General features: G+C 42.5%; 2 protein-coding genes across 3 annotated transcripts in view; both read right to left on the bottom strand.

Moving 5' to 3' along the window:
• The window catches only part of LOC120059962 (prostaglandin E2 receptor EP2 subtype-like), a 24,331-nt gene extending 20,063 nt beyond the window's left edge, over positions 1 to 4,268 (bottom strand). Inside the window, exon 1 of the mRNA XM_039009040.1 lies at positions 2,977 to 4,268. Coding sequence (XP_038864968.1) covers positions 2,977 to 3,792 — 816 coding nt within the window. The 5' untranslated portion in view covers positions 3,793 to 4,268. The remainder of the gene's footprint in view (positions 1 to 2,976) is intronic.
• A 29,517-nt stretch (positions 4,269 to 33,785) lies between these two features.
• LOC120060530 (RNA transcription, translation and transport factor protein-like) lies at positions 33,786 to 48,669 on the bottom strand. Of its 2 annotated transcripts, none has more exons than XM_039009914.1 (8): positions 48,504 to 48,669; positions 47,799 to 47,923; positions 46,751 to 46,850; positions 46,028 to 46,114; positions 40,317 to 40,405; positions 40,002 to 40,070; positions 39,357 to 39,405; positions 33,786 to 34,367 (listed from the first exon to the last, which is right to left on the bottom strand). In XM_039009914.1, exons 1-8 carry the CDS (start codon positions 48,562 to 48,564, stop codon positions 34,213 to 34,215), a joined length of 735 nt encoding a protein of 244 aa, XP_038865842.1. In that variant the 5' UTR covers positions 48,565 to 48,669; the 3' UTR covers positions 33,786 to 34,212. The 2 variants fall into 2 exon arrangements, with proteins under 2 accessions (XP_038865842.1, XP_038865843.1); XM_039009915.1 differs by having other exon boundaries at positions 46,028 to 46,105.
• Between the last annotated feature and the right edge of the window lie 23,420 nt (positions 48,670 to 72,089).

Raw genomic sequence — 72,089 nt, 5'->3', positions numbered from 1 at the left:
TTTAGCAACCAGGAAATGGAAGAGTGATTTCTGCATAGTGCATCTAAGTTGTTGAGAGTTTGGGTGCTGTGAGAAACTCAGCCTCCATAAACAGGTAAGACACACACGCACACACAGATGAACGAATCTAGGTTGTTAAACTTGCAACACAGGATACTGAGTTGTAAACTTGACAAAATATTTTAAACCCATGATAGACTCTCTCACCATCTCTTTCTATCCTCCTCCCTTTAGTCCTTGTCTTATCCTGCCCCTGCCACTGTCCAGTTAAGTTGTAGAGAGTTTGGGAGCTGTGATAGAGAAATGTATCAACCTCCACAAACAGGTAAGACACACAGAGAGAGTGGGATGACCCAATGTAGGTAATGTTAAACTTGACAAAAAGAAGAATAAATAAATCACATTAGTGAGATGCATTTGATATTGAAGACTCATGTTGTGTTTGTGTCTAATTTACAGTATGTCTATCAGGATGGTGCATTGGGGTGGCCTGTTCGGTCCTCAGCATTTCAGACCAAAGCAAGACAATGTTTAAAGCTCACTATGGATTTAGAGAGCTTAGCCTCTATAAAGTATTTGGATGTATTTGCACTGTGATTGTGTGTTCTGTGTTATCCCTTTTGTCTTTTCCAATACTAACTAAATGGTGCTCATTCAAAAGTACTCCTCGTTGAAAGACCATTCGGGGAAGGGATATGTATGAATTCTTCAATTTTCCTACTCACATAAATTCACACACTAATAACCTTTTAACACCATTGTTCCTACCCAGACCATAACGTGCTGGCTTGGGTATTTTCTTCTCACATTGTTAATTCCATCACATTTCCAGCAGCATAACAAGACCAGTAAATCAGCTCCAATTGATTTTAATTTTGGAAATATGTTCCGAAGAATTCCCATGCATTATAGAGAGACACGTGATCTTACAAAAACCCAAGCAAGGTTTGAAATGATTAGGTTAAATATTCTATCTGTTTGGCCTTCTTGCGGTCAATTTGCAATCTACAAATGATTTGTAATTACGTTCCCGCCCCCCAACCATCCACTTAAGAGAAGAAGAAAAAGAAAGAAAAAAAGATCAAATACATTTCAAAATCGTCCTGCGGTTGAATCTAGTTGATTATCCCTGCTCTATAATATTCTAATCCTGCCTTTTTATTACACACCCTCCAATTTAAGGTATCAAGGTCAGTGCAGCCATTTTGCTCCTCCCCTACCTCCTCAAAGAAGATAAAAGTGGGCTGTATATCACAGACAGGTTATGTATTTGCCAGCAGACGAATGAATAAATGCAAGGTTAGTAGTAATACTGTGTAAGGTGTGATCAGTTGTTAACTTACTGTTTGAAATATGACCTGAGTAAGCGTATTTTTTTAAATTTGTATCTTTTATTTGTTTTCTTCTTAGAGCGTGTAAAATTCCCTATACATAATCCCTTTGCCGGATGAGAGCCATGTACAGCTCTTCCTGGATGGAGAGCAGGTCCTAACTGAAGAGCCTAACCCTAAACCTGGGAATTTATGAGGGGGGTAAATTACCAACAAATGTTGAATGGCAAACTTTTTGCTGTAGAGAGGGATAGGGAAACCAGACTACATAGTAAGGCGAGGTCGGTTGTAATAGCTAAATGACTCAAATTAGAAACCACTTAGAAAGCTCTTATTCGATGCGCTAATGCTTTGTTCGTGGCTCTACATGCCTATGAGTTTTAATATTGACCCATGAAATATTCTCCATGTATCTAAACATATCATTTTTATCAGTAAGATTAGTATTTTGATTGGTATGGTTGATAACAATAATTATTATTGTATTTTTAGTATACGTTCCTATCTTGTTGTTGATACATGATCAAATATGAATGTTTGTCAATGGTTGACATTGTATCGGGGATGCAAACTGGTGAGGGTCCAAAAAGGTAACAAAAAATGTGCATATCATTTGCATATTTGCAGAGAATAACAAGTACATAATACATATTTGTACAATCTTAACAGTCTGGAAACATGTTTACGGTAGGCTGGCATTGCTTAATTTATTACGTTGGTCAAATTTAATCCACAGACGTGTATTGTGCCATATCACAAAGTGTTGCTGTACTCATGAGCGGGACTATAGGCCTATTTGTTTGGCAAGACAGCTGTGCATGGCTGCATCTCGCTGTTGGCTATGTTTTGGTTATTTGGATCTCCATTCGCCTTTTGTTTACTGATTTTGTTTACTGTTAATTGATGAGAAAGCTAGAGTTCCCTCCCCTCTGACCTTCTCCAATGGGTCTGGAGAAGGGGGCGAGAAGAGGACACGAGGAGCATGCAACTGAGATTCTTCCAGGGAGAATATCTGTCTGCGCCTCTCTTTTATAGCTAAATGGGTGATACACTCTGCGTCTGCATACTTTGTCAGACCCCCCCAAAACTTTTTTTTTTTTTTTTACAAATATACACAATTCACATGGATGACCTATTTTGAGATCAAAATGCTGAATATCACTGAACAATGGCAGGTTTGTATCCCTGAGTACTTAATTTATTGATTGCATATTTTGGATTTGTATTACCTTCAAAGTTAATAAAATGAATTTGTGACTTTACAAGTTTGCCACTCCATGTTATTTTATTATTATTCTTGTTATGATTATTACTGCTATTATGCATAATAGAATACATGCAACATAAAAGGTTCCTACAGGAACTTTAATACCCTAGAAGGTTCTTTGAGTAACCTTTTTTAAAAGGTTCCTCAGGGAAAAGGTTCCTGGAGGCCCTTTAGGTGTTCTGCTGGTGTTGCAATCTGAAAAACCCCTAAAGGTGCCTCCAGGAACCTTTTTTTAAGAGTGTAACTACCGCTTATCAATTGAGAAATAAAATGTTGCTTGATTCAATTGTGCAAAAAAAATATATCAGTGTTAGTCAAGTAAGTGAACACCCGGGAGGAGAATAGTATAACTTTTAGAAAAACAATTGTTTAACTTACCACCAGAGGAAGGGAGCAAATCACAAATATCACCGTCATGAACACCAGTACTATAAGATGTTCGACCTCTTCGGCCATGGAGAGGACTCTCCGGTCCTTCTTACTCCGAGTTGTCACGCATCCCCCGTTTAGTTTGCGCCTCCGGTACATCAAAACCAGATGGTAAACAACAAAGGCGTTACAAGCCGATATAGCGAGGACTAGGATGAGCATAACGGTTGCGTAAAGGACGGGATAAACTCGGTCTTCCGGCATTAACGGATTCATGTCAATGAAACACCACGTCCCCGGGCAGTACTGCACGTAGTCCCCAAAACCCAAAAAAGGCATGAGGCAAAACACACCGCAAACTAAATAGATGAATGGAATGGTGATGTATCCACAACGTGTGGTGATGTGCCGCCCGTAGAAGTATGGACATCCGATGGAGAGGCATCGCTCAAGCGCCATTGCGAAGAGGACAGATAACGTGGCCAAGCTGAAAAAAGTCATACAGAATCCAAAATACTCACACATTGCGGGAGGGTTACTGTCAATCATAGAAATAATGGTGGTGTTAAAGGAGTAGGCTGCTAGGACGAAAGGGCTGACCAGACAGGTGCCCATCAAGTCAGTGACGACCAGCGTGGTGACCAGGACGTGGAAGAGCGACAGTCGCTGCCGGCTCTTGTCCTTCCTGCGACGGATCTCCAGAAGGATCAAAGCGGCCAAGTTCCCTATCACTCCGGCAGAGAACATTATCGCGCTGGTGCGCGGGTTCCCATTGTCGATGTGCAGGTTGCTGTGGCATGGGTCCTTCTCGGTGTCGTTTGCCATAGGAAGAGTTTTGCCTCCGTCCAAGAGTTCAGTGCTGATTGGGTGAGATTCCAAAACGATTCACTGTTCCTGAGAATAAGACAGTGCTTTTGTTTCAGCACATCAAACATAAAAAGCGCAAAGTGAAGTATACCAACTTCTATTCCTCTTATGAAATAAAGTTTGTGCCTTTGTTTTGCTTTGCTGTGATCCGGAGCTTGTGATGCGAGATCATGCTACAAGTTGATCGAGTATGGAGCCGCGCGCTTTCTCTCTCCACCTTTTCTTCACACAAATTACAACTCTGGCGAAGTCTTGATTCAAAAAATATAGGCACACTTTGCCCTACTTCTATATTGTTTCCTGTCCAGAGAAAAAAATGACAAAAAAGTCTGAACCAGCCCATGTGTTGTCATTCCGTCCATTATTTAAGGGTCTATGTTTTGCCGGCGTTTGTTTTTCTTTGGTAAGGATAACGCGGGTGTTCTGCGTGAGTGAGCCATGGGTTCCTCTCCCTGAATGAGCTGTTTGAGCGAAGTAATGCAGGGACGTCACCGACATGTCGACACACCCTCTCCTCCAATACAGAGGTGGAAAGATTTTATTCAGAAGAGTGGCACACTCAAGTACAGTTGTAGCTGATTGAGCTGAATGTCATGGTAATGTGGATTACTCTTATTCAATGCATTTTAACATGGTCTTTATGTTTTAGAAGTTCTTATTTCTAGACAAGATCATTGATGACTAGCCTAGTTCTATTGTATAGCCAATAGAGGGGATTAAATTAGATTAAGTAAAAGGCTTCAAGGGTAATTTAATTCATCAAAGTATGACTATAACCTAATCTATATAGCCTCATAATTAAGCTAAAAGTCCTGAACTGCTTGGCCTACAAAACTGCAACTCAGAAGTCATGTGCAAAGGGAAACATAATAAACTGTTTTGACTTGAGCCATCATTTGACTTCTGAGAGAACAGAGAATAGTATTTTTCTACTTTTAACGATGCCCAAGCGACCATATTCCCTCCAGTGTGCCCCTTTCCTGCCCATCTCGCCTTTTCCTCTCCCTTTCTTTGTCCTTTCCCCTACCCAGCTCCCTCTTAAAACCTCTTATGGCTGCAAGCCCGAGGTCGGTACACCTATGACAACATCCCCCACCCCCCCACACTGATTAGCATCGCTAGCATAGCGTCACAATTAAATAGTAGCATCTAAATATCATTAAATCACAAGTCCAAGACACCAAATGAAAGATACAGATCTTGTGAATAAAGCCACCATTTCAGATTTTTAAAATGTTTTACAGGGAAGACAAAATATGTAAATCTATTAGCTAACCATGTTAGCAAAAGACACCATTTTTCTTTGTCCACCATTTTTTCTCAACACCAGTAGCTATCACCAATTCGGCTAAACTAAGATATTGATAGCCACTAACCAAGAAAAAACCTCATCAGATGACAGTCTGATAACATATTTATTGTATAGGATAGGTTTTGTTAGAAAAATGTGCATATTTCAGGTATAAATCATAGTTTACAATTGCACCCACCATCACAAATCGACTAGAATAAATACACAGAGCAACGTGTATTACCAATTTACTCATCATAAAACATTTCTTAAAAATACACAGCACATAGCAATGGAAAGACACAGATCTTGTGAATTCAGACAATATTTCAGATGTTCTAAGTGTTTTACAGCGAAAACACAATAAATCGTTATATTAGCATACCACATATGCAAACGTTACCAGAGCATTGATTCAAGCCAAAGAGAGCGATAACGTAATCATCGCCAAAATATATTAATTTTTTCACTAACCTTCTCAGAATTCTTCCGATGACACTCCTGTAACATCATATTACAACATACATATAGAGTTTGTTCGAAAATGTGCATATTTAGCCACCAAAATCATGGTTAGACAATGACAAAAGTAGCCCAGCTGGTCAGAAAATGTCGTGCGCCATATTAGACAGTGATCTAGTCTTATACATAAATACTCATAAACGTGACTAAAAAAATATAGGGTGGACAGCGATTGATAGACAATTTAATTCTTAATACAATCGCTGAATTACATTTTTTAAATTATCCTTACTTTTCAATACAGGTTGCGCCAAGCGAAGCTACATCTAACAAAATGGCGGCATAAGCGATTAACATTTTTCGACAGAAACACGATTTATCATAATAAATTGTTCTTACTTTGAGCTGTTCTTCCATCAGAATCTTGGGCAAAGAATCCTTTCTTGGGTCTAATCGTCTTTTGGTCGAAAGCTGTCCTCTTGCCATGTGGAAATGCCCACTGCGTTCGGCATGAACTGGAAACGTGCCCAGAGGTTCAAAGTGTCTCAGAAAGCAATGCCTCAAAATCGCACTAAACGGATATAAATTGCTATAAAACGGTTTAAATTAACTACCTTATGATGTTTTTAACACCTATAACGAGCAAAAACATGACCGGAGAAATATTACTGGCTAAACTAAAGCTTGGAAAAAGAGCAGGTCCGTGTCCACCTTGCATCAGGCGCAGCTGGAAAAGGGACACTACCTACACGTTGTGCTGTTTTATAGAGGCTCTGATTGCGCAATCGACTCCATTCAAAGCGTCACCACGTAATGACATCCAGGGGAAGACGTAAGCAGTGTTTGTATCCTCATAGCATTCACAGGGACCTTTAAACTGACTCCAGATCAGGGGCCAAGATGTCTGAAATCTGACTCCATGTCAGGGAAAGTGCTGTAGAATGAGTTCTGTTCCACTCAGAGACAAAATTTCAACGGCTATAGAAACTAGAGAGTGTTTTCTATCCAATAATAACAATAATATGCATATTGTACGAGCAAGAATTGAGTACGAGGCCGTTTGAAATGGGCACCTATTATCTGGCTACTCAATACTGCCCCTGCAGCCATAAAAAGTTAAACTGATAGACCACACTCGCTGCATGTTACCCACTCCATGACTTGAGCCAGAGGATAAGGGGATTCCTCCCTCACTGAACCTCTCCTATGCTTTTAAGTCTACATCTTCTATTTGCCTATTTCAGAGACACACTACATATCCCTGTCCTTATCCTTGCCAATGGAATGGCCAGTTTATCCAGGCACAGATAGAATGTATGTCTTAGATTAAAAATGTATGTATCTGTGATGTGACGTCTATACTGGAGGGGACAGACACATGGTCTCCTTGACGAGGTGTCAGGGTTGTGACAGTTATTGGATCCCCCTATGATTAGTAACATGGATAATGTTTTCTTCTCCATCCTCCCCACCTGCTTCCCCACCCGTCTGTCTGTCACTCTCTCTGCCGGTCTCTCGACTCGGCACAAACAAGCTGTCAATGTGTGGGTGTTTTTTGTCATGAGAATTTTAAGTGTTTCATTGCTAGTGCTGATACAATTCACACAGGGTCATTGCATTGCCCTTGTGGCCACGTGACAATGAAAGACAATGAGAGATGTAGTCCTGACCCGCTGACACCAATTTTATGTTCCAACAGGATGTCTGACTAAGAGTTTAAACACATCTTCTGAAGTACTTTGATGGGATCAATCATCTATGGCCTGATGTACAGTGACTCCCATTCATAATTAATTGTGAGTGAACCGGTCAGATTGGCTTTCAACACGGAGGCTAATACCTTAACAGAAAGCATTCTGGACATTTACCCTCATCCCTTTCTCTGTAATTCGATTTCAAGGCACTTACCATGGTGAATAATGCAGATTATTGTCAGAGCCAAATAAAACTGTCACACTAATGAGAAACAAAATGGATCATATAAATCATAAGTCGTTATTTTATTTGGATTTGCAGAAACTCCATAGAAAGCATTTTAATGGAAATATAAAACCCATATTAATACAAATGGCCTTATTCAATTAAAATGGTCTGGGTAAGACGAGACATTTTTATTTTTGGATTCTTATCAACAAACAGGATGTTTATTGTAACAGACAAAAAGGCACCTACAGTAACCGCGTGTTCATTCAACATGTTTTGTGGCAACACTGGAAGATGTTCATTTTTGTAAATTGGAAACGTCGTTATGCCCCAAACCAAAGAAAACTGACAGAAACAGGACTTGTCCAATAAGAAACACAAATTTTTGTTTTCAGATTCAAAAGGTTTCACTATGGTTTGCCCTACTGAACACAACCCTGGTTACGCTCCTTTTTGTTTTTAGTTTCAAAACGCTTTGCCCTTATGAACATAACAGGTTACTGGTTTTAACTGAAAAGGCCTGGTGTTATAGAAAACTGCCCTTGTGAAAAACGTGTGATCTTTTTCAAAAGGTCCCATAGAATGTGATCAGGGGAACCGAGATCTACACAAGGGCCAAAATAGGAGATAGGGGTTGTATGGACTGCCTGTGTAAAACGTAACGTTATGACTATAACTACTGACCACGGAGAAGGAGAGCCCGCAGTCCTTGGTAGCTGGCCGCGTCGGTGGCACTGTGTTATCCTCAAAGCTGGCAAAGAAGGTGTTTAGCTTGTCTGGGAGCAGGGCGTCGGTGTCCGCGACGTAGCTGGTTTTCCTTTTGTTGTCAGTGATTGTCTGTAGACCCTGCCACATACGTCTCGTGTTGGAGCCGTTGATTTGAAACTCCACTTTGTCTCTATACTAACGTTTGATTGCCTTACAGAGGGAATGACCACTCTGTTTGTATTCTGCCATATTCCCAGTCACCTTGCCATGGTTAAATGCAGTGGTTTGCGCTTTCAGTTTAGCGTGAATGCTGCCATCTATCCACGGTTTCTGGTTAGGGTAGGTTTTTATAGTCACAGTGGGTACAAAATCTCCTATACACTTCTTGATAAACTCAGTAACCGTCTCGGTGTACACGTCAATATTATCATCCGCAGCTACCCCGAACATATCCCAGTCCGTGTGATCAAAACAATCTTGAAGCATCTGATTGGTCAGACCAGCGAGGAATAGTTCTTTGCACGGGTACTTCCTGTTTGAGTTTCTGCCTATAGGAAGGGAGGAGCAAAATGGAGTCGTGGTCAGATTTGACGAAAGGAGGGTGGGGAAGGGCCTTGTATGCATTCCGGAAATTGGATTAGCAATGGTCGAGTGTTTTTCCAACATGAGTGCTACAGTTTTTATGCTGATAAAATTTAGAAAGCCTTTTCCTCAAATTTGCTTTGTTAAAATCCCCCATTACATTAAATGCAGCCTCAGGATATATGGTTTTCAGTTTGCATAAAGTTCAGTGTAGTTCCTTGAGGGCCGTCGTGGTATCGGCTTGAGGCGGGTTATACACGGCTGTGACAATAACCAAAGAGAATTCTCTTGCGAGATAATACGGTCGGCATTTGATTGTAAGGTATTCTAGTTTGGGTGAACAAAAGGACTTATGTTCCTGTATGTCATTACAATTATACCATGAGTCGTTAATCATGAAACATACACCCCCGCCCTTCTTCTTCCCGGAGAGATGTTTATTCCTGTCGGCGCGATGGACTGAGAATCCAGATGACTGGACCGACTCCGACAGTATATCCCGGGAGAGCCATGTTTCCGTGAAACAGAGTATGTTACAATCCCTGATGTCTCTCCGGTAAGAAACCCTTGCTCGGATTTCGTCAACCTTGTTATCCAGGGACTGAACATTAGCGAGTAATATACTCGGAAGCAGTGGGTGGTGTATGCGCCTCCTAAGTCTGACTTGAAGACCGCTCCGACTACCTCTTCTCCGCTGGCGTTGTTATGGGTCAGCCTCAGGAATCAGTTCAATTGCCCTGGGTGGTGCGAACAAAGGATCCGCTTCGGGGGAAGTCATATTCCTGATCGTAATGCTGGTAATACGTGTGAGTTATCACCGTTCTGATACCCAATAGTTCTTCCCGGCTGTATGTAATAACATTTTCTGGGCTAACAGTGTAAAGAAATAATACATAAAAAAATTTATACTGCAAAGTTTCCTAAGAACTAGAAGCAAAGCAGCCTTCTCTGTCGGCGCCATCTTAGAACACCACTGACTCTTTTGAATAGTAACCAAGACCGGCGGGTGCGAGTCGGAAACTGGTCATAGCTAGAGTTTGTAGATGGAGATTTTTCGACCATCTCCACTCTGCTAGAGAAGGGCCTACACGTTGAATGGATTTTTCTCCTCAAACTCCACAGGGGATGTGTGGTGAGGGATGCATTGGGAAATAATTTTCATTTAGGTTTTTGTTATTTTAGATTTTGCACCTAGATGTTCAGGGTTTGAATGTTCTTTGTTACTGGGGTTCCAATATCATCTTGATGTACAAAAATAACGCAACATATGACTATTGACATTAAGTTTGTGTCCCTAAATGTGAATGGTTTGAACAATGCTATTAATAGAAGTAAGGTTATTGCAAAAATAAAAAAGGAGAAAGCACAGGCCATATTCCTCTCAGAAACATCCTGACGGTTTGCGTCACTGCCTGGTATGGCAACTGCTCGGCCTCCGACCGCAAGGCACTACTGGGGGTAGTGCGTACGGCCCAGTACATAACCGGGGCCAAGCTTCCTGCCATCAAGGACCTCTATAACAGGAGGTGTCAGAGGAAGGCCCTAAAAATTGTCAAAGACTCCAGCCACCCTAGTCATAGACTGTTCTCTCTGCTACAGCACGGCAAGCGGTACCGGAGCGCTAAATCTAGGTCCAAGAGTCTTCTAAACAGCTTCTACCCGCAAGCCATAAGACTCCTGAACATCTAATCAAATGGCTGCCCAGACTATTTGCCTTGCCCCCCCATTATACGCTGCTGCTATTCACTGCTATTATCTATGCATAATCACTTTAATAACTCTACCTACATGTACATATTACCTCAATACCGGTTCCCCCGCACATTGACTCTGTACCAGTACCCCCTGTATATAGCCCAGCTATTGTTATTTACTGCTGCTTGTTATTTTATCTCTTACTTTTTGGGGGGGTATTTTCTTAAAACTGCATTGTTGGTTAATGGCTTGTAAGTAAGCATTTCACTGTAATACCTGTTGTATTCGGCACAAGTGACAAAAAACAATTTGATTTGAGAGAGACAGAGTATCTGCCTATCTTTTGACGCACACCACCACTGACATATTGTCAGTCCCGTGCCTTTTCGTAACCAGGAATACTGTCTGTACCAGCAGTCCCAGAGCTTTGACATAGGAACCACTCGGATTGCCTGTTTCTGGAGACGGAGGATATTTCCTCCCTCAAAACGGGCACTGAGGCCTCAGGAACAGTCGACGTGATGATACGGGAGAAGCGTGGGTGACAAACAACAAATGATAGCCTGTACCCTGACGTCACTGTTCGCATGATCCAGGGTGACACTAAGCATTGCGCGCCATTGGTCGGAGCAGACAGCGAGACTCCCTGGGAGTGGGCTGGAAGAGATAGGTTCTTCTTCCATTTCAACCACTCTTGACAACCGTGTGTCTGCACATGGAGAAGGAACACTTTTCATCAAACTCACATACGGAAGACACACTTTTAACACCCGTGAGCACTGTGGAACTTGGTTGAGTGTGCTAAGGTTTGCTTAAAGACCGGTCTACTCTGGGTACACGGGTTCCGGTGATCAGTGACGTACCCTAATTGGCCATGCCACTTGGGGGTACTGTTGTCATAACAAGCTTTATCTGGTTAGGCGGTAAGATGCGTTCTGGCACACAGTGCTGGACCGCACCAATAAAAAAATAGACCCAGGGAAAAAAATGGAGTTATGGAGATTACCTTACCAACCGGTCATACGTACTAGCGCAAAGAGCATTGTAACCTAGCTGGAAATGTGACAGACAGCTCTGAAAAACGGACCCCTTCTGTTGTAACAGATAGGGGCGATTCGTAATTTAATCTAATTCCCAGGAATGAATAGCGTTGTGCTGGAGACAGACAGCTCATTTCGGGGCTCATATGAACCATGTGTGGGATAATAGCGTGGTCGTGTCCTACCCTGCTCATTCCCTCGACTCCGCTAGCAACAACTAATCACCGAAAGAGCCCATGACCATGGCTGCAAGAAGATGTTTCGGGGTGGTGATGCAGCAGAGATTTTTCTCCGCTCTGCTGACGAGTATTTGTCTCCATTAATAAAGGAGCATACAATTTTGCAGCACCCCCAGCACCCCTACTTCCTGTGGCTATGCCCATAACCTGTATCACTAGACACCTCATAGGGGACTAGTGAGCTGCAGACAGTAATCAGCAATGAATCCCAGTAATAAGACACCTATGCGGGAGGGGTGCCCCCTTGAAGACAGTGACGAAACTGGTCACTCTCACTCTGGAAGATTGATATACCCCTTGAACACGGTGGAACGTGGGCGTGGGGTAACAGAGGGAGCAGCATTAAACATGGACAAGCTTCCAACGTACGCTGTGCTTCCGTGAGACTGTATAGCCTGCATGAAGGGGTCTCTGGCAATGGCTGATGTAGTACCCCGTTTGCCAAATGTGGGAGCACTGCTGTTTGTCACAGTAATGTTTTTGCGGAGGGGTGTACTGGTCACTCAGACCCGTGCCAAGGACCGACGCTCCGGGGGTTACCCCAATCAAGTGCTCGGGGGGCTGCTTCTTCATTGGAGGTGCAGGCAAACGCCCTCCAACTCCATGAACTGGAAATAGGAATAGGGTTACATAACACCGAGGGAAAACTAGTAAGTATCACTCACCGGAAGTTAAGTATGCTAGCCGACATTAGCCAGGAGGCTTTTTAGCATAAGCTTGGCTAGCTAGCCTCTTTGACCACAGCATGGCCCATTTTAGAATAACCAAGTGACCTAACACTATGCATATCAAACAAGAGAGCTACCCCAGCAACTACACCGTGGGGAGGCAGGAATAGCTAGTAATAGCTAGCGCGCCTCTGCGAGTTACCCAACCTGGCTAGCATGCTATGCAGCACTCATTTAGCTAGCCCAGTTTTGAAAGTCCACGTAGGACCGGATCACCGTGCTGGGACCACCCAATCCGTCTCCGCTTCCTGCACCTCGTTTCCAGCCGAGATACCGGCATCCGGGAAAGGAAAGTCGCCATTGGTAATTCCAATCTTATGTGGCAATGCCCACACGGACTGGTTCGAGCGAGGGCCGCCTGAGCATGTTCCATGCCAAGACTACACATAGATCTGAGTATCTTTCAGAGAAATACTATAACTGCATGACTGGGTGCATTATCTCCACCCTCTGTCGTTTTCTTAGCCATCTTACTTATTGCACCAGCAAATTGAAGAATATCTAATTGTTTGTGATTAGAAAATGTATGAGACCAAGTACAACCTTCAGTACAGAATGTCCAGGGGGTGAGCATGCTCTACCACTATGGGACGGTTTAGTTGGTGCAATGTAAGACAGTCTCATTATCCAATTGTTTGTTGTAGTAGCGTGAATGGTTCATGTTCACACAGAGATGAAGAGAGGAATAATTTAAGGAATTAATCCGAGCCTCACGCTTATCACCTGCGGAAGGCGCAGATTTCATTGGCGCTGTCAGGCCAAACATCATAGTATGTTGTACCGAAAGTTGTACCGAAATTGACTGACTGAAAGGGAACTCTGACTCAGTAGTTATGGATATGTTGAACAGTTCTTCTCTCGACTAAAATATGAAATGGATGTTGCTGTTGAGGGGTTATATGTTTTCATGGTCTATAGCAGTATGTTTACCTCAGGGCCCCTACAATGTCAGAACTTTCACATTGAGTATCTTATTGAAGGTGCAATCTGGGATTCGAAAAACAACAAAGCAGGCAACCCGTCCTTGTTTTGCTAAACAGCAGAGGGATGGGGCTGGACAAATGTAAGCACTCTTAATTTCAAACAGAATATTGGATAGGGCTGTGATGGTCATGACATTTTGTCAGCCGGTTATTGTCATGCAAAAGTATGCCGGTCTCACTGTAATTTACTGTTAATTAACATAAACATGTTTAGCATCTCCAGGCCTCCAAGCTGCATACAAGCCGCTGATGCAGGTCTTTGGAACATCTACATACACAAGAAATCCATAATTTATTTTAGTCAGGTCTAAAGAAACATTATGATATGAAGAAAATGTTTTCAGAAGAACAGAATATGAGTTGGCCAATTGCAAGTTATCTGGCTATGCTCCATGCCATCAACTGTAGGTTTGTTCATTTAGCTGATAAGATATGCTTATAAGTCCCGTGCCATTATGTTATATTATATGATTTTATAGTAAGAACAATATAATTGACCTTAGCTGACTAAAATAGGATATTTTTCCCATTCCGGAGCAAGTGCGCATATGAAGTGGCTATGTTCAGCATACAAGTCATCATTTGAAACAGGTCTTATATGCTAAATTTAGATTTATTTGGCAACTTTAGTTGTGAATGATACAAACAGAATGTTTTAGAAATTAAAACATATAGGGGCTGCATGATGCGACTCTAGGCTGTTGATGATTTTGAGAAAGTCACAAAATATCATGTTTACACCCGCTTCCCCTCTGTCACCAGTGTATTCTTTATTACGCACACCTGCCACCATCGTTACGCGCACCTGCGCTTCATGAGACTCACCCATTATTGTTTCTGTTCCTGTGTTTCTTGTCTGTACGCTACTTGTGTTTCTTATGTTTCATTCATTCATGTATTTATTAAATTCACTCCCTGTACTTGCATCCCGATTCTTAACATACACGTTACACAAAAAAAGCTTGCGCTCTGTTCCTAGTCTCAGGCTGCACAGCTTTCATCAAGTGATCATATTTTCACCCATCAGACTATTCTCAATTGAATCTTGTCTTTACTATGTGAAATTAGTTTTGATTTCGACTGGCTCATTATCAAATGGGCAGGAACAGTAGCAGGGGAAAAAGACATGTAATCTGTATGCACTTGAATAGTGAATGGAGGCTGCCTGCTTTCCCACCGGTCCCGTTTTTTTAATGATGCCTGGTAGGCTACTTCGGTTTTATAGCGGAGCTGTGCTTAATATGAGCGGCTGAGAAATAAATATAAGAACACTTATTTCACCCCACTCAACAAACACTGTTTGAGGAGCTTGCTTTCGCTGCGCGACAGCTGATGCCCTATTTCGCCCAAACTGTATGCCATGGGCTCTCCAACCCTGTTCCTGCAGCTACCCAGTGCTAAAATTGGGAAACCATGTGAAATCTGTTTGGTAACATCAATAGTAACATGTTCTCGCAATTAAACATTTAACTAAACTGTTGACAGCTACTCTGCATGCTCGAGAAAGCAATAAAGAAGGAGCGAGAGAAGGAGATGAAACACATGGTTGTGAGATATTCTGTGTCGCTAAAGGTAATGTGCCACCCAATTATTATGAAAATATTAAAAAAAATCAAATACAAATTCACTGTAATTGTAGGCTAACTGTAAGCCTCCCTGCACAACCAATGAACCAACAGCATCGCCTAGGGCTATACGTTCTCTCCCAGACTCATGGATAGAAATGTGGGAGCATAGCATGAGGTAACCAGTCCATCCAGTATGCATAATAATACAGTCAACAATCAAAGGCGATTACTCAAATTTGATACATTTTGGAGTATAGGCTAGAGACCAATTATGTACCAAAGACATCTTAATTCGGTTTTGTTTTAAGTTTTTCTGCCTGTATAATATGTGGTAGGCTATGTATTGTATAAGGCACAATCATCATTTTTATATATTTTTTTTCGGGGGGCTTGGGCTCATAAGTCTATGCGTATGCAAAAGCTCTATGTGTATAGGTGTTTTGAATTAATCATCACCTTAGAAAGCTGTCCATTTCTTTGTAGAAAAATGAATCCATGATTTTGTCACTTCTAGGTTAGACTACTGCAATGCTCTCCTTTCTGGCTTCCCGGATAAAGCACTAAATAAGCTTAAATTGGTGCTAAACACAGCTGCTAGAAACTTGACTAGAACCCAAAAAATTATAATTTGATCATATTACTCCAGTGCTAGCCTCTCTACACTGGCTTCCTGTTAAGGCTAGGGCTGATTTAAAGGTTTTACTGCTAACCTACAAAGCATTACATGGGCTTGCTCCTACCTATCCTTCCGATTTGGTCCTGCCATACATACGTACCTACACGTACGCTTACTGTCCCTATAATTTCTAAGCAAACAGCTGGAGGCAGGGCTTTCTCCTATAGAGTTAAATTTTTATGGAATATTCTGCCTACCCATGTGAGAGATGCAGACACGGTCTCAACCTTTAAGTCTTTATTGAAGACTCATCTCTTCAGTAGGTCCTATGATTGAGTGTAGTCTGGCCCAGGAGTGTGAAGGTGAACGGAAAGGCACTGGAGCAACGAACTTGCTGTCTCTGCCTGTCCGGTTCCCCTCTCTCCACTGGGATTCTCTGCCTCAAACCCTATTACAGGGGCTGAGTCACTGGCTTACTGGTGCTCTTCCATGCCGTCCCTAGGAGGGGTGTGTCACTTGAGTGGGTTGAGTCACTGACATGATCTTCCTGTCCGGGTTGGCGCCCCCCCTTGGGTTCGTGTCGTGGGGGAGATCTTTGTGGGCTATACTTGGCCTTGTCTCAGGATAGTAAATTGGTGGTTGAAGATATCCCTCTAGTGGTGTGGGGGCTGTGCTTTGGCAAAGTGGGTGGGGTTATATCCTGCCTGTTTGGCCCTGTCCGGGGGTATCATCGGACGGGGCCACAGTGTCTCCCAACCCCTCCTGTCTCAGCCTCCAGTATTTATGCTGTAATAGTTTGTGTCGGGGGGCTAGGGTCAGTCTGTTATATCTGGAGTATTTCCCCTGTCTTATCTGGTGTCCTGTGTGAATTTAAGTATGCTCTCTCTAATTCTCTCTCTCTCTTTCTCTTTCTTTCTCTCGGAGGACCTGAGCCTTAGGACCATGCCTCAGGACTACCTGACCTGATGACTCCTTGCTGTCCCCAGTCCACCTGGTCGTGCTGCTGCTCCAGTTTCAACTGCGGCTATGGAGGTGCACAGCAGGTGTGGTAGAGATACTCTGAATGATCGGCTATGAAAAACCAAAACCGACATTTACTCCTGAGGTGCTGACCTGTTGCACCCTCTACAACCACTGTGATTATTATTATCCATTATCATCTATGAACATTTGAACATCTTGGCCATGTTCTGTTATAATCTCCACCCAGCACAGCCAGAAGAGGACTGGCCACCCCTCATAGCCTGGTTCTTCCTATGTTCCGGCCTTTCTAGGGAGTTTTTCCTAGCCACCGTGCTTCTACACCTGCATTGCTTGCTGTTTGGGGTTTTAGGCTGGGTTTCTGTACAGCACTTTGTGACATCAGCTGATGTAAGAAGGGCTTTATAAAATACATTTGATTGTGTTAGGCTTTGAAACAACATCCACAATGACCATGTTTTACACTCAGTTTCAACCTGGTGTTGAACTTTTGTCAAATTGATCATCATAGTGAGGTGAGTTTTAAAAGCAGGATACTGTTTTCATGATAAGTCTTTGATGTGATTGTTGATTGCATTTGCATTGGTGTCAGAGGGTGTCAGAGTTGTTAGAGGGACAATAGAGCCCCGAGTACCAGGCCATTAGGACCTGATGGTCATTAGCAAGTTGGGGTGGCAGGTAGCCTAGTGGTTAGAGCGTTGGGCCAGTTGCCAGAGTGTTGCTGGATCGAACCCCTGAGCTGACAAGGTAAAAATATGTTGATCTGCCCCTGAACAAGACTGTTCCCCAGTAGGCTGTCATTCTAAATAAGAATATTTTCGTAACTGACTTGCCTTGTTAAATAAAGGTGAAATAAATAAATAAATAAAAATAAATAAAAAATAAATAATAATACTACCATAGCATGTCCAGAGTGCATAAAATGAGATTACCATGACTCAAAGGTCACGTGGAATTTTACTGTAGTCATGACTCATGACAGCTGGTGTGGTGGTAACAGCCCTAGCTGTGGATCCCTTACAAAAAAGATTGCAGTATAACTGCAGTACACTTTTGTATAACTGAAAATACTGCATCCAAAATACCTTTTTTTACTGCAGTAATTTTGCAATGTATGCAGTTACAGTGCAGTACAACTGCAGTTCAACTACAGTACACTGCAGTTATTCTGAAATCACTGCATCCAAAATGCCACTGTCGACTGCAGTTACCGCACTTTCAAAACGGCAATCTTTTTTGTAAAGAATGCAAGGACTGACCATCCATGAGCTCAAAATGATAGTTTTAACTATGTTTTGAAGCTATACAGTGTTTGTTTACAATCACATTGTTTACAAACAATGGTGTGCAATAAGCTCATAGTTTGGGTCTGCTGGGGCACAACAATTACACTAAGGCATAGTCATTCATTTCAAGCGTTAACTGGTGATAACAGGCACCCACATTGGCGGTTTTTACTCCCTTGGAGCCTTCAAATAGGTAAGCAGCTGCTCTTTTGATTGCTTGGAAACCATCCCGCCCCACTCATGTTAGAAGTTCAGAACGAGAAAGTGTAGGCTAGATACAAATAATTACCCAAATTGAATATCATTAAACAAAATAATGAGGATTAATAGAGGTGTAGATTACATCTCACATTCCAGTGTTCGAATTTGTTAACAAGGCTGCATGGGATTTCTCTTAATGCGACTCCGTGCCGCCAATGGCAATGTCTGCTTTAGGTATAATGCCGGGAGTCACTTCAATCCGATTGCCCCTTTTCGGCTATGCACCTTTTTAAAGCAATGTTCCTGCGTTCGCGGAGACCGCATTCACAGTATTTAAATGATCTTTAAATGTCAACTGGCTATTTGACACGGAAATAGTGTTTTTTATGTTAATTAAAGTCTCAGAAATAAAGATTTACATGTATTCTTAAAGGGGTACAAACGCTTGTCACTTTAGTATGTTATATGGCCAGTATACCACGCCCAAGGGCTGTTCTCATGCATGATCTAATGCGGAGTGCCTGAATACAGCCCTTAGCCGTGGTATATTGGAAATATACCACAAACCCGAGGTGCCTTATTGCTATTACAAACTGCCTGAATATAAACAGTGTAGTTATTCCCTCCGCAAGGCAATCAAAAAAGCGAAATGCCGGTACAGGGACAAGGTGGAGACGCAACGGCTCCAACACGAGACGCTTCCAGACAAACTAAACACCTTCTTTGCCCGCTTTGAGAATAATACAGTGCCACCGTCGTGGCTCGCTAACAAAGTCTGCCCCCCCCCCCTCCTCCTCCTCCTCCTCAGTGGCTGACATGAGCAAAACATTTAAACATGTTAACCCTTGCAAGGCTGCTGGCCCAGACGGCATCCCTAGCCGTGTCCTCAGAGCATGCCCAGACCAACATATGACGCAATTGCCATTGCCATTGCACTGCACACTGCCCCATCCCATCTGGACAGAAGTAATACCTACAGTTGAAGTCGGAAGTTTACATACACTTAGGTTGGAATCATTAACTCGTTTTTCAACCACTCCACAAATTTCTTATTAACAAACTATAGTTTTGGCAAGTCGGATAGGATATCTACTTTGTGCATTTATAATTCACTATATCACAATTCCAGTGGGTCAGAAGTTTACATACACTAAGTTGACTGTGCCTTTAAACAACTTGGAAAATTACAGAAAATTATGTCATGGCTTTAGAAGCTTCTGATAGGCTAATTGACATAATTTGAGTCAATTGGAGATATACTTGTGGATGTATTTCAAGGCCTACCTTCAAACACAGTGCCTCTTTGCTTGACATCATGGGAAAATCAAAAGAAATCAGCCAAGACCTCAGAAAAATAATTGTAGTCCTCCACAGGTCTGGTTCATTCTTGGGAGCAATTTCCAAACACCTGAAAGTACCACGTTCATCTGTCCAAACAATAGTGCGGAAGTATAAACACCATGGGACCACGCAGATGTCACACCGCTCAGGAAGGAGACGCGTTGTCTCCTAGAGATGAACGTACTTTGGTGCAAAAAGTGCAATCAATCCCAGAACAACCACAAAGGACCTTGTGAAGATGCTGGAGGAAACTGGTACAAAAAGTATCTATAGGAAAACGAGTCCCATATCGACATAACATGAAAGGCCGCTCAGCAAGGAAGAAGCCACTGCTCCAAAACCACCATAAAAATGCCAGACTACGGTTTGCAACTGCCCAGAGAAATGTCCTCTGGTCTGATGAAATATAAATTGAACTGTTTGGCCATTATGACCATCGTTATGTTGGGAGGAAAAAGGGGGAGGCTTGCAAGCCGAAGAACTCCATCCCAACCGTGAAGCACGGGGGTGGCAGCATCATGTTGTGGGGGTGCTATGCTGCAGGAAGGACTGGTGCACTTCACAAAATAGATGGCATCATGAGGTAGGAAAAATGTGGATATATTGAAGAAACATCTCAAGACATCAGTCAGGAAGTTAAAGCTTGGTTGCAAATGGGTCTTCCAAATGGACAATGACCCCAAACATACTTCCAAATTCGTGGCAAAATGGCTTAAGGACAACATATTGGAGTGGCCATCACAAAGCCCTGACCTCATTTCTATGGAACATTTGTGGGCAGAACTGAAAAGCGTGTGCGAGCAAGGAGGCCTACAAACCTCAGTTACACCAGCTCTGTCAGGAGGAATGGGCCAGAATTCACCCAACTTATTGTGGGAAGCTTGTGGAAGGCTACCATGAATGTTTGATCCAAGATAAACAATTTAAAGGCAATGCTACCAAATACTAATTGAGTGTATGTAAACTTCTGACCCACTGGGAATGTGAGAAAAGAAATCAAATCTGAAATAAATCACTCTACTATTATTCTGACGTTTCACATTCTTAAAATAAAGTGGTGATCCTAACTGACCTAAGACAGTATTTTTACTGAGTTTAAATGTATTTGGCTCAGGTGTATGTACACTTCCAACTTCAACTGTATGTAATACCTACAGCTCAGCATTCAACACCATTGTACCCTCCAAGCTCATCATCAAGCTGGAGGCCCTGGGTCCCAACCCCTCCCTGTGCAACTGGGTCCTGGACTTTCTGACGTGCTCCCTCTGCTGTTTTCCACGATCATCTCCTTTCTTTTGTTGACGTTGAGTGAGAGGTTATTTTCCTGACACCCCACTCCGAGTGCCCTCACCTCCTCCCTGTAGGCTGCCTTGTCATCGTTGGTAATCAAGCCTACTACTGTTGTGTCGTCTGCAAACTTAATGATTGAGTTGGAGGCATGCTTGGCCATGCAGTCATGGGTGAACAGGGAGTACAGGAGAGGGCTGAGCACGCACCCTTGTGGGGCCACAGTGTTGAGGATCAGCGCAGTGGAGGTGATGTTTCCTACCTTCACCACCTGGGTGCGGCCCGCCAGGAAGTCCAGGATCCAGTTGCACAGGACGTGGTTCAGACCCAGGGCCTTGAGCTCTGTAATTTTGCCAAAAAGTTCCCAAATGGCCCACCCAGTAAAGGAAACACACCCTATTTGAAATATCCTGTTTTCCTGTGTTTTTTTTTTAGGAGTTTTTCTGTAGATTTGTCTGATTTTCACTCTCAAAATCACACTTTTTTTAATAGAAAAAAATACAAAAATGTGATGTCTAAGTCCACAACAATGCTGAAACCACATCAATCTGATCGGGTGGCCCAGTCAGGGCTTGGCTTCCCTGTGTCCACCTAGGCCCATCCATGTCTACGCCCCTGATGCAAACAGCCCATGATGACAATTGCACATCACAAATAGCCTACTAACCAACACTTCGGACTGAACTTTTTCAAAAACTGGTTTGCATACCCATTGTTGCTTTAGTTAGCATTTACCAGAAGATATAAGTTGAAACATCTTTCCTACCGTACCGGCTACCGCTGTCATTCTTCTGTGAGCTGTTCCATGCCAAAACCAGTTGAGAGCTGCACACTCTTGCTGCTGCTGAAACTAGGCTGTGTGCGGTGCGCATGTGAATATATTTCGAGTTAGCCACTGACCTAACGTTAGCTAACCAGACAGTTAGCTAACCAACCAGACAGTTAATTTGTTAGCTAGTTGTAGGCTATTGCTTCTAACTTCAATATGCTCTTTAAATAAATAAGACCTAGACCACTTTTAACAGCACATTACTCAACACTAGTGAGTCATGTCGCCTACGGTAGGCCTACAGTATATCGAAAAATATGACGTGACTCTCCACCAATAATTGCATATAGTGTTGTGTTTTTACTATGGATAAAATTATATGACATGCTATTTGATCAAATCAATTCTCTGTAATTAATATTACCTGATTAAACAAATCATGTAAATGTAATTAACTAGGACATATGGGCACCACGGAATAATATTTATAGAGCTGTTGTCTTCCGAATAAACTCTTAAAGACCTGGTAATTTTTTATATCAATAGCAGTCAATTATTAATCGTCACCTTATTCAGTCTCATCTGAACGTCGTAGAATTCTTGGTTATCTTCACAAACCCATGCTAACAAGTTGAATCAGCAATACAACATTTGGTTTAATTATTTATTTACTAAATTCCTAAATAATCACACAGAATTACATATACACAGGATGGATCATACATTGATTACTAATTATGTCATAAAAGAAAAAGTCCCAAGTGGACGAAACCAATATGATGGCTGGTTACACAAAGAAAGGGTTTGAATGAAAGCGCGGGAAGACTGATACGTTGTAGTACCGTCGTCGTGTGGTAGAACGGATACGTTGTAGTACCCTGTCTTTCTGAAGAAATTGTTTGTCCTTTCCTAGGCCACGCATGTTTACACCGGCTGCTGATAACTCAACGTCTAGGAGGTATCACTTCTTTAGTGAATAAGACTTCAAAGTTCATACCAAGTTGCCATACTATAAGCTCATGCTATATTCTGGCTGGTATCGTCGGAATTCATCCTTCCAGCGTGGTGATCGTCACCTCCACGTTGAAATTCGCTCTTCTAAACGTATGGACATCAGTCCTCACGTCATCGGGAACACAATGTTAATTTCATTAGGTTGTAGTCGTTCAACCATTCGCAACCAGAGCTCACGCTGAGGTTGGCTTAGTTCTGTAGTTGATATTGACTTTCGTCAAGGGGCTTTTGTAGTGGGGGAGAGAAGGGCGTGTTTCCTAGTTCACAACCAATGCCTGTTCACTTGGGCGGGGCCACTGAGTGAGCATAGTTCACTTATGAAAACAATTCTCTCATTTCAAAGCTAAAATGACATTTAATCTTTTCACAAATAGTTTCATATTTAAAAATTTTAATTGCACAACAATTCCATGTGAATCTGATAACTAGAATGTGTAGACTTTCCAAGATACACTTTATGTCATCCTATCATCAGTAATAATGTCTCAGACGACAACTGGTCTGACGTCATATTCTTTAAGTACCAACGGATACTTTCAACTGGTTGGATTACCTAAAGATTGTTCTTTTCCCCAACCTTTTGATGTTACAATACTCTCTCTATGTTCACAAAGGGCTTTCCAAGAGTCCATTCTGTAGAGTGGAGAGAAAAAGGGGGAAAGGTATTTATGGAGGGTAAATAAACCTCCCGCAACAGGGCAACATCATGACATTGGAGGATTGGAGGATATTTCTCTTATTCAGTGATATTTATTCCCATAGTAATTCGTTATGGATCCATAGCTAAATAAACATCGGCATTTTGAAAGAGTATTTTTATCATTATTTTATTAATGAAAGCATAAAGATGCCATTATTAGTTACATTGTTTAAGTTTGAACGTGCAGACTGGCACTAAGAACAGAACAGCTGGAACGTTTCCCTAGTCAGAGCCATTATTAGTACAATGCCCCTTAAATATTTTGGAGATGATTTCGTTTTCGAATAACGTAAAATGAGCGAGAAAAAGGCCATTCTTGAACATGGGGTGAGACGTTGTTACTAATTTGTAAATAAAGCCAGTTTGATATTTAGAATGATTTATTTCAGTTTTTTTTATAAAGCACTACTGAAGTCGTGCACAATTATCAGTTTCTATTTAGGTTTATGTCGCCCATTCATTGTCAGCTAGAGACACAGTAGGACCCAAAAGCATAATTGGTGCTCTAACTCCTCCTTGTGCTGGTCTGGAGCAATGAAGTGGTGACTGTAGGGTACCATACTAAACCACAAATTACCTCTAAGTCCTGCGGTGTAAGCTTGCAACTTTTAAAGTAGGAACCACTGTACATACTCAATTCACATCACAGATAGCACGGTAGGTGTCACTCCCTGGCCATAGAGAGGTTTTTATTCTCTATTTTGGTTAGGCCAGGGTGTGACTAGGGTGGGCCTTCTAGTTTCTTTATTTCTATGTTGGTGTGGTTCCCAATCAGAGGCAGCTGTCTATCGTTGCCTCTGATTGGGGATCATATATAAGTTGTCCTTTTTCGTTTGGGTTTTGTGGGTAGTTGTTTTCTGTTTAGTGTTTGCACCTGACAGGACTGTTTCGGTTTTCTCTCTTTGTTATTTTGTTCGAGTCTTTTGAGTAATACATTTATCATGAACACTTACCACGCTGCGCTTTGGTCCACTCATTCCGACAAGAGCCGTTACTACCCACACAGTTAGTGTGGGTAGTAAAATAAAATTGATAACAGTCTGGGGATGAGGTAGTTGGATGGGCTAATTACAGGTGGGCTATGTACAGGTATGTGCAAATTAATTACTTAAAAATCATAGAATGTGATTTTCTGGATTTTTTTAGATTGGAAAGATAGAGATAGATTCCGTCTCTCACAGTTGAAGTACCTATGATAAAAATGACAGACTTCTACATGCTTTGTAGAAGTAGGAAAACCTGCAAAATCAGCAGTGTATCAAATACTTGTTCTCCCCACTGTAGGTCTGTAGCAGTTTGGGTCTAGAGTGTCTCCCCCTTTGAAGAGGGGGATGATCGTGGCAGCTTTCCAATCTATGGGAATCTCAGACGATACGAGAGGTTGAACAGGCTAGTAATAGGGGTTGCAACAATTTCAGCAGATCATTTTAGAAAGAGAGGGTCCAGATTGTCTAGCCAGGCTGATTTTTTTAATCTTTATTTATTAACTAGGCAAGTCAGTTAAGAACAAATTCTTATTTTCAATGACAGCCTAGGAACAGTGGGTTAACTGCCTTGTTCAGGGGCAGAACAGCAGATTTGTACCTTGTCAGCTCGGGGATTTGAACTTATAACCTTTCAATTACTAGCCCAACACTCTAACCACTAGGCTACCCTGGCGCCCCAGATTTTGCAGCTCTTTCAGAACATCAGCTATCTGGATTTGGGTGAAGGAGAAGTGGGGGAGGTTTGGGCGAGTTGCTGTGGGGAGCGCAGGGCTGTTGACCGGGGTAGGGGTAGCCTGGTGGAAAGCATGGCCAGCCGTAGAAAAATGCTTATTGAAATTCTCAATTATTGTGGATTAATCGGTAGTGACAGTGTTTCCTAGCCTCAGTGCAGTGGGCAGCTGGGAGGAGGTGCTCTTATTCTCGATGAACTTTACAGTGTCACAGAACTTTTTGAGTTTGTACTACAGGATGCACATTTCTGTTTGAAAAAGCTAGCCTTATGCTTTCCTAACTGCCTTTGTATATTGGTTCCTAACTTCCCTGAAAAGTTGCATATCACGGGGGCTATTCGATGCTAATGCAGAACGCCACAGGATGTTTTTGTGCTGGTCAAGGGCAGACAGATCTGGAGTGAACCAAGGGCTATATCTATTCCTGGTTCTACATTTTTTGAATGGAGCATGCTTGTTTATGATGGTGAGGAAGGCACTTTTAAAGAATAACCAGGCATCCTCTACTGCCCGGATGGGGGCCAACAACGCAAAATGGGAGGAACTCTGTGTGCGGGAGACCTTCACCTCCTACTTCCTTGAAGAGGGTGCTGTTCCCGGGCAACACCTTGTGCCATAGACTACACTATGCACAAACAAAGACTCTTTTAAGAGCCATCCACATTGCAATAAGAGTATTCTTCCATTTACTTAGCTATGTCAACTGCAGTTATTCAATTCCCAGTTTCTCTCCGTTTGAAATTCTACTCTCTGGTGAGGGCCTGTTCAGGTAAGGGTGATGCCTGCTCAAAAACAAAACAGGCTCTTTTAAGAGTCACCCATATTAAAAAATTTTAGAACAGTTAGACACCCTACAACACAAACACTTGTGTATCAATCTGATGGATTGTGTTGAGCAGTAAGCAGGCTCAGATGTATAACTGTGGCTCCTTCCATCTTCAAAGAATAGACAAAAGGACCGACCATGGAGAATAGTTTATATTCATGTTACTACGCTATATTGTTTGTCTATGCATGTTTTTCAGTAGAAAGTAATCTGCAGCCACTCAGTGTGGACGCCAGGTGAGGCCACACACACACACACACACACACACACACACACACACACACACAGATTCCTGTTGAACACTGTCTCTTTAACTACCTAATTTTCTCAATAACAGTCTCCCTAACTCACTTCATCCCTCTCCCCCCTTCTCCCTAAATCCTCTTGGTCAGGTATTCAACTCTTACCCTACAAGGTCCAGAGCCTGCTGGTTTTCTGTTCTACCTGACAATACATCGCACCCACATGATGTCCCAGTTCTAAATCAGTCCCTGATTAGAGGGGAACAATGAAAAAACGCAGTGGAACTGGCTTCATGGTCCAGAGTTGTGTTTGAGGGCTGTAGGTTATATCAGCTGTGTCGGTGAACCCCTCCCGCTTCTGAACTGCCTGACAAATAGAGGGCACAGCATGATCAGATGTGAGAGGTCACTTGGTCGCAGGGTTGCCAGATCTAGAAAAAAATTCTATCCCAATGACTAATCCAAACCCACCCACAAGACCTGAAAACTAGCAAAAGGAGTTGCCACATTTAGCTAAAAAATACTTTTTCCATAACGTTATCGAGCGAATTAAGAAGGAATCTCGATTTAAATTCTAAGGTCCAAAGAAGCAAAATTAGTTTTTCTATCAAAATCATAATTCTTGCGAGCTAATGTGACTAGTAAAGGAATTTGATTATGTCGCAAAATAAAAGATAATTCACCCTTATTAGATGCAGGTAGCCTATAGCCCCTGATAGGCCTACATCTAATTTCAGATAGCCTACAATAGCCTTGGGCAAGATGTAAAATAAACAATTTGGCAGCTTACTTAGTTGATTTTTATTACAACATGAACGGCGAGGCGATTTTGAGGTAAAAAGTTCTTCCGTTTCCCAATTGCATGCTGGAATAGGCTACTGTGGATAGGATCGTAATTTAAATCACTGCATCAAATATTAAAATATGGATATGAACTGAATAGGCCTATGCTTGTCAACAACAGCCAGGTTGTTTTTTTTTACCAGTAGCCTAGTCTGACTGACTGTTCCCTTCAGTCGAACGCATTCTAACAACAGCTGAACTGTGACCATGATCAGAATTGATAACTTCCAATTTCATTAACTAACATGGCCATTAATAATTGCATAATAAAAATAAGGCTACAAGAACAATAAACTGTAGGCTATTTATTAAATATGTTTGCCAGCTCCAGGTAGACTGCTAAACAACTGGCACAAATTGATTTGCAATGACTCCAGTGATATCATATTTATTGTATAAAATGGTTGCCTACATAGGCATATAAATGAATAGGTTGATTGATGGCCAACAGATGCAAATGTATTATTCTTCACATTTAATGTCAGTTTAATTGTGGACAGAAAACTTCCATTTTAAATTTCTACTCGCCTGATATGGTTTTCCATAAGCAAAGTTGACGTTAGAATGCAGTTTAAACCACCTCTGAGCTATCTAATGCACTCTAGAGCGCCAGAAGTTATTTTCCTGTGCTTTGTCATCATTATCTTTTTTATGCACATCAGTTCTAATGGATGGGTTACACCAACATGGATTAACTCTTAAATCAAAGTTTATCTATTCGTCTTGTTGCACCAATTGTTAAACCTAGTTTTAAATGAAATCCTTCCTCTAATCTAAGTTAACTTTTCTCTTTAAACCTGGATTAATTATAAATCTGTTGCTAAAAAATATATAATAATTGAATATAAACTTAGATTGGAGATTAATTATAAACTGCCATTTGAGGTGGTTTAACTGATGCAATGGCAGCATATCTCCTGTGGAGAGAACAAAACGACAGAGTTCCTCCGAGAATAATTTGAGACTAGTTGAATCCTGTTGAGTTTTATGATAACGACGAGTTTTCAAGGAGATGATGCTTCTCCAAGCACTGTAATGCAACTGGAAAGAAAGGTTGGACTAACCATTAAGCATGGGAGTGATAGGAACAAGGCTGTAACCCCACTACTGCAGCTCCTGGTGGCCCTACGGTTCTACGCAACTGGACATTTCCAGATGGTGGAAGGGGACCTTTTTGAACTCCACAAGTCAACCGTCTGCAGGATTGTAGCCAGAGTCTCCAGTGCTATTGCCGGTCTGAAGGAATCAGTACATATGGTACAATCCTACAGAGGAAACAGCAGCTGGATTTGACAGGAGAGCTATATTCCCAGGTGTACTAGAGGCAATAGACTGTACACACATTCCTATTACCAACCCTAGTGGCGAGAATGGAGAACTATTCCGTAATCGGAAAGGTTGCTGCTCAATCAACGTGCAGGCAGTCTGCGTTGACAAAGGTAAGCTCACCAACATCGTAGCTAGATGGCCAGGATCCACCCATGACACCAGAATCTTTGACAATAGTCGTTTGTGTGCAAGGGGGGCATATAAAGGCCACCTACTAGGTGACAATGGATATGCCTGTCGTGGGTACCGCTTTTAAACCCCCAGACACCTGAAGAGACACAACACAATCTCACACTCAATTTGTGCAAATATGTACTCAGAGTATTTCAGCAGATTTTGTGAATTTTTTGTGTGGCTTAAATCGAGTGAAAATACACATGTGTGTGATTTAATTCGTAGGAAAAGACTGTTTTTGTGCAACTTCATTCTTAGCAAAAAATAAGTAAAATGGTGGCAAACGGAACAATCTTTTAAAACGTATTAAAGCAATGCATGATGGGCAATGGTGCTCTACACTGCCTTTTTTTTGTGTCCCACATTTATTTATATAAAAAAGCAAACGTGATAACAACCCAATATTGTTAATCAACCAGGTTGTCACCTAAATAATTTTGATATAATAGTGGCCTTACCTTGTTTTTTAAAATGTATTCATGCCAATACTGTTTTCTATGCTTGTTTTCACTTATACTTTGGGATACTGGTGTACTTTTCGTGTAGGCAACAGTAGGCCTTCATAATGCATTTCATATTTCGTGTACATTACACCATTTCTTTCATAATGCATTTTATACAAGTCTATGTTGAATTTTATGAGGGTTGCCAGATTGAAGAAAAAATACATATATATTTTTTGTGTTATTGATGATGGAATTTGATTGGGGAATGACGATACGTTTTCATGGTGGGAAATTATAATACACACGCACACATACACTTACACACATATACACACACACTTTGTTTGTACTCATGTTATAGCCAACTCTTCAGTTTCTTTGAATTATTTTTTATATAATACTTGTATGCAGTTGTCATGTATTCATGTTTCAATAATGATTAACATGGTTAAATAGTCGTAAATCTCTGCTTGATTTAGCTTTTGGTATATTTGGCATTTTTATACATATTCTGTATTCCACTGAAGAAAGAAGTAATAAACACACTACTGTAAATAAATGGTGTTATAAAACGGAAATTTCTCTCCGTAAATAAATGGTGAGAAATGCTCAGTCTGAAGCCATTCGGCTATGGGTTTCACAGTCCTATAATAATGATACCAGTTATATCACCTTAAAAGGGTTTATTTACAACCTATGGGATATAAAATGTTGGGAATAGTGGTATAGGAGATCCTGAAATGAATTAATTACCCTAACCCTAAGCTATGTTCAATGTCAGCAGCAATTTCCAGTGAAAAATGCTCAGTCTGAAAGCCATTCGGCTATGGGTTTCACAGCCATATAACAATGATACAAGTTATATCACCTTAAATGTTTTAAATATACAACCTATGGGGTAAAACATGTTGGGCAAGTGGTATAGGAGAGTCTGACATATAACCCCTAACTTTAGTTCAGTCTTCGCCAATGAGATCCAAGAGGGGCCTAGCTTCGTCCTTCATGAATGGGAAAGGCCTCGATTCAGGTCGTAGAAAATCCTACATCCATCTCATTAGATCAGAAGAGGATGGATCAACAGTGACTCATGTTACTGGTTTGCAATCTACAAAAAGGATAGTTGTGTTTTGCTGCATAACACATTATTTGTCCACCCAAATGATGTGGATCATTGTCAAGTTATTAGATATATAAGCTTCAGTAACAAAATAACACGATGGTTGTAATAGCACTTTAAACAGGTAGTTTGTAAATGTGTAGAATGTGTTTGTTTTGGGTCCACACTGGTAAGTTAACTTATGTAAATTAGACAGTCACAGAGGATATTCTTCTGAATAACTAGTCAAGGAATAGAACTTTCCATTCAGCTTCAGGCAACTTTGATCTAAGGCTTGATCACACCTGTAGTGACCACTTCTATCTGTCACTCCCATTGCTGCTTATCCATTGTTTACTAGATATATCAATGTAATTAAACCCAACACAATGTTGAAAAACAGAATGCTTCCCACAACTAGATCACATAACTAGACGTGAGCTGGACGTGACTCAGGGACTGTAACCAGGGCTCATACGTGGCAAAGTGAACTCTAATGTCCGTGGCCATGAAAGCCCAGTAGGCCTCTGGGCAGAGGCAGTAGGCCTACAATGCTGGCATATGCCTTCTTACAATAGCCTTAGTAAACTCAGCAAAAAAAGAAACGTCCTCTCACTGTCAACTACGTTTATTTTCAGCAAACTTAATATGTGTAAATATTTGTATGAACATAACAAGATTCAACAACTGAGACATAAACTGAACAAGTTCCACAGACATTTGACTAACAGAAATTGAATGTGTCCCTGAACAAAGGTGTGGTCAAAATCAAAAGTAACAGTCAGTATCTGGTGTTGCCACCAGCTACATTAAGTACTGCACTGCATGTCCTCCTCATGGACTGCACCAGATTTGCCTGTTCTTGCTGCGAGATGTTAACCCACTCTTCCACCAAGGCACCTGCAAGTTCCCGGACATTTCTGGGGGGGATTGGCCCTAGCCCTCACCCTCCAATCCAACAGGTTCCAGACGTGCTCAATGGGATTGAGATCCGGGCTCTTCGCTGGCCATGGCAGAACACTGACATTCTTGTCTTGCAGGAACTCACGCACAGAACGAGCAGCTTGGCTGGTGCCATTGTCATGCTGGAGGGTTATGTCAGGATGAGCCTGCAGGAAGGGTACCACATGTTTCTTTAGACCTCTCTAAAATAAATAATGTATTTATTGTGAGGGTGTAGGCTATATTACATGGATTTAATTGACTTTTTAGAATGTAGATGTTCCAAAGGTCTGCGTCAGTAGCTTGAAGAAGCCAAGAGATGCTAAAATGCCTTATTCTAAAATGGATTAAATATTTATTTTAAATCAGCAATCTACAACACAATACCCCATAATGACAAAGCAAAAGCAGGTTTTTAGACATTTTTGCAATATATATATTTTTAAAGCATTCAGATGCTTTGCTATGTGACTCGAAATTGAGCTCAGGTGCATCCTGTTCCCATTGAACATCCTTGAGATGTTTCTACAAATTGATTGGAGTCCACCTGTGGCAAATTCAATTGATTGGACATGATTTGGAAAGGCACACACCTGTCTGTATAAGGTCCCACAGTTGACAGTGCATGTCAGAGCAAAAACCAAGCCATGAGGTCGAAGGAATTGTCCGTAGAACTCCGAGACATGATTGTGTCGAGGCACAGATCTGGGGAAGGGTACCAAAAAATGTCTGCAGCATTGAAGGTCCCCAAGAACACAGTGGCCTCCATCATTCTTAAATGGAAGACGTTTGGAAACACCAAGACTCTTCCTGGAACTGAGCAATCAGGGGAGAAGGGCCTTCGTCAGGGAGATGAACCCAATGGTCACACTGACAGAGTTCCTCTGTGGAGATTGGAGAACCTTCTAGGACAACCATATCTGCAGCACTCCACCAATCAGGCCTTTATGGTAGTGGCCATACGGAATACACCCCTCAGTAAAAAGGCACATGACAGCCCGCTTGGAGTATGCCAAAAGGCACCTAAAGACTCTCAGACCATGAGAAACAACATTCTCTCATCTGATGAAACCAAGATTGAACTCTTTGGTCTGAATGCCAAGTGTCACATCTGGAAGAAACCTGGCACCATCCCTACGGTGAAGCATGGTGGTGGCAGCATCATGCTGTGGGGATGTTTTTCAGCGGCAGGGACTGGGAGACTAGTCAGGATCGAGGCAAAGATGTACGGAGCGATCCTTGATGAAAACCTGCTACAGAGCGCTCAGGACCTCAGACTGGGGTGAAGGTTCTCCTTCCAACAGGACAACGCAGGAGTGGCTTCGGGATAAGTCTCTCTGAATGTCCTTGAGTGGCACAGCCAGAGCCCGGACTTGAACATCTCTGGAGAGACCTGAAAATAGCTGTGCAGCAACGCTCCCCATCCAACCTGACAGAGCTTGAGAGGATCTGCAGAGAATGGGAGACTCCCCAAATACAGGTGTGCCAAGCTTGTAGCGACACACCCAAGGCTTTAATCGCTGCCAAAGGTGCTTCAAGAATGTACTGAGTGCTTATGTAAATGTAATATTCCAGTTTGATTTTTAATACATGTGCGAACATTTCTAAAAACCTGTTTTTGCTTTGTCATTATGGGGTGTTGTGTAGATTTATGAGGGGGGAAAAAACATTTTAATCCATTTTAGAATAAGGTTGTAACATAACACAATGTGGATAAAGTCATGGGGTAGGAATACTTTCTGAACGCACTGTACTGGGGGCCATACTTAATTTTGATGTTACGTATCAGAGCGGACACCTGCAACAAACAAAAAGACGCCAAATGACCGAGGCTGTACAAAGAGCCTTAGCATAGAACCTGTCAGGTAGCAAGTTCCTCAAGTAGAAGGCAACTGCTGCCAAATCACTGTACTAAAGACCCAGGTGAAGAAATATGACCGGTCTTCGCCGAGACATCAAAGCACTTCAAAGCCATAGAAACCTAGTTGCATGAGCCCTATGAGCTCAGTCTTGCATGAGATGATTGGACAAAGCCATTGATCACGTGACACCATTCATTCCTATATGAAGACTCAATAGCGCATTGAAGCTAAATGCAGTCGGTTAAGATGGCGTCTCATGGAGACATGCACACTTTGAGCAACTCCAGGAAATGAGGTTGCAGGCTAGCTCAGTAACTCAGGTTGAAGGCTGACCGGGGTACTGCAGGCTGCCATTAGCAACTCAATTATCCTTTGTGTGAGCATTTTTTGATAATCGGTTCAAGGACATACAGCTGGTGTATTTGAAGCAATTATTGGTACTATAATTGTCCAACAAAGATTTCCACTCACGATAATGGGGATCCTGTTTTCTGCTAATAATGCCCGCAGTTGGCCTTGAACTTTGGTGGCTTCAATGAGAGGGGGCAGTCATTCTCCCCTGGTATTTACGAAGGTCAAGAATAACACGTTTGGAAAGTAATGTTTGTTCTGTGACTGATGATAGCCGAGTGTGGTGTAGTTGTCAAGGATGTTCACTGTCCTGTGACCTAATGTAGTTATCTGATGCAGGGAGACTAATGATAGAGGATCGTTTTATGGTGCTATTTCGGGCGAGTCTTGAAGTGCTTTCCCCTGTGAGAACCCTTCTGTCATAGACTTCGAATGAAGGACACGAGACAAAGCAAGGATTTCACCAACCACCACCAAAGTAAATTTCCAAACGTCAACTGTGACTTCCCTCCCCTGCAAATAAAGTTTTGTAAATTTGTTTTACCTCATTTCATACTTTGGCTTCCTATAAAAATTTAAAATAAACTAGATCTTTGAGGCACAAATCCAGTTATATCTGTCCATGTGTATTGAATGAACACACAGCAATGCAGTATTTGAGTATTCTGTGCACTAATCATTTTGTATTTCACCACATGGTCGCCAAATATTTGTTCACCAGTTTTTTAATCCTTTATCTTTCCTAAGATGTAATTCCTGACTTGTTTTATCGCTCATTCCATCTCAAGGGTAATTTCAGGACAGAATCTGATAGCACTACCCATTTCTTATGAACACAAACCAAAGTTTCTTTCTCCCCAATGTATTTCATACATTCTCATTCCAACACTCATGCCACAAAAATGCATTTCTTTCTCAAAACAAAAAAACTAGTCCATTTCATTCCAACCGTCCCAAATCCTTCACACACACACAAAAAAAATGAAACTCAAAGGCTTAGTCCTAGTTGTTGAGGGACAAAAATAAAATAAGGACAAGGTCTTGGACCAATATCCATGTATAGTTTGTGTGGTACTTCTTTTTCACAGACTATGTTGGGGGTTAAAGGCAGAGGTCAAGGGGCCAGGCAGGCCAGGTCATCTGCCAACCTTGCCCAGGCGGTGGTCTGTCTTCGGGTCTGCGATTATGGCCTGGACGGCTACGATGGCCTCATTGATCCGGGTCTGCAGGTCTCGTAGCTCCTCGATGTGGAGCAGACGTAGGATCTGAGCCGCTTCGTTCAGGGTGGCGTCTGCAGAGAAAGGAGGCACACACCGTTAGAGGCCATGTTCCAGAGGAAGAGATTATGCTCAGTCGGTGATCAGCGACTGAGGCCACAGTAAAATTCATGAAGGACCACATGTATGAAGTAGGATGCATGTAATTGTGCTTTTGTTTCCCCCATGATATCTTCTACCAAAATAAGGGGGTTAATAAAGCCATATTGCATCTTTGTAGTGATCCATCAAAACACTTCCACACATCCTTCTCAACAAGGCACAACCCCTGACATAGCCTGATATTATGTTGACATGACAGGCCACTTCAAACAAAGTGGTTCGCGGGGAAATGACACACTAGTGGTTCCTCAATTAAAAGTTGAGATTATGCCGCAGGATTTAGAGGTAATTTGTGGTTTAGTACGTTACCCCGCGTCACTGCTTCCATTGCTCCAGACCACCGCAAGGGGGAGTTATTATGCTTTTGGGTCCCAAGGCCTAATGTGTCTCTACCTGACAATGAATGGGCGATATAAACTTATAATTGTGCATGACTTCAAAATTGAATTTCAATTAACTGAATGATGAGGATGAAGGTGATTGAATTTAGAACAATAGTGTAAGAATTGCTATTCCTCTGTCCTGCACACCTGAAAAAAATACACTTTTGTTTCTATTTGGTCAGAAGAAGCTGTAACTGCAATGTAGCATATTACTTACTAAAACTGTAGCATATTACTTACTAAAAAACTGTTGTTACACTAAGGTTTTCATTCAAAGAGAAACAAAAATGTTCAGTTATATTCCATGATATTCTTAAGAAATGTGTTGACTGAATACAAGCAAGTGATGTCTGCTAAATAATCAAGTTGATGGCGCAGTCATATAGCCTCGGCACCTACATAAAGCTGAGTGACTCACTCATTCATGGCTTTGGATCAAATTAAATAAGTATCAACATTCTTTCTGATAGTCTTTAATAAAGAAATGTTTTGGATATCTTGACCTGGACACCATGTATTATAGTCTCTAAAAGGAAAAATATTACCAGTCTCTTGCGCATGTCATTTTCCAGATTTGCCCTAATGAAAAATGCCCCATAGATATTAATTTAGAATCCTCCAATCCTCTAAATGTAACTATTGGCGAAGAGCCATATAGATTGCAAAATAGTTGGGAAGAGATTCGCGATGGGACATGGCTTATGAATTGACGCAACTTCCCGTGTCGCCCACACGCACATTAAACATTTGGATAATAAAGCATTTAAAGGCTGACATTGGTTGATTTGATGCATTCATGAATTAAAGTCGCTTTAGCTGACATGTTGCGGTTCATCTGATGAAGATGCACATATTTATATAATGAGTAAGAATTCGGAGTGCTGAAATTATTCTATATTAAAGCATTAGACCCATCACTAAAGGCATCAGTCATGCAAAACGTTGACTTAAATCCGAACTGGTTTTGCAGGACGCAGATTCCAGATTGCCTTTGCCGATCGCTCATCAACCATCAGTGAGTCGATGGCTTGAATAGTCTCGCTGGAAATGGTAGATGCTGTGTTTTTGGTTGATTGCCAGGCGGCATTGGCAGAGAGTCAGGCGGAGAGCGACCTGTTTAAATTGTATGAGCAAAAAACATTCAATTTTATTTGGAATGGCAAGCCAGGCAAAATTAAAAGGGCCTATTGTCTCACCCCATGTTCAAGAATGGCCTTTTCCCCTTTTTTCAGATTACAACTGCTCACTTTCGGTTATTTGAAAACAATCTACAAAATATCGTTATTTTTTTAAACAAGGACTTCAAAATGAGATCGTGAACTCTGCAAACAACGTTTCCAGTCAGAATGAGAATGGTAAATGACTAATTAATCCATCCACCCATTATGGGACTTTAGTTGGACAATAGACTCTTGCCAAGAAGGAGGGTCGGGGGAGAATTGGATCATTACGGATTAAATATTTTCAGTTGATGCCAAACAAGTTCGATCGGGTTTAAGTCAGGATAACTACATGTATATTTTTAGATATACTGTAGGCTTACCATAGGTGGTTAGGTATTTAACCTTTATTTTACTACATAAAGGTCTACTTACTCTGCTGGGGTGTGGACCCAGTTTATGCCCTCATTTGCAATGCAAACCCAAGCGGCAGAGGACTTGAAAATGAGCCGGAGCTGAGAGGATCACCAAAACTAAGAGGTATTTTGGTTTCAGTGCATTTTCTCTAAATTAATTATATATCCTATCAATGTGTAGGCATACTGTGTAATAAAATTGATAATTGTTTACTAAAAACGTGAATGTGTTTTTGCAGAGCATACAACGATGCCGACAACCATTCGTTGAGATCAGTGGAAAAGGGCTGCACCGAAAAAAAACCCGAATGAATACCAACTAGGATGGATCCCGAGGCAAATGTGGCTTCTTCATCAACATCTTTATGCTTTCGTTAATAAAATAATGATTAAAAAAAATACTCTCATCAGCTTTGATCCATGTCTGGGCCTGAAGGACGCAAAGTTATTTGTTTGTTCACTTCCAAATTGGTGAAGTGAAATAAAAATTTGTTTCAAAAAAATTCTAAAATAAATAAATAAACGGAAAAGTGGTGTATGCATATGTATTCACCCCTTTGCTATGAAGCCACTAAATAAGATCTGGTGCAACAATTTACCTTCAGAAGTCACAATTTGTTAAAGTCCACCTGTGTGCAATCTAAGTGTCACATGATCTGTCTCATGATCTCAGTATATATACACCTGTTCTGAAAGGCCCCAGAGTCTGCAACACCACGAAGCAAGCGGCACCATAAAGACCAAGGAACTCTCCAAACAGGTCAGGGACAAAGTTGTGGAGAAGTACACATCAGGGTTGGGTTATAAAAAAATATCAGAAACTTTGAACATCCCACAGAGCATTATTAAAAAATGGAAAGAATATGGCACCACAGCAAACCTGCCAAGATAGGGCCGCCCACCAAAACTCACAGACCAGGCAAGGAGGGCATTAATCAGAGGTAACAAAGAACCCAAAGATAATCCTGAAGGAGCTGCAAAGCTCCACAGTGGAGATTGGAGTATCTGTCCATAGGACCACTTTAAGCCGTACACTCCACAGAGCTGGGCTTTACGGAAGAGTGGCCCAAAAAAAAGCCATTGCTTAAAGAAAAAAAATAAGCAAACATGTTTGGTGTTCACCAAAAGGCGTGTGGGAGACTCCCAAAAGAAGGTACTCTGGTCAGATGAGACTAAAATTTAGCTTTTTGGTCATCAAGGAAAATGCTATGTTTGGCGCAAACCCAACACCTCATCACCCCGAGAACAACATCCCCACAGTGAAGCATGGTGGTGGCAGCATCATGCTGTTCGGATGTTTTTCATCAGTAAGGACTGGGAAACTGGGCAGAATTGAAGGAATGATGGATGGCGCTAAATACAGGGAAATTCTTGAGGGAAATCTGTTTGTCTTCCAGAGATTTGAGACTGCGACCGAGGTTCACCTTCCAGCAGGACAATGACCCTAAGCATACTGTTAAAGCAACACTCGAGTGGTTTAAGGGGAAACATTTAAATGTCTTGGAATGGCCTAGTCAAAGCCCAGAACCTCAATCCAATTGAGAATCTGTCGTATGACTTAAAGATTGCTGTACACCAGCGGAAGCCATCCAACTTGAAGAAGCTGGAGCAGTTTTGCCTTGAAGAATGGGCAAAAATCCCAGTGGCTAGATGTGCCAAGCTTATAGAGACATACCCCAAGAGACTTGCAGCTGTAATTGCTGTAAAGGTGGCTCTACAAAGTATTGACTTTGGGGGGGAGAATAGCTATGCACGCTCAAGTTCAGTTTTTTTGTCTTATTTCTTGTTTGTTTCACAATAAAAATTATTGAAAGTGGTAGGCATGTTGTCTAAATAAAATGATACAAACCCCTCCCCAAAAAATCTATTCTAATTCCAGGTTGTAAGACAACAAAATAGGTAAAATGCCAAGGGGGTGAATATTTTCGCAAGCCACTGTAAATAAAGGTTCAATAAAATAAAAATAATTGCTTTAGCCGACATGTCGCGGTTCATCTAATGAAGGATTAACTCGATCTATAAGCCCAGGACGATAGTAAAACGGGCAATAAGATGAGCTGCAAGAAAGGGAACACATATATAACCGCAGAAAATGATTGCAGGTCGGAGGGCCATCTAACAAGTGCAAATCGGAGGGCCATCAAGCGTGTGGTCAACTATTTCAGCACCGTTTCGTGCTGCTCTGCAACAAGCATGGTCTTGATAAATCAATTTGATTTTTATTTTCACTGAATCTGTTTTGGTATTGGTTAGACTACAATGAGGGTGTGGAAATGTTAGGATTATTTTGCTCTTAGTACTGTAGCCTACTCCCGACCAATCATGTTGTACAGTGCCATATTTTCCCAACGTTATTTTTTTTTCTTGGAATAGAAACACCATAATATTAAGCAAATTAAGCACAATGCTCTTACAAAAAAAGGTTTTAAATTCTCTAGTACAGCCAATATTACAGACTGTTAAATGCTTCTCAAAGATGCCCTCTAGTGGTCAAACTAGCACTAACTAGCATTAATGCAACAATGGCTGACACTTAAATAACGTGCCACAGAATTCTGCGGCAGCCCGCGAGGTGTGCTGCAACTTCTACATGAAGAACCACTGTAGTCTCCACAATGACACGTTCCATGCCTTGTTTCCTTTGTGCAGATGTGTCTCCAACTGATCTGGAACAGATCTTGACACAATGTGATGGCCATACCATACCCACCCAAGCAATCCTACAGAGTATTACATCAACAGTACAGTCAAGATAAATGCCATGTCTATCATATCAATTGGACAGAATGTTTGGAGACAATTTAGATGATTATAATCGCCTTGGGTACAAGAAGATGGGAGAATTAAGTGTTTCAAAATGTAATTTAGTCAAAGTCCATTTATGAGGAAATTAAGGATGACAAGGCACATTGTTTAAAAATGAGTTTGTGTGTATTACTCACCTCCGGTATCAAAGCCGAGGATGTGCTTGTCCAAGGCCACAGGGAGACCCTTGAGACAAGGCAAAAACAGGAATAAATACATCACGGCAATTAAAAGCAAATCGGGTCACATTAAGTGCCAATATACTGTATGTCCGGCAGCTTAAAATACCATAGCCACCTAGACTCCCCCCAGACCACTGCACACAGGCCTTACCTATCATACTGTGGGGCCGTATATATCAAGCACCTCAGAGTAGGAGTGCTGATCTAGGATCAGGTCCACGTTCGATCCTATTCATTGTGATTCAAAAAGCAAAACTGATCCTGAATTAGTAGTCAGATGCTTGATACATACAGGCCCTGAGCAGTAACGTGTGCTGAGAGTTCCCATGTATGATCATGCCAGACTTGGGATCAATTTACATTTGTTTTCTTTCAAATACACTCTGCGCTTAATTGAGCTTTCCCAGTGCAAAACCTGTCCATCTGGCACACCAGGCAGGCTCAATTCAACGTAAATGAAAACAAATACTGTTTGGACCCAGATCTGAAATATTGTGGGTACTCTTTCGGATCACATTTCAAAACAATGCATTTTGATGACGCCTAAATCTGTAGGTGGATCTCCATCAGTCAAAGAATTAATCTACAAAAGTGAATCACCTCTTTAGACTGGCTGGCCTTGGCTATGGCTTCTGGGGTCAGCCGCTCTTGGATAAGGATCCTTATAGCCTGTTAGACAAGGGAAATGACCACACCATTGTTATCAAACCTGAAATCAGCACAGGTTCGTCATTTATAACCTGTTCATAAGAAATGAGTAAGACCCTTTTCAAAGTAAAGTGCCGATCTGAACTGTACTGGCTCAGATATTTTGGGTGAGTAACCAGGCCCTCGCACTACAGCTAGGCTTGGCTCAGTAGTGTGAAAAGGATATTAGTACGTCTGATATGGGGCTCGGTTGCCGCTGGTTCTCACCTTCAGCATGACCAGGTAGTCGTCGTGACGTTGGATCTTCAGCAGGCTAGCCAGGCCTAAGACGCCAGCCTTAAAGTCTGGGTTGCTGCCTTGAGGAGCACACACACTTATTGTCAACACAACATGGAGGCTGTTGACGCAGTTACATTCATGAAGTCAGCTAGAGTCACAACTGTCCCCGTTGGTGCGATTCTGTGTGTGTGTGCGTGGTGTGTAATATATATATATAAATTACACACACACGTCAAAAGTTTATACACATATACTCATTCAAGGGTTTTATTTATTTTAACTATTTTCTACATTGTAGACATCAAAACTACGAAATAAGGTATGTCGGGTCATTGTCCTGTTGAAAAACAAAATGATAGTCCCACTAAGTGCAAACCAGATGGGATGGCATATAGCTGCAGAATTCTGTGGTAGGTTAAGTGAGCCTTGAATTCTAAATAAATCAATGACAGTGTCAAAAGCAAAGCACCTTGGGTTGCAAAGGGTCCGAAACTTTCCTGTCAACTTCCGGAAATTTTCCATGGGAAGTTAAGCCCGGGAATTTCGGGAATTTTGATTAAATTCATCAAAAAAAGTTAGCTTATAACAGTGAACCTTTTTGTGTGAGATACACATAATTCTAGGTCATGGCAGCATCATGTTGTGGGGTGCTTTGCTGCAGGAGGGACTGGTGCACTTCACAAAATACACTGCTCAAAAAAATAAAGGGAACACTTAAACAACACAATGTAACTCCAAGTCAATCACACTTCTGTGAAATCAAACTGTCCACTTAGGAAGCAACACTGATTGACAATAAATTTCACATGCTGTTGTGCAAATGGAATAGACAAAAGGTGGAAATTATAGGCAATTAGCAAGACACCCCCAATAAAGGAATGGTGCAGCAGGTGGTGACCACAGACCACTTCTCAGTTCCTTTTCAGAAGCCAATGCAGATGTCCTTCCCGCGCCTTGCTAGACAAAGGAAATTGGGGTCACGTCATTCCAAGAGCTCTTGTTCGACCTCAGATCAAGCTAGACACCCCATTCCACCTCCCACTGCCTGTTGACATCTAGTGGAAGGCGTATGAAGTGCATGTATATCCATAGATTTCAGGCAAATTAATAGGAAGGCCCTGGAACAGAGCCTCGATTTCAGATTTTTCACTTCCTCATAGGAAAATTGCTCCAACTCGAGTTCTGTTTTACTCACAGATATAATTCAAACGGTCAGGAGGAATGGGCCAAAATTCACCCAACTTATTGTGGGAAGCTTGTGGACGGCTAGCCTGAACGTTTGACCCAAGTTAAACAATTTAAAGGCAATGCTACCAAATACTAATTTAGTGTATGTAAACTTCTGACCCACTGGGAATGTGATGAAAGAAATAAAAGCTGAAATAAATCACTCTACTATTATTCTGACATTTCACATTCTTAAAATAAAGTGGCGATCCAAACTGACCTAAAACATGGAATTGTTACTAGGATTTAATGACAGGAATTGTGAAAAACTGAGTTTAAATGTATTTGGCTGAGGTGTATGTACATTTCTAACTCTAACTGTACATGCTTTCTGGTAAGTTTTGTTACAATGTGTGGGGTAAATGTATTTTATATGACATACATTATTATTTTTTTAACTAGTAAATAGTAGCCTTCAGCAAAGTGTGTTTAAATCAGTTCTAACTAGTTAACAATTTCTGCTAGTTAATTTTTTCTACCATGTGGGTTTTTAGCTTGCTTAAGCCTGCTAACTGAGGAGTGTTAATTCACCAGTTTCATTTTAAAACATTTATCTTACAAAGGAGTTGTTTAATCTAACTGCTTAACTATTCATCTGTACATGGACTTTCATTTGTTTCTTTCTCATTTTTTCCTAATCTTTACATGAAAATGCCACAGGCACTATCTGTAGAAGGAAAAGCTGTGTACATTTGCAAATACTGTGTCCAAATCATCATGTGTCAAGAATGCAAAAAAGATGCAGAATCATCTGGCCAAGTGCATAAAGTTCCCTCAGCGCTCACAACAAGCAACCTCTGACAAAAGTCCCTCTACTTCTATTTGAGGTGAAAATTATGAATCAGACACCTTATCAATAGCAACAGCTCATGTCCTCCTGGAATCAGAAGTTTTTTTTGACTCAATGGAGGGACGAAGTCAGAGAAATGCTGATGAATGTCTTGCTCGAGCTGTGTATGCAACTGGTTCACCTCTGATGCTCACAGGCAATGTGTATTGGAAGAGATTTCTGAATGTTCTTCGCCCAGCTTACACCTCTCCAACCAGACATGCTTTATCTACTCATTTGCTGGATGCAGAGTTCAACAGAGTTCAAGTGAAGGTCAAGCAAATCATAGAGAAAGCCGACTGTATTGCAATCATCTCTGATGGGTGGTCGAATGTTCGTGGGCAAGGAATAATTAACGACATAATCTCCACCCTTCAACCAGTATTCTACAAGAGCACAGACACAAGGGACAACAGACACACCGGTCTCTACATTGCAGATGAGCTGAAGGCAGTCATCAATGACCTTGGACCACAGAAGGCATTTGCACTGGTGACCGACAATGCTGCGAACATGAAAGCTGCTTGGTCTAAAGTGGAGGAGTCCTACCCTCACATCACACCCATTGGCTGTGCTGCGCATGCATTGAATCTGCTCCTCAAGGACATCATGGCACTGAAAACAATGGATACACTCTACAAGAGAGCCAAGGAAACAGTTAGATATGTGAAGGGTCATCAAGTTATAGCAGCAATCTATTTCACCAAGCTAAGTGAGAAGAAGCTTGAAGCTGCCCAGCAACACCCGTTGGGTTGGTGTTGTCATCATGTTTGACAGTCTCCTGGAGGGGAAGGAGTCTCTCCAAGAAATGGCCATATCAGTCTGCCGATGTGGACAGCCCCATCAAGAGGATCCTCCTGGATGATGTATTTTGGGAGAGTGGTAAGCAGCCTGAAACCTATAGCAGTAACCATTGCACGGATTGAGGGAGACAATGCCACCCTGTCTGATGTTTAGACTCTGCTTGAGGATGTAAGAGAATAAATCCGTACTGCCCTGCCCACTTCACTGTTGCTCCAAGCAGAGGAAACTGCAGTTCTGAAAAGCACCAAAAAGCGTTTAGACTTCTGCCTGAAGCCCATAGACGCCGCAGCATACATGTTGGACCCCAAGTATGCTGGCAAGAGCATCCTGTCTGGTGCAGAGATCAACAAGGCCTATGGTGTTATCACTACCATGTCTTGCCACTTTGGCCTGGATGAGGGCAAGGTTCTTGGCAGTCTGGCAAAGTACACTTCCAGGAAGGGCTTTGGGATGGAGATGCAATATGGCAGTCATGCCAACATATCTCATCTGCCACCTGGTGGAAGAGACTTTGTGGATCTGAGGCTCTTTTCCCGATTGCCTCCATCATCCTCCAAATCCCACCAACATCAGCCACCTCAGAGAGCAACTGGTACTTGTTTGGGAACACCCACACCAAAGCATGCAACACCAAAGCACCAATACAAGGGTTGAAGAATTGGTGGCCATCCAGGCAAATTTGAGGCTGACAACGCGCCATCCTCAACAAGGTTGGAAAGTGACAGTGAAGATGAGGCCTCAGAGTATGATGTTCAGGAGGTGGACATTGAGAAGGTCCAGGGAGAAGACATGGAAGCCTGAGAGGAAAACAACCAAAGCTTTAGTTTCTAGACTATCATTTTATAGATGTATGTTGAAAACGTTTTTGGGAGATGCGATGGATCATTGGGGATCATTCAATATTCCCTTTTGTTGTTCTGTGAAATCATCCCATGTGAAGTCAACTCATTTAATTAAAGTTCAATTCATAACTAAATTGTTTTTTAAAATTTCTATTGGAAGGATTTAATAATTTGCAATTATGTCTACTTATTATAAGGTAAAAAAATGTTTCTGTTTCTGTCTCCATATGATATGGTAAATATTTCCAATGCAAAAAAAATCTACATTTAAATGGTATTAATATTAATTTGCATATATTTCTGTTAATTCCCACGGAAAGTTTCCACCTCTGAATATTCCCCACACATGCAAAGATCATCCGTTCACCTACTCTACGTCTTACAAAGGACAGATTTCCACCAGTGTAATGACCATCGCTCGTGTTTCTTGGCCCAAGCAAATCTTCTTACTATTGGTGTCCTTTAGTAGTGGCTTATTTTTTAGCAATTCGACCATGAAGGCCGAATTCACGCAGTCTCCTCTGAACAGTTGATGTTGAGATGTGTCTGTTGCTTGAACTCTGAGAATAATTTATTTGGGAAGCAATCTGAAGTGCAGTTAACTCTAATTAACTTAGAGTTAACTGCACAGCAGCAGAGGTAACTCTGGGTCTTCCTTTCCTGTGGCGGTCCTCATGAGAGCCAGTTACCTCATAATTTTCCAGATTGACTGACCTTCATGTCTTAAAGTAATGATGGACTGTCGTTTCCATTTTCTTATTTGAGCTGTTCAAGCCATAATATGGACTTGGTATTTTACAAAATATGGCTATCTTCTGTATACCACCCCTACAACTGATTGGCTCAAACGCATTAAGGAAAGAAATTCCACAAATACACTTTTAACAAGGCACCTGTTAATTGAAATGCATTCCAGGTGAAAATCCCATGAAGCTGGTTGAGAGAATGCCAAGAGTGCAAAGCTGTCATCAAGGCAAAGGGTGGCTACTTTGAACACTCAAATATAACATTTTGATTTGTTTAACACTTTTTTGGTTACTACAGGATTCCATATGTGTCATTTCATAGTTTTGATGTCTTCACTATTATTCTACAATGTAGAAAATATAAAAAATAAAGAAACTCTTGAACGAGTAGGCGTCTCCAAACTTTTGACTGGTACCACACACACACACACTACTGTTCAAAAGTTTGGGGTCACTTAGAAATGTCCTTGTTTCTGAAAGAAAAGCACATTTTTTGTCCATAAAAATAAAATTTATGTTATCAGAAACACAGTGTAGTGTAGACATTGTTAATGTTGTAAATGACTATTGTACAACATTAACAATGTAATGGAATATCTACATAGGCCCATTATCAGCAACCATCACTCCTGTGTTCCAATGGCCCGTTGTGTTAGCTAATCCAAGTTTATCATTTTAAAAGGCTAATTGATCATTAGAAAACCCTTTTGCAATTATGTTAGCACAGTTGAAAACTGTTGTTCTGATTAAAGAAGCAATACAACTGCATTCTACAGACTAGTTGAGTATCTGGAGCATCAGCATTTGTGGGTTTGATTACAGGCTCAAAATGGCCAGAAACAAGTCATTTTCTTCTAAAACTCATCAGTCTATTCTTGTTCTGAGAAATGAAGGCTATTCCATGCAAGAAATTGCCAAGAAACTGAAGATCTCATACAACGCTGTGTACTACTGCCTTCACAGAACAGCACCAACTGGCTCTAACCAGAATAGAAAGAGGAGTGGGAGGCCCTGATGCATAACTGAGCAAGAGGACAAGTACATTAGAGTGTCTAATAAGTCTGGTGGTCTGGCCCAGACATGGTTGAGCTAACCCACTTTAGTACTACGTTGTTCACTGGTTTCTATAATCCAACGATTCTATCACAGAACATCAGGGACAGAGAAAGGAGTAAAGAGGATGAGAAAGGAGTAGAGAGGTAAGGGGAGAGAGGGGGATAGACATTTAGAGGAAGGAGTGGTTATGCTCACTGTCCAGATGGATGAGGGGATCCGAGGGTTTCTCCGCCTCGGTGGCTGTGGCTGGCGGGCAATTCTTGTACTTCTCAACTGGGGAGCCAGTAGGGCACACAACATCCAGACAGTGACCACTTAGTCCATGCCCACTAACTACATACTACTACCATCAAACTGTTTTTACAACAAAGACTTGCTTTAGTAGTGTATAAGCTCATATATTTAACATTCCTGAACAATGACAATACAGCGTATGGCAAGAGAGGGTGGAACCACAACTAGATTATCCCTTATGGTAGAGCCGCCCAAGATGCCACTGTTAAGACAATGCTGCCATCTAGTGGCTAAAGGACGCATGATCACCACAACAATACTATACAGTACAGTACAGCCCTCAAACTCAACTCAGGACCTCGAAGCCAGTTCCACTGCTTTAAAAAAAAATAAAAAAGAATAATAATAATGTTGGGACTGATTTAGACCTGGCACACCAGGTGGGTGCAATTAATTATCAGGTAGAACAGAAAACTAGCAGGCTCTGGACCTCATTGGGTAAGAGTTGAATACCACTGCTACACGGTATCTCCAAGGTTGGTTGAAAATGTACTGTATTGTCATCTTCAATGGACTACAATAGTTAAAGTAGTAATATGCCACAACAAGTAGCCCAAGTACAAACAATGGGCACCGAATCATAGCAAAAAAAAATTCAATAAAGCAAAAGAGAAAATACTGTACCATTGTCTCCATATTCCAACCGAACTGCTAGACCCAGCAACCAGTCCACTGACTCCTGTCTCTCTTCGACAGTGAATGGGCAATTCACATCTCGAAGATACTGCATAGGAAACAGAGTCAGGCTCATGTTCCGTAGGGAGAAAACTTGCCCCAGTGTGCCCTCCTGAATAGGTGTACCGTGTATACGAGGTGCCTGAGATCATAGCTGTGATACACTCTTCTTCAGTGGTTCACATCCATCGGAATGTTGTTGTTACTAGCTGTCCCCTGGTAGCTCTTTCTTTCAGAGCACTTGGGGCCAGGGGTGTATTCATCAGCGCACACCGTAGAAAAATGTTTTGCACTGGAAAAACTAAAACAACCTCGTCCCACCCTCCCCTTGCCTCTCTCTCAAAAATGTCAGTTGGAAGCGAGGAGTCGAGGACAGAGGGCCCTTCCCGGTCAGGGAACAGGAATGGTAACTTCACAACCCCAATGGAGGTTCTTCAATGAAGAAGAGTGTATCACAGCTATGGAGACCAGTGATGAGGGTGGTAAATCGGCTTACTATGAGCATTTAAGAATTTTTAGGCCTACTGACTGATCTTGGGGCACGTTGAACAGGACACAGCGTTTTGGGATGTTCAGATAGATGTAGGCTAACGTAGAACAAACATGCCTCTCCAACATTTAGAGCAACTAATTATGTCAGTTCTATTCATGGCATTTCGATCTGCAGCATTCGACAACTGAACTGGCTTGATTGCTTTGCTCATGATGTAAACAGTTAGGGAAGGGGTTGAGAGAACACATTGATAATTGATATGGTAATAAAGTGGGAAAAGAGCCCCACCATGGTTCAGTAAGGAGAAAATGTTATAACACATGGAGATACTACATACACTTCTCCAATAAGAAAGGACACAGATACATTGCAAAACGTATTGCTACAGTGCACACTACTGAACACAATCCATGTCGTGTTACTTGGCTGTAATATGAACACAACACTTTTTCTGACCCAAGGGTTGATTCCAGTATAATAACTGTAACTAGCCTTGCTGCTCACCTGCTCAAAGGACTTGTGCCATCCCGAGGTGGGGATATTCCTCAGGTTGCCCCGGTCTTCAATTTTGTAGTGTCTGATTTTCTGGTCCTCCAGCCACACAATGAAATTCCTAAACTCTGTCTCATCTGTGCAAACAGAATATTAGCTAAGTCAGTGGCTGGATTCTAAGTCTAAGTCAGCTAGATTCACTCTGCAAAGCTAACTGACCTGCACAAATGTGCCAGTGGTAGTAGATTTTCCTTTAACATGAAATTATAGTTTGTATATACAACCGGCTGAAATTCACATACGACTAGTCACAATACAAAAAAACAAGGCATAGATACTGTATAAATTTCCGATGCCACCCCTAACCTAGTTACGTTCTCGGCCTCCACTGCCTGTTTGGCACTGTTATTAGTAAGCTCACAAAAAGCTAGTTAATTAGCTAACGTTACCTGAGCTAATGCACAAAAGTACAAAACCTGACCACCTAACACGAATCACGTTAATAATTTTTAATGACATAAACCCAGCCAATATAAACAAAGCCTACATACATATTACAGGCGTGGCTGTATTGAAATGTTTTAGACCGAGTAAGAGCTTGTTAGTTAAAAGGTAACGTTAGATGCTAACTAACATATTTGAGCATGGCCATGGCTAGCTCTGAAAATGCACGTCATTCATTAGCAGATAGCTCGTTTATCGTGGTTTTGTAGCTACCTTTACAGTCAAACCCAGCGGGGTTATGGTAATCCAAAGCTGTCAGTTTTCTTCGAAACATGTTGACAAGTTGTTCTAGCTAGCTTTATAACTGACGTTAGAGAAACTTTTAGCCCAAAAGCGAGACACTTCTTCTACTGTGGCTTAACCTGCAGACGTCTTCTTCTGTGGGGTTTAACGGCGGTTGGCATCAAGTGTTTGTGGTGCATTACCGCCACCAACTGTACAGGGGTAAAACAATAAAGATAAGGCGGTGGGGTTGCTTAATCCACACAAACTAAAACATATTCCATACCCACACGGGCTCGCGGGAATGAGATGGTGGTACTACTTGTGCCAGTAGCTCAAGTAAATCCTTTGCCGTAAAATGGAACCGCTCTGCTGCATCCTGGCCCGGGTACATGGCTCAGGTATCCTGGAAGGATATTGACCGCATTCCGTCAGTAGAGGATGCCTGGTTATTCTTTAAAAGTGCTTTCCTCACCATCTTAAATAAGCATGCCCCATTCAAAAAATGTAGAACCAGGAACAGATATAGCTCTTGGTTCACTCCAGACCTGACTGCCCTTGACCAGCACAAAAACATCCTGTGGCGCACTGCATTAGCATTGAATGGACCCCGTGATATGCAATTTTCAGAGATGTTAGGAACCAATATACACAGGCAGTTAGGAAAGCAAAGGCTAGCGTTTTCAAACAGAAATTTGCATCCTGTAGCACAAACTCCAAAAGGTTTTGGGACACTGTAAAGTCCATGGACAATAAGAGCACCTCCTCCCAGCTGCCCACTGCACTGAGGCTAGGAAACACTGTCACTACTGATAAATCGGCTGGCCATGCTTTCCACCTGGCTACCCCTACCATAGTCAACAGCCCTGCACCCCCCACAGCAACTTGCCCAATTTCTCCTTCACCCAAATCCAGATAGCTGATGTTCTGAAAGAGTTGCAAAATCTGGACCCCTACAAATCAGCCGGGCTAGACAATCTGGTACCTCTCTTTCTAAAATTATCTGCCGGAATTGTTGAAACCCCTATTCCTAGCCTATTCAACCTCTCCTTCGTATCGTCTGAGATCCCCAAAGATTGGAAAGCTGCCGCAGTCTTCCCCCTCTTCAAAGGGGGAGACACTGTAGACCCAAACTGCTACAGACCTATATCTATCCTACCCTGCCTTTCTAAGGTCTTCGAAAGCCAAGTTAACAAACAGATCACCGACCATTTCGAAATCCACCGTACCTTCTCCGCTATGCAATCTGGTTTCAGAGCTGGTCATGGGTGCACCTCAGCCACGCTCAAGGTCCTAAACGATATCATAACCGCCATCGATAAGAGACAATACTGTGCAGCTGTATTCATCGACCAACTACTGGTGAACCAGGAGAGGCAGTCAAAACAACGGCGCGGTCTTCTGGTCAGGCTCCGTAGACAGGCAGATCGCCCACCACTCCCGAGTATACTACTTGCCAATTTCCAGTCTCTTGACAACAAGGTAGACAAATTCCGAGCAAGGGTTGCCTTCCAGAGAGACATCAGAGATTGCAACATTCTCTGCTTCACGGAAACATGGCTCACTCGGGATACGTCATCAGAGTCGGTACAGCCACCTGGTTTCTTTACGCATCGCACCGACAGAAACAAACATCTCTCTGGTAAGAAGAAGGGCCTTATAATTAACGAGTCGTGGTATGATCATAACAACATACAGGAACTCAAGACCTTTTGTTCACCTGACATAGAATTCCTTACAATCAAATGCCAACCGCATTATCTACCAAGAGAATTCTCTTCGATTATAATCACAGTCGTGTATATCCCCCTCCCAAGCAGACACCTCGACGGCCCTGAAAGAACTTCATTGGACTCTATGTAAACTGGAAACCACATATCCCGAGGCTGCATTTATTGTAGCTGGGGATTTTAACAAGGCTAATCTGAAAACAAGGCTCCCTAAATTTTATCAGCATATCGAATGCTCGACCCGGGCTGGCAAAATCCTGGATCCTTGTTACTCTAACTTCCGCGACGCATACAAAGCCCTCCATCGCCCTCCACCCTCCATGCTCCCAGCCTATAGACAGAAACTAAAACAGGAAACACCTGTACTCAGGTCTGTTCAACGCTGGTCTGACCAATCTGATTCCACGCTTCAAGATTGCTTCGATCACGTGGACTGGGATATGTTCCGGATAGCATCGAACAACAACATTGATGTATACACTGATTCGGTGAGCGAGTTTATTAGCAAGTGCATCGGTGATGTTGTACCCATGGTGACTATTAAAACCTTCCCCAACCAGAAACCGTTGATTGATGGCAGCATTCACGCAAAACTGAAAGCGCGAAGCACTGCTTTTAATCAGGGCAAGGCGACCGGAAACATGACTGAATACAAACAGTGTAGCTATCCCCTCCACTAGGAAATCATGACTCAGTTTCGTCATCATGAAGTGCTTTGTGAGACTAGTCAAGGATTATATCACCTCCACCCTACCTGACACCCTAGACCCACTCCAATTTGCTTACCGCCCCAATAGGTCCACAGATGACGCAATCGCAATCACACTGCACACTGCCCTAACCCATCTGGACAAGAGGAATACCTATGTAAGAATGCTGTTCATCGACTACAGCTCAGCATTTAACACCATAGTACACTCCAAACTCGGCATTAAGCTGGGTCTCGACCCCGCCCCTGTGCAACTGGGTCCTGGACTTTCTGACGGGACGCCCCCAGGTGGTGACGGCAGGAAACAACATCTCCACCCCGCGATCCTCAACACTGGGGCCCCGCAAGGGTGCGTTCTCAGCCCTCTCCTGTACTCCCTGTTCACCCATGACTGCGTGGCCATGCACTCCTCCAACTCAATCATCAAGTTTGCAGACGACATTACAGTGGTAGGTTTGGTTAACAACAACGACGAGACAGCCTACATGGAGGAGTTGAGGGCCTTCAGAGTGTCGGGTCAGGAAAATAACCTCTCACTCAACACCAACAAAACAAAGGAGATGATCGTGGACTTCAGGAAACAGCAGAGGGAGCACCCCCCTATCCACATCGACGGGACAGTAGTGGAGAAGGTGGAAAGTTTTAAGTTCCTTGGCATACACATCACGGACAAACTGAAATGGTCCACCCACACAGACAGCGTTGTGAAGAAGGCGCAGCAGCAGAAATTTGTCTTGTCACCAAAAACACTCACAAACTTTTACAGATGCACAATCGAAAGCATCCTGTCGGGCTGTATCACCGCCTGGTACGGCAACTGCTCCGCCCACAACTGTAAGGCTCTCCAGAGGGTAGTGAGGTCTGCACAACGCGTCACCAGGGGGCAAACTACTTGCTCTCCAGGACACCTACACCACCCAATGTCACAGGAAGGCCAAAAAGATCATCAAGGACAACAACCACCCGAGCCACTGCCTGTTCACTCCGCTATCATCCAGAAGGCGAGGTCAGTACAGGTGCATTAAAGCTGGGAACGAGAGACTGAAAAACAGCTTCTATCTCAAGGCCATCCGACTGTTAAACAGCCATCACTAACATTGAGTGGCTGCTGCCAACATACTGACTCAAATCTCTAGCCACTTAATAATTAAAAATTGGATGTAATAAATGTATAACTAGTCACTTTAAACAATGCCACTTTATATAATGTTAAAATACCCTACATTACTCATCTCATATGTATATACTGTACTCTATACCATCTACTGCATCTTGCCTATGCTGTTTGGCCATCGCTCATCCATATATTTATATGTACATATTCTATTAATTCCTTTACACTTGTGTGTATAAGGTAGTTGTTGTGAAGTTGTTAGATTACTTGTTAGATATTACTGCATGGTCGGAACTGGAAGCACAAGCATTTCGCTACACTCGCATTAACATCTGCTAACCATGTGTATGTGACCAATAACATTTTATGTGATTTGATTTGATTTACTTCTCAGACAGAGTTCAGTGTGTCAAATCGGAGAGTCTGTTGTCCAGACCTCTGGCCGTCTCTATGGGGGTGCCACAGGGTTCAATCCTCGGGCCGACTCTTTTCTCTGTCAGAGCAGCTCACAGATCACTGCACCTGTACATAGCTCATCTGTAAATAGCCCATACAACTACCTCATCCCCATACTGTTATTTACTTTATTTATTTTGCTCCTTTGCACCCCAGTATCTCTACTTGCACACTCATCTTCTGCACATCTATCATTCCAGTGTGTAATTGCTGTATTGTAATTATTTCGCCACTATGGCCTATTTATTGCCTTACCTCCCTTATCCTACCTCATTTGCACACACTGTATATAGACCTTTTCTATTGTTTTATTGACTGTATGTTTGTTTATTCCATGTGTAACTATGTGTTGTTGTTTGTGTTGCACTGCTTTGTTTTATCTTGGCCAGGTCACAGTTGTAAATGAGAACTTGTTCTCAACTAGCCTACCTGGTTAAATAAGGGTGAAATAAATAAATAAAATAAAAAAAAATACACAATATCGTCCATCCCTCCGGACCTTTTCTCCACCTTAGCCGTGCCATTGACCACCATTGCCATTTAAACCACAAAGTCCGGGGCCTCCCGAATGGCACAGCGGTCTAAGGCACTGAATTGCAGTGCTTGAGGCGTCACTACAGACCCAGGTTCGATCACAACCGGCCGTGACCGGGAGTCCCATAGGGCACACAATCTGCCCAGCGTTGTCCGGGTTAGGGGAGGGTTTGGCCGAGGGGTTTTACTTGGCTCATCGCGCTCTAGCAACTTCTTGTGGAGGGCCGGGCTCCTGCAGGCTGACTTCGGTCGTCAGTTGGGCGGTGTTTCCTCCGACACATTGGTGCAGCTGGTTTCCAGGTGCAGCTGGCTTCCAGGTTAAACGGGCGGGTGTTAAGAAGTGTGGTTTGGCTCGTCCTGTTTTGGAGGACGCATGGCTCGACCTTCACCTCTCCCGAGCCCGTTGGGGAGTTGCAGAGATGAGACAAGAGTGTAATTGGATATCACGAAATTGGGGAGAAAAAGGGGGTAAAATACAACAACAACAACAAAAAAGTCCACCTTCTTCAAATGCAACATCTCCGGGTCCTGCTGATGAGAGGGCATTCCTGCAGCCTGCAGTGAAGGCCTATCCACCCCCATGGGCTCTTCAGTACCATTCACTCCCTCAACCTTCCTGACAACCGCTGCATATGACATATACTGGTTGGCCCTGAACCAGAATCTGGGTATACATTTAACTTGCCATTCACCAGCTTTTCAAGCTTAATAATGTCAAAATAAGTTTGGGACTTCGGAAAGAATTCAGACTCCTTGACCTTCTCCACATTTAGTTTTGTTACAGCCTTATCATAAAATTTATTAAATTGTTTTTTCCCTCTTCAATCTACACACAATAACCCATCATCACAAAGCAAAACAGGTTATTAGACATTTTTTGCTAATTTATAATTTTTTAAAAGCTGAAATACCTTATTTACATAAGTATTTAGACCCTTTGCTATGAGATTCGAAATTGAGCTCATGTGCGTCCTGTTTCCATTGATCATCCTTGAGATGTTTCTACATTGATTGGACTCCACCTGTTTTTGCTTTGTCATTATGGGGTATTGTGCGTAGATTGATGAGGGAAAAAATCGATGTAATCCATTTTAGAATCAGGGTGTAACGTAACAAAATTTGGAAAACGTCAAGGGGTCTGAATACTTTCCGAATGCACTGCATACTGTGTATACTGAACAAAATATAAATGCAACATGTAAAGTGTTTCATCAGCTGAAATAAAAGATCCCTAAAATGTTCCATACACACAAAAAGCGTATTTCTCTAAAATGTTGTCCACAAATTTGTTTGCATCCCTGTTAGTGAGTATTTCTCCTTTGCCAAGATAATCCATCTACTTGACAGGTGTGGCATATCAAGAAGCTGATTAAACAGCATGATCATTACACAGGTGCACCTTGTGCTGGGGACAATAAAAGGCCACTAAAAATGTGCAGTTTTGCCACACAACACAATGCCACAGATGTCTCAAGTTTTGAGGGACCATCAATTGGCATTCTGACTGCAGGAATGTCCACCAGAGCTGTTGCCAGATAATGTAATGTTAATTTCTCTACCATAAGCCGCCTCCAACGTTGTTTTAGAGAATTTGGCAGTACATCCAACCGGTCTCACAACGACAGACCACGTGTAACCACGTCAGCCCAGGACTTCCACATCCGGCTTCTTCACCTGCGGGAAGTCAGTTTCTGACAAACTGTCAGAAACCGTCTCAGGGAAGCTCATCTGCGTGCTCGTCATCCTCACCAGGTTCTTCACCTGACTGCAGTTTGACGTCATAACCGACTTCAGTGTGAAAATGCTCACCTTCGATGAACACTGGCATACTGGAGAAGTGTGCTCCTCACGGATGAACCCTGGTTCCAACTGATGGCAGACGTATGACGTCGTGTGGGCGAGCACTTTACTGATGTCAACTTTGTGAACAGACTGCCCCATGGTGGCGGTGAGGTTATGGAATGGACAGGCATAAGCTACAGAAAACGAACACAACTGCATTTAATTGATGGCAATTTAAATGCACAGAGATACTGTGGTGAGATCATGAGGCCCATTGTTGTGCCATTCATCGGCCTCCATCACCTCATGTTTCAGCATCATAATGTATGTCCCCTTGTAGCAAGTATCTATACACAATTCCTGGAAGCTGAAAATGTCCTGCATACTGGCCTGCATACTCACCAGACATGTCACCCATTGAGCATGTTTGGGATGCTCTGGAAAACGTATACGACAGCGTGTTCCTGTTCCCACCAATATCCAGCAACTTCACTCAGCCAGTGAAAAGGCGTGGGACAACATTCCACAGGCCACAATCAACAGCCTTATCAACTCTATGCGAATGAGATGTGTCACACTGCATCAGGCAAAAGGTCATCACACCAGATACAGACAGGTTTTCTGATCCACAGCCCTGCATTATTTTTCTTTCTCACAATATACAACACACAAGGCAGGGTCACATTACAAATACTAGCCGACATGACAACACTAACATACAATAAAACTATTTACGTACTGTTTGAGTTTGAGTTTGAGTTTATTTTTACAGGGACAGTGCACATTAATCAACGTTTCAGTAAAAGTTCCGGTTTTAGCCAGCCGGCTAATTTTCAACCGCAGTCCCTGGGCAGGTTATTAAAAACAATTACAATATAGACAATAGCAACATAGAACAAGCAAGACATAGCAACATAGGACAAGCAAGACGTAGCATACAGACAGAGCAACATAGAACAAAAAGCAGCAAGACAAAATTCATAAAAGCAACGAAGTGTTTCCACACCTCACAAGTTACAGACAACAGACATGGAAAGCGGCAACACACAGCTAGGGACCATGTTCACAAATCTGATTGACCTTTAGCCATGTCTTCAAGCATTTTGTGAAAGTGTGATATGTGGTGCAGTTATGTGTGTCTGATGGCAGTGTATTCCAGACATGGGAAGCTCTCACAGAAAAAGCGGATTTACTAAAGGTGCTTTTCCTTAGGGGAACTATACAGTCACCTCTCATGGCAGACCTTGTGGATCTGCTGCCATATGTTTGGGTTTTCTGTTTAACAAAAATACTGAGTGGAGGGGGAGCCAAGCCATTTAGGATCTTGAATACAAGACATGCACCGGTGTATTGCACAAGATTTTCCCAACTCAGGAGCTCATGCTTTCTGAGGATGTGACAGTGATGATGGCTATTGGGCTTCCTATCAAGCACTTTGAGAGCCTGTTTGTAGACAGACTGAATAGGTCTTACTGTTGTACAGCAAGCTTGGGCCCAACTAGTCAAGCAGTATGTTAAGTGGGGGAGTATCATAGATTTGAAGTACAGTTTTGCTACCTCTGTAGTCAAACAATTTCGTATAAATCGGAAATTAGCTAGGTTGAATTTGGTTATTTGAATTACCTTTTTCACATGCTTTTTAAAAGAGAGGTTGGAATCAAGTATGATGCCAAGGTACTTAAAATCAGATACCACCTGGAGCTTCTCCCCTGACACATAGACATCTGGCTCAGTAGCATCTGTTGCCCTCTTTGTGAAGAACATGCAAACAGTTTTTTTCACATTGAGATGCAAACACGAGTCACTGAGCCACTTTGTAACCTGGACCATTACAGTAGTGAGTTCTTGTGCAGCTTGTTGTTTGCTCTTTGCATGCACATATATCACTGTATCATCTGCATACATTTGAACTTCAGACCCAGTACAGACAGAAGGCAGATCATTAATGTACAGGCTGAACAGGAGGGGCCCCAGTATTGACCCTTGGGGCACGCCCACATCATAGCTAAGAGTGGGCGACAGCTCATTGCTCACTCTGACACACTGAGTTCTGCCTTCAAGGTATGATTTCATCCATCTCAAGGCATCGGGGGAAAAGTTGAACTTGGACAATTTTGTGATGAGAATCTCATGGTTAACAGTATCAAAAGCCTTCCTTAGGTCCAGAAACACAGCCCCAACAACGCCCCCTTTGTCCATCTTGGACTTCACATTTTCCAGAAGAAAGCAGTTGGCCGTTTCTGTGGAGTGTTTCGCTCTGAAGCCAAACTGCATGGAATGTAATGTGAAGGGGCTGTTGTTGAGGTGGGCAATCAGTTGTTCTGCTACACACTTTTCAACAACCTTTGACACCACAGGTAGTATACTAATGGGCCTGTAGTTACTCACGTCAGCAGGGTCGCCTGATTTAAAGATGGCCGTTATTATGGCCGACTTCCATACCCTTGGAAACACCCCGAGACCAATAGATGTGTTGGTGACCTTAGTAATGGGGCCAATGAGTGACTCTTTGTAGTTTTTAAGAAAGGTAGAGTCCATCCCAAACACATCTTTGGCTTTAGAGTTCTTTAGTGAGCTAATCACCTTGTTCACCTTTGACTCAGAAACCTCCCTTATGATGAAGACAGGTTGAGCATCATTTACTAGCACTGAGCCCAATAAACCAGTGGAGGGGTTCTGTGTCAGTACCCTGACAGAGTCAATAAAGTAGGAATTGAAGGCTATTGCTATTTCGACTGCATCCTGTGTTAGATTGTTATTCACCATGATTTCTAGTCTTTTTGCAGTGTTACTATGGTCTTTCCCTGTTAACTTTTTTAGATTCTCCCAGATCAGTTTAGAATTTCCCTTTGCTTCACCAATTATGTTAATAAAAAAGTTTGCCTTGGCCTGTCTGATTTCTTTCATCACCTTATTTCTCAACATGGTAAACCTACGTCTGTCATGCTCTAATTTGGATCTTAGGGCTATTTTTAGATAATAATCTCGTTCTTTCATCAATTTCCAGATTTCTCCATTTAGCCAAGGAAGAGTGCTCTTTTGGCCAGGTTTGGATTTGATTTTCTTTAGGAAACCATTTAATGTAGTCTGGATTGTGGATAGAAAAACTTGACTATCAGCTTCCACGTCTGCATAGGACAAGAGATCATTCCAGTTAATTCCCTTAATTGCCTTTTCAAAATAGCTTAATTCACTCTTAGGTATTCTTAGTTGATCAGGCTTTCTAACAGTAGAGAGGTTAAACCTGCTCTTAGACAGCTTTCTGGCTATAAGTGTCAGATTATGATCAGATAGCCCAGTAACCATATTGAATGATTTAGTCACTCTCTCTGGTTTATTACTGAACACCAAATCAATCTGTGTTTTAGAGCAACAAGTCACCCTGGTTGGCCCTTTAACTAGCTGTGTAAGGTCAAAGGTATTAGTGATCCGTTTGAGGGTTTTCCTACAACACTTGTCTTCATAATTAATGTTAAAATCTCCCATTAAGATGACCTCTTTCCCAAAATCACATTCCCTAAGCATGTTATTAAACTGATCAAAAAACACACTTTTGGTGGAAGGTGGCCTATACATTCCAATGAGGGTAAAATACATTTGGGGAGACAGTGTAACGTTCAGGCCAATACATTCTAGTTCATTATCACATGACCACTCAATTTGTTTACATCGGATATGTTCTAATGTAAATCATCACACCCCCTCCTCTTCCTTCAGTCCTGTCTCTCCTGAAAACATTGTAGCCAGGCACAATCAAAGCAGCAGATGGAGAGTTTTTATGGAGCCATGTCTCTAAGAGGCAGAGAAAGTCAAGGTTGGAGTCTGTGAGTAGATGTTGAATTTGATCACTTTTTGGAATGACACTACGAATGTTCAAGTGCCCCCCTAGTAGTCCCTTGGGCTTAGCTCGTTGTTCCCAGATGACTCGAGAGTGATTGACACATTGAAAAAAGTTAAATTTTCTGTGTTTTCTGACGGCTGGGTTTAGGCCGTTTTGTTTCGTTTTGATTAGGGGCAGTTCGGTAGTGCAATTAACAATCCCTCCCGTCTGCACTGGATGCGGGGAACTAATTAAAACAGCTTGCGTACCAGAAGCAGAGTCAGGGATCGCATATAGCGACTTTGGTATGTTTGAAGAGTCAAAATCTATCCTGGAGCCGGGTGAGTCGAGAGAAACCATAGGACCATAGCACTCACCCACTTCCACAGCGGCGACGATCAGTGGACGAGGCCATCCACCGCTTTCCACTCCGGTGCGTATCGCTGGCTCGGTGATGTTGGGCCCAGGATTGAGTTGCACATCCCCGGAGAGCAGGAGGGTAGTGAACAGGTAGTTTAACAGTTTCCGATAAATGTTGGACTTGTGTTTGTTACGCCTAAGCGGTTCAGTAGAATAAGGAGCGAGGTAGACTTGGCCATTATTCAGAACATTATGGTATGCTGTGTACTGTCCGCTCCCGTGGAACGGTGAACCAATGTGTTTGGTGTTGACTGTAAGGAGTCAATTATTTGAGTGCACAATATGACATTTACAGAAGGGAAGTAGAGTTTACAATAAAAATATATATTTATATTATTCTCAGAAAAGAAAATGTGGCCCACCCTTACCATGTAGGTCCATTGCTTGGTTAAGAGTTGTTGATATATGATAGAGTTTTACATTATACATCTTATGCATCAACAGTTTTTGCCTGAGTTTTGTCAATCACTGCCACTGATCTCTCTATACGACCAATATCTTGAAAATATGATAGCCATGTTTGAGGCGAGAGGATTGTAGGGGTAATCCAAGCACTAAGGATAACCTTTTTTGCTGCTGTTAACCCCGCATAAATGACGATTTTCTGAACCAGTCACAATACAAAAAAAAGAGTCATCATTCAACAAAATCAAATGTGTATCTTTGTTCACAGGGATACCCATCAAGGAAATTTGAAACGTGACCAGAACTGACAGGACATTCCCAAAACATGTGCATTAGTGTTCCAACAGCATTCATATGGCATCTATCACATATTGAAGTAGGAATCAGCTTCATCTCAAAATATCTAAATGGGGTTGCTGGGTTTTTAGAGGTAACAAATACATTTCCCCAACTGGTATCCCAGTTCAGGTCATGCCCCAATGCCTGCATTTTGCGGTTCCGTTCTAGACTGACACCCAATGTGGAGCATTCAACAGACAGCAAGCAATCATAAGTGGCAGAGACCATTTTAGAAGTTAATGAAGGGTCTATCCATGTAAGCATTATGTGGGATGTTAATTAACCGGTCATCCCATGGTACAGCATACGTTTTTAACGAAGATCTTAACTGTAGGTATATTTATTTATTTAAATGTTTTTATTTAACCTTTATTTAACTAGGCAAGTCAGTTAAGAAAAATGTCTTATTTAAAATGACGGCCTACCAAAAGGCAAAAGGCCTCCTGCGGTGATGGGGCTGGGATTAAATATAAAAATGTATTAAATAAAAATATAGGACAAAACACACATCACGACAAGAGACAACACAACACAACATTACATAAAGAAAGACCTAAGATGACAACATAGCAAGGCAGCAACACAATATGACAACGACATGGTAGCAACATAACATGGCAGCAGCACAACATGGTAGCACCACAAAACAGGGTACAAACACTGTTGGGCACAGACAACAGCACAAAGGGCAAGAAGGTAGAGACAACAATACATCACGGAACGCAGCCACAACTGTCAGTAAGAGTGTCCATGATTGAGTCTTTTATTGAATTTTTTTTAGATAAAACTGTCCAATTTGAGTGTTTGCTGCAGCTCGTTCCGGTCGCTAGCTGCAGCGAACTGAAAAGACGAGTGACCCAGGGATGTGTGTGCTTTGGGGACCTTTAATAGAATGTGACTGGCAGAACTGGTGTTGTATGTGGAGGATGAGGGCTGCAGTAAATATCTCAGATGGGGAGAGTGAGGCCTATAAGAGGGTTTTATAAATATGCAACAATCAGTGGGTCTTGCGACGGGTATACAGATTAGACCAGTTCACAGAAGAGTACAGAGTACAGTGATGTGTCCTATAAGGAGCATTGGTGGCAAATCTGATGGCCGAATGGTAAAGAATATCTAGCCGCTTGAGAGCAGCCTTACCTGCCGATCTATAAATTACGTCTCCATAATCTAGCATGGGTAGGATGGTCATCTGAATCAGGGTTAGTTTGGCAGCGGGGGTGAAAGAGGAGCGATTACAATAGAGGAAACCGAGTCTAGATTTATCTTTAGCCTGCAGCTTTGATATGTGCTGAGAGAAGGACAGTGTACCGTCCAGCCATACTCCCAAGTACTTGTATGAGGTGACTACCTAAAACAGGGAATTTTTACTAGGATTAAATGTCAGGAATTGTGAAAAACTGAGTTTAAATGTATTTGGCTAAGGTGCATGTAAACTTCCGACTTCAACTGTAGATGTTAATGCAGTCCTGAGTTATTCAAGAGTAAGTGGTGAGTCTAGGAATCTAGATTGCTCTTAGCAGAGTTTGGGAAGATCCAATGATGATAAGAAGTGTGTCCTCTAACTATGATCAGGGTCTGCCTCTGACATATATACAGTACCAGTCAAACGTTTTGACACACCTACTCATTCAAGTTCTTTTTTTAAATGTTTACAATTTTCTACATTGCAGAATAATAGTGAAGACATCAAAACTATGAAATTGTCACACCCTGATCTGTTCACCTGTCTTTGTGCTTGTCTCCACCCCCCTCCAGGTGTTGCCCATCTTCCCCATTATACCCAGTGTATTTATAACTGTGTTCTCTGTTTGTCTGTTCTCTGTTTTGTTTGTCAAGCCTACCAGCGGTTTTCCCCTTGCTCCTGTCTTTTTCTAGTTTTCCCGGTTTTGAACATTCTGTCTGCCCTGACGCTGAGCCTGCCTGCCGTTTTGTACCATTGTCACACCACCCTGGATTATTGACCTCTGCCTGCCCTGACCCTGAGACTTCCTGCCGTTCTGTACCTTATGGACTCTGATCTGGATTACTGACCTCTGCCTGCCCTTTTGTTTTGCTTGCCCCCTGTTCTAGTAATAAACTTTTGTTACTTCGACACTGTCTGCATCTGGGTCTTATCCTGAAACATGAAAGAAATAACACATATGGAATCATGTAGTAACCAAAAAAAGTGTTAAATAAATCAAAATATAGTTTATATTTTAGATTCATCAAAGTAGCCACCCTTTGGCTTGATGACAGCTTTACACACTCTTGGCATTCTCTCAACCAGCTTCATGAGGAATGCTTTTCCAACAGTCTTGAAGGAGTTCCCCCTTATGCTGAGCATTTGTTGGCTGCTTTTCCTTCACCCTGCGGTCCATCTCATCCCAAACCATCTCAATTGGGTTTAAGTCGGGTGATTGTGGAGGCCAGGTCATCTGACGAGGCACTCCATCACTCTCCATGGTCAAATAGCCCTTACACAGCCTGGAGGTGTGTTTTGGGTCATTGTCCTGTTGAAAAACAAATGATAGTCCCACTAAATGCAAACCAGATGGGATGGCGTACCGCTGCAGAATGCTGTGGTAGCGATGTTGCTTAAGTGTACCTTGAATTCTAAATAAATCACAGACAGTGTCCCCAGCAAAGCATCCCCACACCATCACACCTCCTCCTCCATGCTTCATGGTGGGAACCACACATGGGGAGATCATCCGCTCACCTACTCTGCATCTCACAAAGACACATCGGTTGGAACCAAAAATCTTAAATTTGGACTCATCAGACCAGCGACAGATTTCCACTGGTCTAATGTCCATTGCTCATGTTTCTTGGCCCAAGCAAGACTCTTCTTCTTATTGGTGTCTTTTAGTAGTGGTTTCTTTGCAGGAATTCGACCATGAAGGCCTGATTCACACAGTCTCCTCTGAGCAGTTGATGTTGAGATATGTCTGTTACTTGAACTCTGTGAAGTATTTATTTGTGCTGCAAATTCTGGGGCTGGTAACTAATGAATTTATCCTCAGCAGCATAGGTAACTCTGGGTATTCCATTCCTGTGGCGGTCCTCATGAGAGCCAGTTTCATCATAGCGCTTGATAGCACTATCGCACTTCTGACCATAGTTCTTTTGTATTTTCTTTGTTTTAGTATGGTCAGGGCATGAGTTGGGGTGGGCAGTCTATGTGTGTTTTTCTATGTTGGGGTTTTGTGTTCGGCCTGGTATGATTCTCAATCAGAGGCAGCTGTCTATCGTTGTCCCTGATTGAGAATCATACTTAGGTAGCTTGGGTTTCACTTTTGGTTTGTGGGTGTTTGTTTCCGTGTCAGTATTTGTCGCCACACGGTACTGTTTCGTTCGTTCACTTCGTTTGTTGTTTTGTTCCAGTGTTCTGTTTTGTTTATTAAAAAGACATGAACACTTACCACGCTGCGCTTTGGTCCGATCCTTTTTCCACCACAGACGATCGTTACAGTTCTTGAAATGTTCCGTATGGATTGACCTTCATGTCTTAAAGTAATAATGGACTGTTGTTTTTCTTTGCTTATTTGAGCTGTTCTTGCCATAATATGGACTTGGTATTTTACCAAATAGGGCTATCTTCTGTATACCACCCCTACAACTGATTGGCTCAAACGCATTAAGGAAAGAAATTCCACAAATATACCTTTAACAAGTCACACCTGTTAATTGAAATGCATTCCAGGTGACTACCTGCTTTTTGTATATTTTTATTTATCCTTTATTTAACTAGGCAAGTCAGTGAAGAACAATTTCTTATTTACAATGACGGCCTACACCAGTCAAACCCAGACGATGCTGGGCCAAATGTGCGCTGCCCTATGGGACTCCCATAGGCCGATTGTCATACAGCCTGGATTTGAACTAGGGTGTCTGTAGCACTGAGATGCAGTGCCTTAGACCGCTGCGCCAATCGGGAGTCCCCCAAAAGTTTTGATGTCTTCGCTATTTATTATTCTACAATATAAAGAAAAACCCTGGAATGAGTAGGTGTGTCAAAACTTTTAATTGGTACTGTATATATTTTTTATTTGGGGCTTTGCCCCACCTGCCCTGAATGACCGGTCGCCACTGCCTATGCATGATTGATAAATGAGGCCCCAGGTTATTTGTAATCCCCAGAACACACACACAACAGCAGACAGGAATGCAGGTAAGTCTCAAAGTTTTATTACAAGTAAAATCATGAAGGAGTGCTATTACACTTGTGTAGACTAGGACTGAAAACAAAAGCAAAAAGAGTACATTATAGCCAGGGACTTGGTTTTAGAAGTGGGCGGGACACAATCTGGCGGGGGGGGGGGGTGGGGGGGGGGGGGTCTGGGGATCCTACCCCTGATTCTTTTGGGGCATCTAAAGCTAATTTCTTGCATTTTTACATAATCCAATATGTTGTCTCCATTTAGAACAAAAAGTAAACAAAAATGCCCAGTCATCAAGCTAGGTAAGAGATCATTATTAAATATGTTTAAGTGATTAATACGACTGAACTAGATAATTCAATAAAAGGTCATTCAATAATAAATATTGTGTTGCACCTTTAACCAATAGCGTAACAAATTAACAACTCTTGAAAAAAATGTAAAAACTTTTGATTGTCTTTATTAAGACATCCTCTATGTCAAATTTCAGTCAGACCGACCAACCAGCCCGAGCCGCCTGCACGCCTGACCCTTACCAGTCTAGTCCATAACTCTCCCAACACAATTTCCTTCACAGTTCACACCTTACATTTTTTTTATTCCCATGGGAAAGGTTTGGGAAAAATAAAAGAAACAAAAAAAAATCCCCACACACATCAAATAAATAATAACACCTCCAGCAGAGGAATAACATTACTGAGTGCATGTAATTCAGTTTCACTGACATATACTACATTCTCTGGATGGCCTTAAACTGCAGTAAATAATATCTGAGATGATATGAACATGACTGGGCATTCAAACATGTGAGAATAAAGTGTTTGATCTGCAAAAATTTCACCTCATGTCACGTATACTCCCTCTCTGGCCTCTAGGTCATCAGGCTGCTGATTATCCCGCACACCTGTCACCATCGTCTCTTGCACCAGCGCCTCATGACACTCACCTGGACTCCATCACCTCAGCCGGCTCGTCGGGCTATCATGCCTCCGCCGGATTGCCAGGCTCCCCTGCTTCCACCGGCTCGTCAGGTTCTCATGCCTCAGCTGGCTCGCCAGGCTCCCCTGGCTCAACCAATCTGTCAGGTTCCCCCACCCCAGCTGACTCAACAGGTTACCGTGCCTCAGCTGGCATGACAGGTTCTCGCACATCGGCAGGGGTGACAGGTTCTCGCGCATCAGCAGGGGTGACCGGTCCGCTCCTGATCCCCGGGTTCGTCCCCTTTGATGGCGTCCTGCGGCTGGAGCCGCGCGTCGGGAAGGGGGTACTGTCACGTATACTCCCTCTCCGGCCTCTAGGTCATCAGGCTGCTGATTATCCCGCACACCTGTCACCATCGTCTAATGACACTCACCTGGACTCCATCACCTCCTTGATTATCTTCCCTATTTCTGTCACTCCCCTTGGTTCTTTCCTCAGGTGTTATTGACTCTGTTTCATGTCAGTGCGTTGTTTTGTGTTTTGTGTTTATTTATTAAAACACTCACTCCCTGTACTTGCTTCCCGACTCTCAGCGCACTTGTTACACCTCACCTCCATCACAGACTGGTCTTCCCTGGCTGCCTGACCCTGTTGAGACCACTGTCACCATCTGATCCTCCAATAATGAGGCATGACAAATAATGACCTTGGTGTACATTCATACATGATATTATCCAAGAATAGAATCAATGGTCCAATAGTTGAAATGACCATTATTCCCAGATCCCGGACTGTAGCTTTAAACTTAAGCTGCTGTCCTGTTCAAAATGGAACTTAGTGTCATTCACTGATATTGTTAACTTCTTCTGGCTGCAGGGGCAGTATTGAGTAGCTCTGATAAAAGGTGCCCATTTCAAACGGCCTCGTACTCAATTCTTGCTCGCACAATATGCATATTATTATTACTATTGGATAGAAAACACTCTCTAGTTTCTAAAACCGTTTGAATTATATCTGTGAGTAAAACAGAACTCATTTGGCACAAACTTCCTGACCAGGAAGTGGAAAGTCTGAAAACTATGCTCTGTTCTAGGTCCTGCCTATAAATGGGCATGATACGTATTAGTATACATGCACGTCATACACCTTCCCCTAGATGTCAAGAGGCAGTGAGAGAAGAAATGGAGTGTTTATCTTGGTCTGAGGTGGAATAAATCCTCTTGGAATGACGTGTCACCCATTTCCGGTTTTCTGGAAAGCGCGAGGATGGACCTGGAATTGCCTTCTGAAAAGCTGTCGTTATAGGCGACTACTATCTCCGGCTTTGATTTTATTTGATACATGTGACAATATCATCGTAAAGTATGTTTTTTCAATATAGTTTTATTAGATTATTGAAATTTATTCGGGACGTTAGGCGTGTTGCGTTGTGTGCCTTTGTTCAGGAAGGAGAGCTTCGCGCCACTTGGCTAGTGCGCTTGCTAATTCAAGAGGGAAAAAGGACGTTCTAAATCCAAACAACGATTGTTCTTGACGAAGGACCTCTTGTACAACATTCTGATGGAAGCTCATCAAAAGTAGGACCCATTTTATGATGCTATTTCATATATCTGTCGAACTGTGTACTATTAGTTTTGCGCCCAGGTTTTGGGCACTCGCTCGCCATAACGTAAGCCTTATGTCGTAATGAAGTTATTTTTAGAATTCTAACACTGCGATTGCATTAAGAACTAGTGTATCTATCATTTCCTATACAACATGTATTTTTTAGTAATGTTTATGAATAGTTATTTGGTCAGAATATGTGAGAGTCAGAAAAATATCCGGACGTTCTGGGAAAAAGATGCTACCTTAGCACAATGTGTAACCACTGATTTCAGCTCTAAATATGCCCATTTTCGAACAAAACATAGATTTATTGTATAACATGTTATAAGACTGTCATCTGATGAAGTTGTTTCTTGGTTAGTTTGGTTGTTTCTTGGTTAGTTAGGTTGGCTTTGTGCATGCTACCTGTGCTGTGAAAAATGTCTGTCCTTTTTTGTATTTGGTGGTGAGCTAACATAAATATACGTGGTGTTTTCGCTGTAAAACATTTTAAAAATCGGACATGTTGGCTGGATTCACAAGATGTTTATCTTTCAAATGCTGTATTGGACTTGTTAATGTGTGAAAGTTAAATATTTAAAAAATATATATTTTGAATTTCGCGCCCTGCACTTGAGCTGGCTGTTGTCATAAGTGTACCGACGTCGGGCTTGCAGCCAGAAGAAGTTAATATAGGCCTACTGCAAAATTCACCTGAGCTCCGTAGACTGGTCTTCCCTGGCTTTCTGACACTGCTGGGAGCCCTGTCACCATTTGATCTTGCTAAGACATGATGAGCATAGTGTTGTGTACTGACTGCACTAGAAGGCTGCATTCTTGCGGGATCATTGCTGCGTGGTCAGATTTTTGTGGCTGGGAGTGGGCGGTCAGACAGGCGACTTTGGGAGGACATTTTTTGGGGAGTTCGACAGATTATTTGGAAACGGTCCTCTTTCCGCTTTGTGTGCGTTAGTCAACCTATTGTATTAAAAGCAAATTTTTTGCATCATTCACAGAGTCACTTCACTGCTTCTACTTCAGTAGCCTACCTCTCCTAGTTGGGCGTGAGAGTTCAAGCGTCAAGATTGAGTCCAGGTGAGTCCAATGAATCGCTGATGCACGTGATAAGGTGTGCATAATGATGGTGACAGGAGTGTGTAGTGCAGGGCAGCCTGGCTCCCTTGAGCGCCCAGGAGGGAGAGCGGGATCAGACGTGACAGTACCCCCCTGTAGGGGCGCCACTCGGCTACCCACCTGGGTGAGCCTGACGGGCCGGCCGAGGCACGGGCTCTGGACAAGCCGGCTGGGCGTAACATGCTGACGAACCGGCAGAGGCGTGGGAGCCTGGCGATCCGGAGGAGGCGTGAAAGCCTGTCGGTCCCGCTGAGGCGTGGGAGCCTGATGAGCCGGCTGAGGTGTAAAAACCTGACGATCCGGCTGAGGCCTGACGTGGGATGGGCGCCTGCCGAGCCAACTGGGGCAAAGAAACCTCTCGAGCCAGCTAGGGCGTGGAAGCCCGACGAGACAGCTGAAGCACCCCCGGTTCAATCGGCGGCGGCCCCCGGACCCGGCGTCACCACCAACAGAAAGGCCAGCACTCCCCGATGCTTCATTTGGTGGCTTTGCATTCTGTAAGAACTGACGCTGGAGTAGAGAAGCAGGTACAGAGAGTGAACATTTAATATAGCACAGACATGGAACAGGAACCGGGTAACAGAACCGGGTAACAAAACAACAAACAACAATTAATGATGAAGCTGGGAACAGAGCTGGGGAACAGACAGATATAGGGGAGGTAATAGCACAGGTCATTGAGTCCAGGTGAGTCCAATGAATTGCTGATGCGCGTGACGAGTGAAGCAGGTGTGCGTAATGGTGGCAGGAGTGCTTAGGGCAGGGCAGCCTGGCGCCCTTGAGCGCCGGGGAGGGAGAGCGGGAGCAGGCATGACAAGAGTAGGATGCCTACATTGGCAGAGAATCAAGTGGCAGTTAACTTGAAAATGAAATGAACTTAAATATGATTACACTGTTGTTTACTATAGTGTCTGTAAATACATATTGATAATGGAAAGAAGTGGAGTGCGCTCAACCAATGTGAGTCGAAGTGCAATCAACACATGTAATCACTAAAAGAAAAAGGCACAACGCGCACATAGGTTAGGCTACTATGGTGAGAGAGCCTTTTCATTTTCAATAAATATTGATTACCCCTTTATTTGTCTCTGCTTGCAAATCCTCCTCCTAAAAGGTAGGCTATAGCCTATAGGCCTATGCAAAACTTAGCAAGTGTTGCTGTCTTCATTCTTGCTGCTTCCAGTTCAGTAGCCATACCCGTGAGATCAGGTGCGAGTGTGGTCTCAATTAAATAGAGTAGGCTATAGCCTAGGCATGGGCGGAGAAGCCCGGGGCAGTTATCGTTCCAAGGAAATGTACTTCCTAAATAGGCCTATGATTAGGCTATAGTTTACAACATGACAAATAAGCTTAAATATTGATCACCCATATTTCTCAGTCTGAAAACCTTCCCACTCCTAAAAGGTAGGCTATAAAAATAGGTCAAGGGAAAGTGCAAGTCTCTCCAACTCTGCTCTCTTTAAACTATATCTAGCATATTGGCAGATATAGCCCAGTAATACAATACAAGGGCCAATCTCTGGTAATTTAACCCATATTTTTTGTTATTTGTGCGAGTTTGATATTGCCTGTAGGGTGCAAAATTGCTGGAACCATGGCTGGCAAGTGAGCTGCGTCACATACACCTAAAATAACATTGCGTGACCAGTTCATGCGCTAGCGGGTGGGAGTCGAACAGAAAGCTAGCTGGTGCAGGCGTCAGCAGGAAGAAGAAATCGGTCAGTGCAGAACTCAGTCTGTGCACCATGATAGTGACACCTGTAACGTTAGAGCTGTTTATTACTGTGTCAGTGTGAAAAGTAGGGAATTAGCTAGGGAAACTGACAGATCAATAACGTTACATTGCCATACAGATGAATAAAACTCACATTGCAGTGAAAAAATATCAGAATATCAATTTTCAATTGTTTGGCCGATGGTTTAGCCAAGTTAATTTGCTTCTGAAACGGGACAAAACAAAGGCTTCAAAACATTGGCAAGTGCTGACCTGGCTGTGGTAGCTACTCGCTAGCGTAGCACTGCAAATAAACACTTTTTTCTGTTAAGTTAAACAGCAGGTACCTCAGTCAACTAAAGAGTAGCCAGTTTCTGCTGTGCTTGCTTTTACAACTCAGTGAAAAAGTGCAACACACACACACTGAACTATGCTCAACTCTCCTGTGCTGGTCCAGCCAGCCTTCCAGAAGCTTTGCCTTCACACAGCCTGTCGCCCGCTCCTAAATCCAGCAGGCTGAACACTCCAAACAGCCTACCCCAACACTAGGAGGCATCCGGTTGGTCGTAAAGCACATTGTTGTTGCTTTTTGTATCACATTACAATGATAAGACTGGGGGGGGGACAAAAATGCCATTTCAGAATGGGGGCGGGACATGACCCCCACCACAATATCTACATACACTATTGTTGTAATGAACATGAGGGGAGATAGAGAGCTGGTTTCAAGCGCAGGAAGCAGTAGGTGTTAATTGCAAAGGACCACAGGAGGCAGGTAGCTGGGTCCAAGGGCAGGCACAAGGTCATACACAGGGCAACAGTACAGGCTGGGAAAAGGCTAGTAACGTAGTCCGGGAGATCAGGCAATAGGTAAATAACAGGAAATCCGATAGGCTAAAGTACAGGCAGGGAATAGGCAAAAGGCATCATTAGTGAGGCAGGCAAAAACTATCATACACGGGAGGAGTAAATCACAGGGGAAAACCAGCACTCTGAAAGATGTGTCAAGCAAACAATACATCACAGTGATGGGGTGCAAAGAACTGAACTAAATAGTGTGTTATAATGACATACAGGTATGTGAACAGGTGATTCGAATTTTGGGATCTGGAGAGTGAGCTACGTTCAGGGGATCTAGGTGTTTGAGAGTGTGAGCTGGAAAGTGAGCTGCGTTCAGGGGATCTACGTGTTTGAGGGTGTGAGTTGGAAGCAAACGTTACAATTGCCTGGCCAGTTAATATCACCACACTCTGTAATAAGCTCCACTAGACAGCGACAGACTACTCTTCCCTGGCCAAAAATACAAATATATAGTGACAAGTTTAAGGTCTGTTCTTTACACACAATAAAGCTTTAAAACAATTAATCCCCAAATATCATGTAATAGTTCAGCATTGTTCTGAGAAGACATTGACATGCACACAAGTTCAACATGCTGTATAGTTTTGTGAACCCATCCTCTTAGGGAAGAACAGTAAATTAGATATCCAAAATAGTTAGTAAGGATACCTGGGGCCTATAAGTTGGATAGCAAGTAACATGAATGCATAGGCTACTACTACTACTAGGCAGATCAATGGATGTGCTGCAGGCTAACCCCGTGGCCTAGCTTAACATGTAAATGAAACACAAATAGATACATGTCCGTTTTGATTCAGAGCCCGATCTGACCAAGAAGGAATAAAACAATAAAATAAAAATGGCCCTTCTCACCACACTGACGGAGCACAGAGTTAGCAGTTATGGACGGACAGTTCCTAACTGCCCCGGGTCATACCTGTCCCCTTAGTGGTTCCTGTGGTCGGAGAGTTTTGGCAACTGATGTTGACATCAGCTGTAGGTCTCAGTGGAAACCGTGAATTCAGTAGATTGACAGCAGCTCTGTTCCTGCAGGGCAACAGGAGGGACACACAGACAGAGGGGGGGCTGAATCCCAAATCACTCCCTTCCCCTTTGCCTCTCTATTTGCGTGTCTTCGCCATATGCACAAGTGTCCCAAAGCTGAGGGAGTGAAAATGATCAAGGGTGTAGGGGCTAGTTAGACCCTCCAATAGCCACTTTGGCCAAGGCTGCAGGCTTCAGAGAGAAGTGCTATCCCGACACGCACCGCGATATGTTTGCAGTTTGTGCAATTTGATACAAAAGAATTGAGAGGCATGCCTAATTATATTACACATGCATTTGTTTATGTCTAATTTTCGAGACGTGACACATGTAACAGAGGAATCATTCAAGTCATGAGTGTGTTCTGAAGTTGATGGGTTTATTGATCCCCTCGTCACTCTTTGGAAGTGACTCTGAGTTTCGTCACTAAAACATGACAACAGAGGGCCCTCTGAGAGAGTTGGTAGAGGCGAGGTGGTGGTTTGGGATTCATCAGGGGAATCAGTGACAGGCCTGCTTTTACATAAGAGACTCATGCAGAAGCTTGTAGGAGTATGGTACGGCACAGGGGCGCAACTTTCACTGGGAAAGAGGGGTCATGTCCCCCCCTGTAACGTCCTGACCAGAGTTCTTATGTGTTTTGCTTGTTTAGTGTTGGTCAGGACGTGAGCTGGGTGGGAATTCTATGTTGTGTGTCTAGTTCGTCTGTTTCTATGTTCAGCCTGATATGGTTCTCAATCAGAGACAGCTGTCAATCGTTGTCCCTGATTGAGAATCATATATAGGTGGCTTGTTTTGTTTCCTGTCTCTGTGTTTGTGTTCTGCACCAGCTAGGACTGTGACGGTATGTTCTTTTGTTATTTTGTATAGTGTTTTTGTTTTG

This window comes from Salvelinus namaycush, chromosome 15 (assembly GCF_016432855.1).
Source record: "Salvelinus namaycush isolate Seneca chromosome 15, SaNama_1.0, whole genome shotgun sequence".
Classification (NCBI taxonomy): domain Eukaryota; kingdom Metazoa; phylum Chordata; class Actinopteri; order Salmoniformes; family Salmonidae; genus Salvelinus; species Salvelinus namaycush.
Note: the sequence above shows the minus strand (reverse complement) of the source record. Positions and strands in the feature narration are given on the sequence as shown.

What these genes read in the sequence shown, in the direction of transcription:
- LOC120060530 (XM_039009914.1), bottom strand. Translation starts at nt 48,564, where the DNA reads ATGTTTCGAAGAAAACTGACAGCTTTGGATTACCATAACCCCGCTGGG. An exon ending in CGCTGGGTTTGACTGTAAAG is followed by an intron (nt 47,924 to 48,503) that starts GTAGCTACAAAA and finishes CTGTTTGCACAG; the next exon opens with ATGAGACAGAGTTTAGGAAT. An exon ending in CCTCGGCTTTGATACCGGAG is followed by an intron (nt 34,368 to 39,356) that starts GTGAGTAATACA and finishes CTTTCTCTGCAG; the next exon opens with ACGCCACCCTGAACGAAGCG.